The 71,733-nt window shown below is 42.9% G+C and overlaps 3 protein-coding genes across 4 annotated transcripts; 1 reads left to right on the forward strand and 2 right to left on the reverse strand.

Moving 5' to 3' along the window:
* Positions 1-5,993: 5,993 nt before the first annotated feature.
* KBTBD13 (kelch repeat and BTB domain containing 13) lies at positions 5,994-9,467 on the reverse strand. Its single transcript, XM_069097516.1, has one exon. It carries the CDS (start codon positions 9,435-9,437, stop codon positions 8,067-8,069), a length of 1,371 nt encoding a protein of 456 aa, XP_068953617.1. The 5' UTR covers positions 9,438-9,467; the 3' UTR covers positions 5,994-8,066.
* A 9,129-nt stretch (positions 9,468-18,596) lies between these two features.
* On the forward strand, positions 18,597-43,641 carry RASL12 (RAS like family 12). Of its 2 annotated transcripts, XM_069098299.1 has the most exons (6): positions 18,597-19,830; positions 22,835-22,900; positions 23,017-23,073; positions 32,608-32,681; positions 34,692-34,882; positions 41,712-43,641. In XM_069098299.1, exons 1-6 carry the CDS (start codon positions 19,713-19,715, stop codon positions 42,085-42,087), a joined length of 882 nt encoding a protein of 293 aa, XP_068954400.1. In that variant the 5' UTR covers positions 18,597-19,712; the 3' UTR covers positions 42,088-43,641. The 2 variants fall into 2 exon arrangements, with proteins under 2 accessions (XP_068954400.1, XP_068954401.1); XM_069098300.1 differs by lacking the exon at positions 22,835-22,900 and having other exon boundaries at positions 18,626-19,830.
* A 5-nt stretch (positions 43,642-43,646) lies between these two features.
* SLC51B (SLC51 subunit beta) lies at positions 43,647-52,232 on the reverse strand. The gene is made up of 3 exons (XM_069098301.1): positions 51,948-52,232; positions 47,809-47,899; positions 43,647-44,064 (listed from the first exon to the last, which is right to left on the reverse strand). Exons 1-3 carry the CDS (start codon positions 52,042-52,044, stop codon positions 43,842-43,844), a joined length of 411 nt encoding a protein of 136 aa, XP_068954402.1. The 5' UTR covers positions 52,045-52,232; the 3' UTR covers positions 43,647-43,841.
* Positions 52,233-71,733: the final 19,501 nt, after the last annotated feature.

Here is a 71,733-nt window from a genome sequence, read left to right on the forward strand (position 1 = left end):
GCATCATGGACCCTTTTGGCAGTCTGGTGGAGTCAGAGTCATGTTTTAAATGCACAAAATAAAATACATAGGACTACAAAGGAAACCAATTAGAATGACACAGTTATTAATTTTTTTTATGTGGTCTTGGATCCCAGGTGAAGAACCTCAACTAAATTATCTCAAAGATCTCTTCCCAATTGGCATTATAAAAAGGGAGTGTCTTACCCTTTGTAAATTATAGAAACACCCAGCACTTCCTTGAAGAGGGACTCCCTTTTTTTCATGCCCCATCCCCACCCCAGCAAAGTCAGTGCTACTGGGGGGGATTCAGATGGGCACAATAGACAGTGCCTGATTGACATCTCCAGTTGGTATGTCTGACACGTGGGCTAGCCATAAGTGTGTGTTTGCAGACTCGTGCATCCCATAGTCTCAGGGCTCCAAGATGATTCAGCCAGTAAGGGTGATAAATAGAGTCTTGGCAGGCTGGTAGTTGAATTTCCTACTGCAGTTAATTTTCCTTGACTTCTAAGAAGTGATAGCAATTTATAACAAAAACGGTTAAGATGTAAAAAGAAAAAAGACCAGCTACTCAGAGCAGGAAAGAAAATAACCAGAGTTGTTCTGTGTCTATATCATGCCCACAGTGATATTTCAGGAGATAATGAATATATAGGAGGAAAGCTTTTCCATTCCTATATTTTCCTGTCTCCCATCAGAAGAGAGAATCCATTCAGTTCTGAGTTTCCTGGTTTCCTGTGTTGCCAGAGTTGGTTGATGATGAGATAGCTGGAGTTCCTCATTAACTACCCCTCCAGGGACCTCCCAAAACTGTCAAGATACCTTCACATGTCTTCTGGGTGGACATTTGGGCTGAGAACCTGATGCTTCATGCCCATCCTTGGTAAAGTGCAATGAGTACAGACATGCATTGGGGAAGCCCCCATAGGGCAGACTGGCTAAACCATTGATAGAATCACATCATGTAGAGCTGGAAAGGTCCTTTGAGAACAGGACCTTATTTTATAGATGAAGAAAGCAGGAGCCAGAGATATGAAATGATACTCCCCCCCCACCCAGGTCACCTAACTAGTTAATAGCTAACCCAGGGCCAGAACACAGTCACCACCTTGCTTCAACCTCTATCACTTCTTGCTCTATTGGCCGCAATAGCCTCCTTAATTGTTCTACCTGCCTTTAGTCTTCCCTATTCAATCCATCCTCAAGCACAGTTACAACTGTGTCATTCCTCTTGCTCCTAGGATAAAAGATAAATTCCTTGATTTTGCATTTAAAGCTTTTCACAGTTTTTCTAGGCTAATTACATATTACTTTCTCTTACATAACTTTACATTCCAAACAAGCTGGATTACCTGCTATTCCTAATTCAAGGTATACTTTCTCCTGACTCTGGCCTTTGTGCAAGCTATCTGTCCCTCATGTCTCTCCTCACCACCTCTTGGAATCCTTAGCTCCCTTCAAAGCTCAGTTTAAGTGTTATCTTACAAGAAGCCTTCCCTGATGCCCCCACTTGTGAGTACTCCTCACCCCCTCTCTAACAATGAAAACATCTTTTATATGGTTTATGTTTACTGTGTACACATTGTTTTCCCCCAGTAGAAGGCTTTTTGATGTCAAAAATGACTTCATTTTTGTCTTTGTACCCTCAGGGTCCAGCACATAGTATCTGCTTAATAAATGATTATGGAATTAATTTAAATCTATGGCTCTTTCCTCAAGATGTAAAGCTCTGGAGACTGGGGCATTTTGAATTTAGCAGCTGGGAGGCTTCTGAGACAGGCTCCCTTCTACCTCCTCCTCTGGTGAACTTTCATCGATGAAAGATCAGAGAGGCTGGGACTTCCCCAAGTGTGACACAGTGGCAGGAACACTGGATTTGAAACCATAAAATGTGAATTCAAATCTCACTTTACTCCTTGCTGTGTGACCCTGGACAAATGCCTCTCTGGACTTCCATTTCCTAATCTTTAAAATGGTCAACAGAGATGCAATAGATGACTCCTGAGGTCCATTAGAGCTCTAAATTCAGTATCATGTGACCTTGTGTCACCCAATCACTGGGTCCTGGTCTTGTTTCCCCAAACTTGAGTCCATCATTCAATGCCCCACCTGTACCTCAGGTCCTATGATATTAGTGTTCTTCACAGTTCTACCAGGAGCCAGAGTCCTACTCCAAACCATAGCTCCTTTGTCTGAGACTGACATCCTCTTACCAATTCCCTTAATGCTGCCCATTTGGTTCTTTGCCTCTTACTTTCTGCCACGTTCCCGGAACCTTTGTTTTCTTGTACAGATTTCTGTCTAAATACCCACTGCTAGGAGGGACCTAACCATATATCCCCAATACTCTTCCTCTTCCTCGCTCCTTTAGAGACTTTTAGTCTCTGGGTCTTGGACGTCTCCAATTTGGTCCAATATGCTGAAACAGAGTTCAGGTCTGAGTGGAATATCATTAATAGGGTCCCAAGATGGCCAGGGGCTAAGATAGAATGAGGCCACTGGAAGCCTGTGGACATCAGGGTAAAATGACTTTCAAATTCTGATCTAATTACTCTTGATTCATCTTTGGACCTAGTCAGATGGGTTCAGTTTTGTCCTAATTAAACTCTGTCTCTGGAGCAGAAAAAACCAAATGCCTTTTAACAAGGCACTTCTTTCATTCTCCTTGGTACATAAATACTAAAACTGAGCATATGAAGACTTCCCCCTGTGGGGTGGTCAGATGAGAACAATTTATTCCAACAGCCCTGAAGGTGGCTGAAGCAGGCACTGTGGAGGACTTACAACTTGTCAGACACCGAAGACACCAAAGTCATCCACTGCATCTCAGGCCATTGCCAGTCATTCCAACTTTTGCCTACCACTGAACTTTGATGACTCTGGAAGAGAGAGTGAGGCTGATGGCTTTGTGCAATCCTGCCTAACGAAAGTCCAACAAGCCAAGACATCACTTTCACGGTCATTGGTCCTCTTCCAAAATGAAGGATGAACAACAACAAGCAAAAGCTTGGTATGGGTACCTATGTGACCAGAACTGTGCCTCTCCTCTATGTGTCTCTTCTGATCTTCCTGGAGAGAAATTCAATAGCATCAGGAGAAGTTGCTACATATAGACATATGCATATATCTTGGGTTGAAGAAGATATTGGAGATAGATTTCACCCAGTTCAGATTTTCCAGAAGGTTGATTCTCAGATGGCACCCAAAATGGATTTATCTTAAACTGATTCTATATTCTATATTCTATAGCTATCCTCCTGGATGTTCACATTTTAAATTAAAGTGAATTAAGATTAATTTTCTACTGATAATCTTTGGTGAATTTCTCTGGGTACCGTGGGAGTCTTTGGAGACATCTAGGGTTGTCATATTGTCTAGGCTGGGAGTCCTAGAAGTGTCTAAGAGGTTGCATTGTTTCCAGGGGTCAATGTTTGTCAATCCTAGACTCCAGCAGTGAATTTGGGTGGGTAATAGAAAATGATGAGAGTTCTATTAAAAATTCTTTGGATGACTTTCATGAGATCTTTCAGTATCCTTTCATTCCTCTTTCTATCACCTACAGGAATAACTCTCATGTTAGAATAGGAGAAAGCCGTGGAACTGATCACTGACTAACCTATATCTTACCACTTGGCAAGAGCCTCCAAATTTCTGGTCAATGTGTGTTTTACTTAACTAAAGGTTACCAGGTTTCAAGGTCTACTAGAGGCAAAATTAAGATATAGATACATAGGTCCATAGGTTTATGACTAGAAGACACCCAAGAGGGCATCTAATCCTACCTCCTCATTTTACATATGAGGAAACTGGGACTAAGTGATTTGTCCAAGGTTATATAACTAGTAAGTGGCTAATCCAGGCTTCTCATCCAGGTTGTCTGACTCTACATCTAACACTTTTTCTAGTACCAAAGGCAACTGAGAGTATACTGGATAGACTACTTGGCCTTAAAGTCAGGAAGACCTGAGTTTAAATCCAATGTCAGATACTTACTAGACCTTGGGCAAATCTCATGACCGCTGCCTTCATTTCCTCAACTGTTATGAGGATCAGATGAGACAATATTTGTTTTTTTTAAAAAGGGTGCTTACTTAACACAGTGCCTGACTCATATTGGTCACCATATAAATCCTTATTCCCTTTGTTTCCCCATTTTGCTTTCTGTCTCCTCCCAGTTGGGACTTGGTCCAGAACTCAAAAAATGCCAGTCAGGACAAGCAAGAAGGAAATGGGAATCTCACTAGAGAGAAAATGGATTTGTGCATCTTTGCCAACATATAACTCAAGCTGGTGAACTAGACCAGCCCTCACATTGTTCTAGGGACATAGACAGAATAAGAGGATGCCTCTATGAGACAATTTGATGAGAATCCAAAAAGTCCTCGTTGGTCCCAAACTCTTTCACACATTTCCTATAGGACTATAGTCTTCAACAGCATTTTGGAGATGTGTAGATTCAACTGGGTTAGGTCGAGTGAGAGAGGAGAACACATTAACTAGTTAGCACGTTAACTGGGATTCATTTGTTGAATTATTTTATTCTATTAACACCCATTGCCTTTTGGCAGAGAGGAGGGCACTTGAGAGTCTGAGACACAGGACAGAAAAGGGTTGCTGTCCAGGAAGGTTCAGACCCTAAGCAGTCTTTAGGGATGGTGTGAGGGCACTGGACAACCGATAGGAGCAGGATCAGGAAAGGGACAATGGATTATTAAGCAGATCCTGAAGAAGAATTCTGCCCAAGACATAGTTTTAGCTTGGTTAGATGGGTCAGTGGATAGAGCACTAGGCCTGGAGTCAGGAAGACCTGAGTTCAAATCTGGCCTCAGACACTAGCTGTGTGACCCTGGGCAAGTCATTTAACCTCTGTCTATCTTAATTCACTTGAGAAGAAAATAGCAAACCACTCCAGTATCTTCGCCAAGAAAACCTTAAGCATGGTATGGTCCAAGGGGTCACAAAGAGTCCAATCCAAATGAACAGGAACAATAACAGGCATGTTTGCCCTTCCCATGCAGAAAAATTCTGGAAAGAGCTGATGGTCCAGGCACCAGTGAATCCCCAGGAGACCAGCAGGAGCTAAGAAGGGGCTTTTTTTCCCCTGACTCCTTTAACATTTTTGAAAGCATCAGTCACCACATATTTAGAATTAAATCACAAGATAACACGGATGCTTAAACTTTTTTGTTTCATGGATCCCTTTGGCAGTATGTTTATCAACCCTTCTCAGGACAATGATTTAAAATATATGAGATAAAACACATAGGATGACAAAGGAAATCATTTATATTAAAATATAGTTATCAAAATATTTTTAAGAAACAAGTTCATGAACTCCAGGTTAAGAAATCTCTGAGGTGAAAAGACCCAAAAGGGTCTGACCTAGGAAAATTGGGGACTACTCCTTCTTTTGTCATGCATTTGCCTCGATTTCCCCATATGTCAAATCCTATCCCTTTCATTGGTCTGTTGGGGTTGGGGAAATCCAATGAGATAATGAAACATGAAAGCCTTTAAAAAAACACAAAAAGTACACAATCTTAAGAGCCTTTTATTCACTAGACCAAGATGCCCTGAATTCTGAAGGCCCCGGGTCATTGTTTTTTCTGACTGCCTTGGAGAGATGGTTCAGCATTTCATTTTCCTGGTGCCTTCCCCTCAACTTCTCTGTTTTACTTGGTGTTGCTCTCTGCCATTCTCAACTCTCTCCCCACCTCCTGATTGCTACCCTGCCTCCATCCTAACCATGGGCAGCTTGGAAGGGAAGCAATTCATTGTGGCTGGCTCCCCAGCAGGTCAGGGGTCAGAGGGGCCATTGGCAAAAGAGGGTGCAGCTAATCAGAGAAAAAAGAAAATCCTGCAATGGTCTACAGATCCCCAAAGGTTTATGCAGTCACCAGCTGGAGACAGGAGCCTGGACCTACAGGATTCAGATTCTGGGAGTCTTTCTGTCCATTGTAATTCACAGCATCACAGACAGACCTAGACCTGGAAGAAGGGATGGACCACACAGGTCCTTTAATCCATTCTCCTCATTTCACAGATGAGGAGACTGAGGGCCAGAGGAGTTCAGTGACTTGCTCAAAGCCACATAGTAGATAAATATCAGAGGTAAAATTGGAACACAGGTCCTCTGACTCCAGCAAGTCTATTTCCACTGGTTCATTCATTCACCACCTGCTACCTTTGTAACCTTGGGCAAATAACTTACCTTCCTCTAATTGTCCTCATCTGCAGAAAAGGGGCCTGGGATGAGATGATGACAGAAGTCCCTTCCAGTCCTAAAAGTCTATGAAAGAGAGAGAGGAGAGAAAGGAAGCCTCGTAGGAGGTGGGGCGGAGTTGGCCGGAACAAAGATTCTGGAGCAAGAATGAGCCTGGCTGATTCAGGGGACAGTGAGAAGACCAGCCTGGTTGGATTGAAGTGTTCATGTTGGCAATGACAGGGAGAACAGAGAGAAGGCTGGAAAGTCAGCATGAACAAAGGTAGATGCTGTCTTTGACCCTGTATGACTTGAAAACAAATGGTAAACCACTGGTTTTGCCCTGGGGGGAATTGAGTACAATAACCAAAACTGAGCTATGACTAACTACATGAAGCTGGGCATGGGGAGAAGGAGAAATAGGGGGTGGTGAATGAAGGAAATGCTCTGGTGGTACGGGGGACAGAGATCTAGACTCAGGATCAGGCAGACCTGAGTGTGAATCCTGCCTCAGTCATGTATATGGCAGGCAAATCTTTTTATCTCTTGGCCTTGGCAGTGCCTTAACATAGTAGGCACTTAATAAATGCTTCTTGACTTGACTTAAATAATAGCACCTACCTTTGGGTTTACAAAGAGTAAATATAAATGGTAGCTATTATTATTGGATGACTTTGTAGCTCATGGAGGAAAGCATTTTCACCGATTAAGGAACCCTATAGTCCAACCTGCTCAATGATGCTAAGAGCCCTCTTTTTTTTCCTGCTGGGGGACGGTGCAGTGGGAGGATGGGGAAGAGATCTCCAAACATCTGGATCACAGGGGAAGAATGCCTGGGGATAGCTAGTGTTATTATCTAACAAGCCCTCTGGATTCCCTACAGGCCCATTCCCAACTCTGTGCCTTCCTTCAGATCGTCCCTCGCACCACCAACCTGTCTTACTACATCCTATGTCATATCACGCCCAGGAAATCTTCCCTGACCACTCCAGCCCACAGTGATCTCCTTTCCCTCCAAACTCCTACAGCCCTTATTCACATTGCACAATTCAGCACTTAATTGGATACTGCCTTTCATTGTTCTCCAGTTTTTTCATTAATGGTAGCTTCTCCACTCCTTGATTGTAAGCTCCTGGTGGTCAGGAATTGTCTTCTCTGATATCTGTATTGATATCTATATCTTCACAGAACATCAGATCCAGCACTGTGCTTCCAGTAGGTGCTCAATAAATGATTGCTTAGTACCAGGCACTACCTTGCTTTCCATGCATGTCTGAGTCCCCGACCCCATCACACCACACAATACCACTCCATGGGTCAAGGCAGCTATCCCCATGACTCAGTGATATTAAGCAACTTGTCCAGTGGACCAAAAGTAAGGCAGTGATCTTCAAAACTTTTTCAATTTAGAGCTGAAAGTATCCTCAGCGGTCACCTAGTCCAGCCTCTTCAGAAATTGGTGCACACGGACAATAAGTAACTTGCCCCAAGTCACACAGAGGTGAGATCCAGATTCGGATCCTCTGACATACCCTTGGCCTCAGCATTCCAACTTTGTAGATTAAATGGGGACATGACCCCTGATGGAGAGAAGAAAAAGGGGATGTCAGAGCAACAGCTACAGCCAGACCCAGGACAGGCAGGAGTGGTTTCAGGGTCGCACATAGGGCTTCTTTGTATCTCTATGTAAGGCCCACAATGGAGCTAGATGAAGAGAAAACTCCATTTATGGTTACTTGGACCCCAAGCCATAGCAGACAAGGACAAGTGACCTTGGGTACCAACACAGGCACCTTCTCAAACTCAAGCCTGCTGACTGTTATCAGTTCAGTCCCATGGATTTCTCTGCAATTGCAGCCTGTCATTGCTCTGGGGAGGAGACTGCAGGGGCCAGGGCTACATCAGGCAGCCGGAGAAGAAAGGTTTGCAGTGAGCCAGGTCTAGGGAAACCCGCCTTCTCCCTCAGAAGCCTCCAGGAACCATTGCCAACGCTGTAGAGCAGGGTAGTCATTCGATTAACAGTGTAGATTGTGTCCCCTCTCACCACAGCTGTAAAGAGTGCCCCCTTGCTGTTGACAAACTGGCCGGGCAGGGCTGTCCACTGCCCCGTGGTCAGGTTCAGACAGTCGATGGCACAATGAAGGAAGTCATCAGAGGGTCCATTACGGACCACGTAGAGGTTGTCTCGATGTGCTACCATGCAGTGACCATAACTCTGGGGCCTCCTTAGGGATGCCACAGGAAGCCAGGCATCAGCTTGGGTCTTATACTCATACACCGCTGTGGTGTCTGCAGGCTGCCACAGACAGATGAAGAGGCGGCCTAAGGTTTGGGCATAAGGGACCCCAGCGGCAGGCTGGGGGAGGTCCGCTATGAAGTTCCAGCAGCCAGAGGCAAAGTCATAACGCTCCACCGATCTTAGGGGCACCCTTTGGAACTCTCCCCCAATAGCATAGAGGCTGCCCTCATAACCAACCAGTGCCACATCATAGCGAGCCTGGTGGGGGCTGGGGAACTCCTGCCAGGTCCCCAGGTCAGCATCATAGCAAAAGCCAGGCTCCACAACTTCCTTGTTGGCCCCCCGGACTCCACCCACAATATAAAGCTTGTTCTCCAGTGTGGTGACTCCAGCCAGCAAGGTGCTGGCCTCCACTGGCAGGGAGGCCAGAGTCCGCCACACGTCCTCCTTCTCATCCAGGTAGCACAGGGTTCGAGTCACATCCTCCAAGTACTCTGGAGTGGGTGTGTGGGTGCCAACAGCCACAAAGCTGCTGGGTCTCAGGGCCTCCACATAAGCCTGCACTTCTGGGGACAGTTCATCAGCCATCTCCGGGGGACCATCTCGAATGAAGAGTGCTGCTCTGTGGAATACGTCCCACAGGCCAAAGACAAATGCGGTCTCACACAATGCCACACAGTTGTCTGAGGTGAGGCTATGGATGAGGTAGTGGGCCAGTGGGGGGGCCTGCAGGAAGGCAGCACATTCCACAGCTTGAAGCAGCTCCTCCTCACCCCCCAGGGCTGGTCGCTGACCGCCCAAGACCTGCAATGTAGTCTGAAAGCCACCAGCACTCAGCACCCCAAGGTGGATCTCACCTTGGGTGGCCTCTTGCATCCCTGACCGGAACAGGCCACAGAAGAAGCCGGTGTTTTCTGCCAACAAGGCCTTGTCAGCTGCAAAGAGCCGTCCCCCTACCCAGACTTGGACACTGCCTGGAAGAACTGACTGCATTATGGGGGCTGCAGACCAGAAGGCGGGGGTGAAGTCAGGGCCCAGGGATGAGGGCCAAGAAGAGCTTTCCCCACAAAGGCAGGGTCTCAATCTGATTTGGTCACTTCTCACCTCTCTCCCAGGGATTTCCAGGCAATGAAGTAACTTCCCTGTGGGAGTATAAATAGCTCCTTGACTAAAGATAGACCCTGCTCATGTGACCCCACAAACCCGGGAGGCAGAGATTGAGCAGGAAAACCTGGAGAACATCAAACAGCTCTGTCTAGATGGTCACTCACAAATGGGGAAGATAGAAGCTCAGACAATAGAGTATCTAGGAAAGTCTGATCACAAGGACCAGGTTGTATACTGGGAGAGGAGAAGGTGAGAAGAATGAGAAGATTCAGCCTATGATTTTCTCATAAAATAAGAGGGTTGAACAGTGGCCATGAGATTCATAGAAATTGGAGCCATTAAGCCATACATAAAGACCTCTGCAGGTCCCATATTGATTTAGAAAAACTCATATTGTATCTTTGTTTATTTTGTTAAATTATTTCCTGATTACATTCAATCTGGTACAGCCCACTCAGGAATGTTTTAGGTGACCTGTCCTGTGTTTGACAGCTCTGAATTAAGTGACTTTTAAAGTTAAAAGCTCCAAATCAATTGTCCTGTAATCCTATGATCCTATCTAAAGTAAAGACCATTGGGCTGGGAATCAAGAGACTTGGATTCTGTTGGAAAGGTGGGAGGCTATGGGTGTGGAGTGGTACATAGACACAGGCTTGGGTCTATGCTGCAGTTAATTTTATTTTCCTTTTTTCCTCCTTTTGTTACAAGGAAATCTGGGGGAAAGACCAGGGAGGAGTATTTTGGAAGCTGAATATGATGTAAAGCAAAAGGCATCCATAAAACATAGATTATTATTATTATTTTTTTAACAAAGACAGTTGTGAGGGCCGATTCTGCTGCTACTCATCCAGTTTTGGACAAGTCACAACCTCTCTGGGCTTCATGATCTACATGAAAAAGGACTGAAAACCCACCTCTTGAGACTGTGGTGAGGATTAAATGAGTTACTAGATGTGGAGGCTTCAAAACACGATATGCCAAAGTCTAAGATTACTATGATTATGAATCATTACTATGGTTGTGCACATTAATTCAGCCTTTGCAAAATGTTTTATATTCATTATCTCATTTAATCCTTAAAACAAACCTGTTTGGCAGTGCCTTGATTATCCTCATTGAACAGGAGTCTGAGGCTCAGAAAAATGGCCCTGAGCAAGTCACTTCTCCTCGGACCTCAGTTTCCTCATCTGTAAAATGGGGAGGTTGGACCAGATTACCTCCAACTTCCATTCCAGCTCTAAATCCATGATCCTAGAATTCATCCAGGGTCACACAGCTTCCAAGGCAGGATTTGAACTTAGATCTTTCTGACTCCAAGTCCAGGGTTCAGTCCATTACATCATTTGTCCCCGATGCAGAAAGGACAGGACCCAGCTCCATCCATTGCTCCTCACCATCTGGCCCAGCAAGCAAGGCAGATGGAATCCAGGGAGAGTTTCAGAGGAGGAGCAGGCCTGGGAATCCCAAGTCAGCGACCTCTCTTCCCTGTACTGGTGGCTCCAATATGGGAATGGGGCAGTCTCTGGGCTTCCAGTTTGCCCACCCCCACTGCAAACACAGCAGCAAGGAAGGGCAGCTGGGGCTGGGAGTGGGGGTGAAGAAGAGGGCATAAGTCAGATGCTTGAGCCTGGGAAGACAGATTCCCAGAGGAAGAGAGCCAGGAATAGAAAGGATAAAGGACAGACCCTGGGGACAGAGCGAGGAGGAGGATCTGAAGAATGGCTGGAGGTCAGACTTGGCCACTCCTCCTGCATCCCTGTATCTTAATTGTTGCAGTTTTGGACACTGTTTCCTTACACTCTAAGGGCCCCAGTTCAGGGCCAGGGACGGTCTCACACTGGGAGTTTCAACATACTTTTTCTATTCAGCCCCAAACTCCCAGTCAAGATTCTCAGCCTCTGACCATTACCCTCATCCTTAACTCACAACTCCAGGGAAGAGCAAGCCCCTGGGCATTTTCTGGATTTAAGGCAAGGTTGAATTTCCTTATAGGCACTGGGGATTTGTGAATGTTTGGTAGGGGGATGCAGGGGGGAGAAGACAAAGATCTAGAAACCAAAGGTTGGGAAAGAGCCAAAGTCAAACCCCTCCTCATATTCTCAGTCAGACAACAATAAGCATTTATTAAGTGCCTGTTGTATGTGCTAAGACCTGAGGACACAGAGAAAGGCAAAAACTGGTCCCTGCTCTCACAGGGGTGGGGAAGCTGCAACCTTGAGGCCACATGTGGCCCTCTAGGTCCTCAAATGTAGCTCTTTGATTGAATCCAAACTTCACAGAACAAATCCCCTTAATAAAAGGATTTGTTCTGTAAAACTTGGACTCAGTCAAAAGGCCACACTCAAGGACCTAGAAGGCCATATGTGGCCTCGAGGCTGCAGGTTCCCCACCCCTGCTAGGAATTCACCATCTGATGGGAATATTCTCTGCATAGAGGCAGATAACAAAGGATGGAGCTTGAGGACAGGAAGACCTGAGTTCAAATTGTACCTCATCTACTTAGTAGTTGTGAGACCTTGGGCAAGTCACTTAACCTATCTACCTCAGTTTCCTCAATTGTAAAATGAGGATAATACCTCCCATGGTTGTGTGAGGACCAAATGAGATATTTGTAAAGTGCTTAGCACATACATAGCAGTATGTACTTAATAAAAATAAAAAATTCCCTTCCCTCCTGTATCCCAAGACATCTTCCTCATGGAGATCCACTCAGTTTAGCCCTCTGTACCCCCAGCTGTCCACTCTGAATAAGGAGATACACTTGGATGGAATTATCCCCTGTCCATAAGAGGACTAGGTGGCCATCTGCATGATGTAAATGATGTGTTTAATGCTAAAACCTTATTAAAGCTTATGCTGAAATCCCATTAAGGAAACCACTTTGTTTCAAGATATATGAATATGAGGATATGCATACTATATTTGTACATATTTATGTGTAAATATTTAAAACAACTAAGACCTATCCAATTGGATCACATTACCTTAAAATACGCCAGTGGAGAAACATGGAGTTTGCACAAAGCCTAGAAAAAAGGAGAGCCTTAGAATCCTATGTGCCCAGTCTAGCTCAGGAGGGAAGTGATCTGATCTTAATGGGCCACATTGATAGAGTCAGAAGAGACAACGTTTGAATTCTACTCCCAACATTCATGTGTGGCTATGGGTAAATTACTTCACCTCTCTAAGGCTCAATTTCTCACTTGTAAAATGGAGATAATAATTCCTCCCAAGGTTGTTGTGAGACTCAAAGATGTATATCATGTAAAGTATACTATAGAAATGTCAGCTAGTAGTAGTAATAGTAGTAGTAGTAGTAGAAGTAGTAGTAGTAGTAGTAGTAGTAGTGGTAGTAGTAGTGGTAGTGGTAGTGGTGGTAGTGGTAGTGGTGGTGGTGGTAGTAGTAGTAGTAGTAGTATCTAGAAATATGCCCAGAGTGGAGAAGGGCAAGTCATCAGGCCATCATAATTTAATGAAGATCCTTTCAGAAAATCTAGCTCCTTTGGCTCTAATTTAATGCTCTGGGGACCACTGGTTCTGGAGTCAGAACACCTGGGTTTAAAACTCATCTCTGATGCTTACTCGTTGTGTGACCTTGGGCAAGTCACTTAACCTCTATTGGTCTCATTATGTTCTTCTGAATAAAGGAGTTGGATTGGATGCCCTCTGAAGTCCCTTCCAGCTCTAGGCCTATGAGTCTAAATGTAGTCTCCTAAGGGGACCTTTCCTTTAGGAGGGGGTAACAATGGCACAGAACCAGGTTCATTTATCCTATTAGATCCACCTCCATTAAAAATTATTAAATTGCCATTCTGGTTTATAAATCAGTCTTGGTTGAACATGGAGGTGTAAATTAAGGCACAAAGTCTGAGTACCTCTGGGTGAACTGATAAAAATCTAATTTCCACATTTCCATAAGGATCAGACCTCCATCTACAGTGATGCTGTGAAGGTCCCACCATCCCATGAGATCCCTAAGCAGTCAAGCTCTTTCTTTCTTATAACAGAAGAAAGGAGCCATGTTATGGGGGCCTCTGTGGTAGTGGGCAACATCTGGATCATGTTGGGGATCCCCAAGAACCTGGAAGTTGGAGCTTGAGCCAAGGAGTTTCCCCCTCCCTGTAGCTTATCACTCACCCTTCTTGGGGAGCCCTTTCTTTCCCTCACCTGGCATTTTGCCAAAGATTTGAGTCGGGGAGGGGGGCAGGGCCTCTGCAGCCCACTGGGGCCTCAAGCAGCTGGTTTGAATTTTCTCCCTGTTATCGATACTAGGAATCCCTCGAGGAGTGGCTAACTTTCCAGCTTCTACATTCCCCTCTCCCCCTCTCCTTCCTTCCTCAGGCACTAGGGGAGAAATAAGGAGGACTCATAGTCCTTGGCCCCAGGCTGATAGGGAGACAAGGTCTCTGCTTCCATGTGTCAGATCAGCTCCTGGGGCTGCACAAATAGCATGGAGAGCCAGGACGGGTCCCAGAGCCAGGAGGCAGCTGGCTTTGGCCTGGGCTGGTTCCCACACATTCTTCCCTGGTGTGTGTTTCAAACTGATCATTCTAATTCCTGCAGTTCATGTTCCAGATCCAGAGACTCTACCCACGTGTTCTTTTCAAATGACCTTGAGTCTCTGGTGCACTGACCTTTGCTGGCGAAGACATAGGCGGTATGTGGGGTAATAGAGAACACTTGGATTTGGATTCAGGAACCCTGGATTAGAATTGGGGTACAGTTACTATCTGTGTGATGTTGGATAAGTGGCTTCCCTTCTCTGGAGCTCAGTTTTGTCATCTGTAAAATAAGGAAATTCTATCAAGTTGACATTTATTAAGCACCTACTATGTTCCAGGCACAGTGCTAAATTCTAAGGCAGGGGTGGGAACCTGCGGCCTTGAGGCCACATGTGGCTCTCTAGGTCCTCAAGTGCAGCCCTATCCAATCAAACGGCCCAATTTGAGGACCTAGAGGGCCACATGTGGCCTCGAGGCTACAGGTCCCCCATTCCATTCTAGGGGATACAAAAAGAGGCAAGAGACAGTCCCTGCCCTCAAGGAACTGACAATCTAATAGAAGGAGACAGCAAACACATACATATAAACTACATGCAGGATAAATATGAAATAATCCATAAAGAGAAGGCACTAGAATTAAGAGGGGTTGGAGAAGGTGGGATTTTAAATGAGACTTAAAAGAGGCAAGGGAGGTCCACAGGCAGAGGTGAGGAGGGAGAGCCTTTTAGGCATGAGAGACAGCCAGAGAAAATGCCTGGATTTGAGAAACGGAGCAGACGATTTATGGAACAGACAGTATCATTGGATCAAAGAGTGAGAATTGAGGGGCAAGGTGTGAGAAGGCTGGAAAGGTAGAAAGGGGATAGGTTATGAAGGGCTTTGAATGGCAAACAGAGCATTTTGTATTTGATCCTGGAGGCAATAGGAAGCCACTGGAGTTTCTTGACTAGAAGGGGGGACATAGTCAGACAGGTGCTTTAGGGGGAAAAAAAAACCTATAGAAGCTGAATGGAGGGTAGATTGGAGTGGGGAGAGACTTGAGGCAGGCAAACCCACTAGCGGGCTATTACAATAATCCATACTTAAGGCCTGTACCAGGCTGACATTGGTGTCAAAGAAGAGAAGGGTTTGTATTTGAGAGATATTGCAAAGGTGAAACCAACAGGTGTTGGCAACAGATTGAATATTGGGGGTAAAAATTAGTGAGATGTCCAGGATAACTCCTAGGTTATGAGGTTGGGGGACTATGAGGATGGTGTTACTCTCCATAGTAACAGAGAAGGTCAGCGGGGGAACGTGGTTTAGGCGAAAAGATAATGAGTTCTGTTTTAGACATGTTGAGTTTAACTTACCAGCTGGACATCCATTTCAAGAAGTCTGAAAGTTGGTTGGAGATGCAAGAATGGAGGTCAGCAGAGAGGTTGGGGCAAAACAAGTAGATTTGAGAATTGTCCGTATAGAGGTGCCATTTAAATCCACGGGAGCTGATGAGATCACCAAGGGAAGTAGGACAGAGGGAAAAGAGAAGAGGGCCCAGGACAGCGCCCTGTGGGACACCTCTGGTCACAGGGTGTGATCTGGCCAGGAAAGGAGAAGGAGGAGTTGTGAATGATTTCTAAGGTCTCCTCATCACCCTATGATATTGTGTCACCCCAATAGCAACGAGCACTCCTACTATCCCTTCCTCAGCCCTGGTCCCTCTGCCAAACTCCACGAGCCACCTCTTTTCCTCCCATTTTCTTCTCTTCTCCTTTCTTTCTCCATTTCTGTCTAATCTGAATGCCAATAAAACACTCTTCCTTCTAGGTCCACATCCCCTTTGGTCTCCTCATCTGCCACCAATGCTCCAAATTTCTGACTGAGGCCCAGCCTTCCTGCTACCCCTCTGCCCTGGTTCCTGAAGGGCACTATACTTACTATACTGGGAGGGACACTGAATTTCAAGTTAGGAGATCTGAGCCCTAGCTTCTGCTTTGTCACTTAAATGGGACTGGCCAGTCATCAAACCTCTCTGAGCCTCAGTTTCCCCATCTGTGAAATAGGACTAAATGATGATATTCAAGGTTCCTTCTAGCTCTGAATCTGCATCCCACTCCCTGAATCAGCAACTATTTACTGAGCACTCACCCTGTCTCCAAACCCACCTTAAAGCATTATGGTGAAGTGGATAGAGTGCCCTGGAGCCAGGAAGACCTGAATTCAAATGTGGCCTCAGACACTAACTATGTGACCCTGTGCAAGTCACTCAACCCTGTTTGCTTTGGTTTCCTCATCTGTAAAATGAGCTGGAGAAGGAAATAGCAACCCACTCCAGTATCTTTGCCAAGAAAACCCCAAATGGGGCCACAAAGAGTCAGACACGACTGAAATATGCCAGGCACTGTGCTAATCGGTTTACAATTGTTATCTCATTTGATCCTGACAATATCCCTAGGAGGTAGGTGCAATTATTATCCCCATCTTGCAGATGAAAAGACTGAGGCAAACAGAGGTCAAGGGACTTGTCCACGTCCACACTGCTAGTGTCTGAAACCTAATTTGAACTCATTTGTAGGCCCAACCCTCTATCTATCCTCTGTTCCACCTGCCTCACCTTTAATGTTCTAGTTTGTATTATTCTTACTTGTGTTTATACTTTTTCATCTGTACTACTGCTACTACTGCTGCTACTACTACTACTGCTACTACTGCTGCTACTACTACTACTGCTACTACTACTGCTACTACTACTGTTGCTACTACTACTGCTATTGCTGCTACTACTACCACTGTTACTACTACTACTACTATGTAACATTTATATAGCACTTTAACATTTTCAAAGCACTTTACACACTGTATATTATTTCATTTTATCTTTACAACACTGGGCTGTCCCAGGTTAAATGCCTCATCTAAGATCAAAAAGCTAGTAACACTAAGTTTGTGGCAAGGACTTTGGCTTACTTAACTGTCTATCTCCCCCCTACCTAGGTCAAATGATACATTAATAATGAATCTTTTACCCTACAAGGCAGGGTAGTACTGGGGAGGCATGAGGTTTGAGGTGAGGAAGGGAGCAGTGTGGGTAGGTAAATGGAAAGAGCCAATGTGTATGGTGGAAAGGATAAGAGGAAGGATCCAGCTAATTGCAACTGGGTCCCCCCAGTATCTTTGAGCATCTTCCTTCTCCTCTTCCTCTTCTTCCTGTTCCTCCTTTTCCTTTTTTCCTCCTCTTCTTCCTCATCTTCCCGCTCCTTCTCCTGTTCCTTCTGCTCCTCTTCCTCCTCTTTTTCCCCCTCCTCTTCTTCTTCCTCCTCTGATCCTATGCCTTCCTAAGGAAACCCTGTTCTTCCTCTTCTTTAACAAAAATGGATAGAGGCAAGGAAGCCCCAGATTCTCCACTGCCCAGACTGTTGGAAATGAGAAAGTAGTGGGCCTTGGGCAAGGAAAGAATCAGGTGTGTTTGGTAACTAACCCACACTCTCAGCTTTTAAATCAGAGGTTTTTGATTGGGAGATATGATTTTAGTGGTTATTCTCAGTTTCTCAGAGAACTCCATGGAGAAAATCACTGCCTCTTTTAACTTCCAAGATATAGTGGAAGAGGAGCAGAAGGAACAGGATAAGGAGCGCGAAGTCTCTCTCACTCCGTCTCACACACACTCACACACACACACACACTCACACTCACACTCTCACACTCACTCACACTCACACACACACACTCTCTCTCTCTGCACAGCCCAGGACAATTTTCCCAACTTGCAATACCCGAACGACAGCTTTCTTCATATGTACCTAACTTTTAGAACTGGAGTCAACTTTTAGAAGTCTCCTAGACCAAGTCTCAGCAAGTGACTCAGGGAACACTCAGAAAATAAAGATAGCTTGCATTTATATACTCTTCAAGTGTTTCACATTTGTTATCTCATTTGAGGCTCCCAACAACTCCACAGATAGGTGCTATTAGCTTCATTTTATAAATGAAGAAACAGACTGGGAGTTTAAATTACTTGATCGGTCCACCTACCAGCTTAATATAAGTAATCAAACCAGGCAGGTAGTGAATAACAGAACCAAGACTCAAGGCCAGATTGTCAGTATTCCAAATCATGCACCATTGCTTGTGGACTGGCATTTTCTTTGTGAGGCTTCTCCATTGGTAGGGTCCTCTAAGTTTGTAAGATCCAGGCCTGAGACCATCTATCTGCCCATGGAGAATGGTTGAAAGGTCAGATGGGATTTGGTTCTCCCTTCCCCTCCTCCTCCAACTCAAAGAGAAAATCCCTGGCTATTAGCTTTTTAAGCAAACCCAGCCAGACTGTGAAATATAAACACATTCCTCCCAACACCTTACAGTCTTAATAACAGGGATAGTTTGTAATGATCTCCCAGAGACACGGTTAGATTCTATAAATATTCATGTAGCTCTGTCCATGAAAATGGTTTTCCTTTTTGGATGAAGAAGAGTTCATTACAAGAAACTCGGACACAGATCTCGCCCCACCCCCACCCCCCACCCCTTTGGGTTCCTTTGCCTGTGTTCCCAAGGCTGGCTTCCTCACAAATAAAATGGGACACTTAGAATGGACGATTCTCTAAGATCTCTCCCAGTTCTAACATGTAAAGGATCCATTAGTTATTCGATTTTCCATTTGAAGGGAAGAGACGTCTGCAATGAGGGAGCTCTGATTTATATCTTCTTCTCTACCCTACCTCTCACACCTTCCCACTCCTACCCCACCTCTCACTCCAACTGCCCCAACTTAGAGTTGATGGAATGAACCCTGGGCAGGAGGAATTCTCCAGCCCAGAGTCAGGAGAAATTCCAATCCTGATGACTTTGGACAAGTCAGGTCACGTCTCTGGGCCTCAGTTTCCTCACCTGTAAAATGGGAACAATAACCCTCTTTAAGGTTTACCAAGGCAGGGCAACCCAACATGACCTCCTCCCTCCCCAGTACACCCATACGCTTTCTCCGGGAGATGCGCCCCCTCGGTGGGGGGAGTCTGCAGTCCTTACAAGGAGTTTGGCCACAGCTCCAGAGGATGGCTCCGCCTGCCCCGTCTTCCTCCTCTTTCCCCCGAGGGCCCCAGCCACACTACAGAGGGACCGGGCAGACAGCATTGAGCCGGAGCTGGAGCTGGAATTGGAGCCCAGAACCCCAGAGCCCAGTGGCCACGTCCAGTGCCACGGTGGAGTCAAGGTGTGGGGTGGCGGTGAGGAAGATGGGAAGGTCTTCTCCTGCCAGAATGCGAGAGTGAACCCCAGCGTCCGCAGTCTTGGCACGGTCCCCCGTGTTCCAGCTCTCCCTCTCGGAACAGGCGGACACCCAGACGGGACGCCCCCGCAGCGCTCCGGGCTCCCAAGAGTCTGTTTCTTGTCCCCGACAGCTACCGAGCTAAATAACCTGGGGACTTGGGCTGGAGCCGCAAAAGGGGCACGAGCGCCTAGGGAGATTGCCTTTACCTGCCTGCTCCAGGGAGCGTTGGCAGCCTAAGGTTTGTTGCAACGGAAGAACTCGGTGTTAAGGGAATCCCCTTTGGCCTCTTTCCTCCCTCCCCAACTCTTCCAGGTGAGCCTGCCGCCCTCCGGTCATCCACTGCTAGTGAGCCTCTGTCACTCTCCTAGAGGCGACATTCCGCCCCTAGGGGTCCTCTGCCCTCTGGACTTGGTCATGTCGTCCGTGTTTGGCAAACCCCGGGCTGGGAACCTTGGTCCTGAGCGCCTGGTACACAGTTCGATCCCCGAGGTTAACGTGGCCATCCTGGGTTGCAGAGGAGCCGGGAAGTCTGGTGAGTGGGGTGGGGGAAGAGAGCAGCACTGTTGAACGCCTACCTCCCAGGGACTCCCCCAAGCAGGTATAGATAGAGGTCTGTCCTTTTGTGTAGTGCTTAATTGGCAGGCCACTGTAGTCCTTTCACACCTTTTTCTATCCCAGTGGAGAGATGATGGCTTTTCTCTTTCCTTCTACTCTTCCCTCCCAATAGGATCTGAAGAATGACACCAGGTGGGGACACCTATTCAGGGCCTGCCAAGGCCAGACCTTCAAGATGGGCAGATTCAGTCACTGGAGGGGGATAAGCTCCTGGAGAGACAAATAGGGCTTTTGCTGGAGGGTTTTAGACAATGGGACAATTGGAGTCATTTGGGAGGCATCTTAGAGAGTCAGCCCAGGCATAGAGCTGGCCTCAAAGCCAGAAAGAACTGAGTTCAGGTCCCATCTGGGATGCATACCGGTTGTATGACCCTGAACAGGCCATTCAGTGCTCTAGGCAGCTCTCTGAATTGTAGAAAAATCGATTCCTAGGACTGGCCTTATCTGCATGTTCCCTACAACAAGGAAATCATGGGTCCAGTAACTCTCTCCATCTCCATCCCTTTGGGAGATACTTCTATGGCAGGTCTGACCAAGGTGAATGGGAGTTTCATTGTTGTCTTTGTATCACTATCACTGACAAATGATAACTTAAGAATGTTTGTTAATTGATTATTTGAGGGGATGGGAAGGGCTGTTGAGAGAGGAGGAGAAATTGTGGAAGCAAAATGCCTGGGTTTTGAGAAATCCAAACTCTTGAAGAAACAGTTTCTCCTTCTTCCAGAGGACTTTCCTACCTAACACTGTTTGCTTTCTTTAATGCACTTATCTTGTATTATTTCCTGAGTATTGTAGTTATCTGGGTTTATCTTATCTGCCAACTGCACTGTAAATCTCTGGAGGGCAAGCATCCTATCTTATTTAAACTTTTATCTTCCCAAGCCGTCAATCAATCAACAAGCATTTATCGAGTGATGACTATATGCCAGGAACTACGCGCTGATTTCTGGGAATGCAAAGAAAGGCAAATCACAAGTCTTCCCCCTCAAGGAGCAGACCTGTAATAAATGTACCTTGAATTGGAATTTTGAAACAGTGCAAAAGCAGCTAGGACAATTGGAAGTCTGCCTTACACCTTGGCTAGGCCCAGTCAGCAGTCTGTCTCTGAGCTCTCTATGCTCACTCACCATTTTTAAGTTTCCAGTGATGAGTGGATGCTTCCACTTATGCCCAATTGGGTCCTTTTCGCCCTTTTGACCTGTGATGGGTGAGCAGACCACAACTTCGAAACTGGCATCCTGGTATAGAACAGAATTGGCACCTGGTTTTCCTGAAGCATGAAAAGTGGATAGAGAAGTAGTGAGGTATAAGGTATGGAGAACTGACCTCAGTGCAAATAATGATGATGGTAGGGGTGGCTAGGTGGTGAATAGTTCACCAGCCATGGAGTCAGGAGGACCCGAGTTCAATTCCAGCCTCAGACCCTTAACACTTACTAGTCATGTGACCTTGGGCAAGTCACTTAACCCCACTTGCCCCTCCAAAAAGAAAACAAAATCCTGATGATGATGATGGTAACAGTTAACATTTATATAGCACTTACTATGTTCCAGACACTGTCCTCATTTTATTCTCACAACAAACCTAGGAGGTAGGTGCTATTTTATCCCCATTTTACAGATGAGGAAACTGAGGCAGACAGATTAAGTAACTTGCCCAGGATCACACAGCTAGTAAATTCAGGCACAGCACTCTATCCACTGTGCCACTTGGATCAAAACTTTCTTCTGCTACCTACTGTGTCTCTCTGGACAAGTCGTTTAACTGTCCAGGGCTCTAGGCAACTCTCTAAAACTAAGTTGCAGAGAAAGTGCTATCCTGGATTAATAATGGAAGTTGCATTATCTGAAAGTTTCCTAGGACAACAAAATCGTGGGTCAAATCCCCATCTCTTTCCTCCAGAAAAGGGTTGTTCTCACCCTCACTGGCAGCTTTGCCTGTCTGAGAGAATGTCCTTTCTGTATTTTTGGAAAACTGCCTATTGTGTCAAAGCAGAACATATACTTTTTTTTTTAATCGGAAGAAATTATCTTCTTAGCATTGAAAATTAAGATGTTAACTCAGGAAAGAATTCTATGGCATCATTTATTTTGCCAACTTATAAAAATGAAAGAATTTAAATTTTCAAACATGTATTCCCTAGATAGTAGTTTGCAAAAATCATGGAGCCTTCGAATCTTGGGAAAAAGTTTTAAGAAGCACTTAGAAAAGCACTCAGTTAAGAAAATATACTACTTCTTTTTAGAGAACAGTCTAACATCTGACCTTGCATGACTAATTTCAGTACCCAGAAATGTTGATTTTGCTAACTGATAAATGCACTTCATATGTTGAAAAATTCATTCCAAAATTTTATGTTCCAAAATTTGTTCCAAAAATTTTATATTTAATGAAAACATTCCTACTGGGACTTTCTATAGTCTGGTGTTTTTACTCCAGTAAACTTGGACCTGAGAAGGAGCGAGGACTAGAATTTTAAAATCAGTCTATCTTGACCACAGGCTGGGATTTATCTCAGGAAAATAGAGGTTTTATAACCCTCCTGAGGTACTGTCTGAATCTCCAGCTTTTATCTTTTCTTTTTGGTCCCTTTGCAAATTTGAGTCAAATTCCCACTTCACCACCCTGGTGTGATTTCTCTACCCTAACCCTAATTCCGAACTAACCCTAATCTTCCCTTGTTATGTTTCTCCAAGCAAATGACTAGGGAGACTTACAGTTTCTTGGCTTGTCCAGATTTTACATAACTCTCACCATATCCATCATTTGCCCATGGTGTTTTAATCCCTGGTTTTTTTTAAATCCCTAGTATTACTAGAGGGACATGTGATCTCCTTGCTGATTCCTTTGGAATGGGTTGAAGAACTTAATGGTGCCAAACCCTCTTTAGTGGTTTCTCTATCTCTTTTTTCTCCCTGCAGAGCTGGACTGTCCATCGTGGGGAGTCGGAGAGTGGGGGAGGAGTGGGGTCCAGAAGGATCAAAATGGTTGGTTGTTTCTCTAAAACATTCACATGCTGGCTTCCAGTGAAAAGAGCCTAATACGGCAGGAGAAGATTGAAAAAACATCTTTGTTTGTTTATTTATTTTTTTGCCTCTTGCAGCTTTGACTGTGAAGTTTCTGACCAAGCGGTTTATCAGTGAATATGATCCTAATTTGGGTAAGATACTCATTTATCACTTTCCTTTCCCCTTGTTTCTGTTAACAGTGACTCCATCCCTGAGTGTTCCCAATTAGACCTGATTTCCAGTCACCCCTCAAGATGATCCCTAAAGCTATGGTAGGGGGAGGCAGGAGGAGAGGTGAATTATCAAGATAAAGTGGGAGAAGTAGAAAGAATACTGGTTCATGGATCAAAGAACATCCATTCAAATCTTGGCTGTCCTGCTTTATTATTTGTAAGACCTTGGGCAATTAATCAATCAGCCACATTTAACGAGCTACTACAAGGCAGACTCTGGGCTAGGTGGGGGAGACACAAAAACAAAAAAGGAAGCAATCCTTAAGGACTTTACAAGCAAGGAAGTCACGTTGCCTCTGTGGTCCTCAGTCTCCTTACCGACATACTGAGAGAGCTGAACTATATAATTTTTAATTTTCCTTCTAGCTCTAAATCTATAACCCAGTGGTGTAGGCTCAGGCCCTGGCTTCAGCACTTACAATTTATTTGGCTTTGGCCAAGTCATTTTGCTTCTAAAGTGAATTACAGTTTTCTCATCTTGAAGGGGTTGGAGTAGACAGTACTTCCCAGCTATCAAATCCTACCAACAGATTAATTCACTAAAATTAATTTTTTGAGGAAGGATGTAGCAGCAAGCACCCCAAGCTCGTCCTCAGGGTTTGCCGCCCATACAGGTTCTTGGATCTGCTTTGTTAAAGGAAAGCCACTCAAAATGGGTTAACAAGCTTACTTTATCAGTCAGACATATATCGTTTACCTTGTTCAGGAGAAAAGGTCAGCACCCTGAACCTCAAAGTATACAGGCATAATTATCAAGACAGAAACATCAAGTAAACAGATTTCCAAACTGTCCAACCATTACATCCATACCCAGTCAACATCTGGGTTTCCACATTCTGGGTTTTTCAAAGCCGGGGGACTCTCAACAACGGCTTCCCAGAATTCAGATCAAATCACAGAACACTTCTCAAAGTGAGTCCCAAAACAAAGCTACACATCAGGGCTTATATAGCCTTCTCCTGGCTCAGAGAATGTAACAACCTTTTGGACCCACTGGCCAATCAAAAAGTATCTACTGAAAAACAAGCCTCCCCCACCCCAGGCTTCAGGTGCACATTAGCCTAGGGGCAGGGAAGATCTTTAAATCTGCATTTCCATTACAAAGGAATAAACTGCTTCACAGACAGTGTTGACACCTATGTTGAATCTTCTTCCCTGACTGGAACTGACACTCTTTTAAAGGCTAAAAGACTTTGCTTTAAAATATAAGGAAAGGAGTGGCTAGGTGGCGCAGTGAATGGAGCACATGCCCTCTAGTCAGGAGGATCTGAGTTCAAATCCGACCTCAGACACTTTATTACTTGCTAGTCGTGTGATCTTGGGCAAGTCACTTAACCCCAATTGCCCTGCCTTCCCTCTGCAAAAAAAACAAATACAAGACATGCTATACAGTAAGAAGAACTTTTAAAAATAACTGTATCAGAGTTTATGCATTCAAATGAATGTGGTCTTAGAGAGACTGAATGGGGTGGTTTAAAGACCACTAGACTTGACTCAAAACTGCAGGATTTTAAGGTTGGAAGGAACCTTCGAGATCATCTTGTCTAAACCTCTCATTTTGCAGATGAGAAAACTGTTTTTCAGAAATTCCAGCTATCATCTAATCCCCCTTTCCCTTTTACAGCTGAACTCTTAGAGAAAGCTCTCTCTCTACACCCCCACTTTCTATTTCCTCACCTGCTACTTGTTTCTAAAACCCTTTACAATTGGACTTCCAGCCCGTAACTCCACAGAAGCTGTTGACACTATCTTAATTTTTTAATCTGATGACCTTTCCCACCCCACCTCCCCATCCTCATCCTTCTTGATCTCTCTTAAGCTTTTTACAATGTTGAGTATCCCCTTCTCCAGGATATGATCTCCTCCCTTTAGATCCTATGACACTTTCCTCTCCAATTCTATGTCTCTGATTGCTCCTTCTCAATCTCCTTTGCTGGGTCATCTTCCATGTCCTGGCTCTTAACCATGGGTATCCCCCTAGGGTATTTCCTGGACCCTCTTCTCTCTCTCTAGCCTACCCCACTTTTGGTCATTTTATACAGCTCCTGTGAATTCAATTATCTCTACACAGATGACCACCAGATAGACATGACCAACCCAAATCTTTCTCCTCAACTCCACTTCTACATTGCCAGCTCTCTGCTGGACATCTTCACTAGGTAACCCATTGGCATCTCAAATTCAGCATGTCCAAGCAGAGCTTATTGTCTCCCCACACCTCCCTAAAGTGACTCCTCCTTCAAACACCCCTGTTTCTGTTGAGGACACTTCCTGTCACACAGATTTACAACCTCAGGGTCAATCTTAGCTTTTCACTCTCACTCACCCACCATGTCCAATCAATCGGCAAGTCTAGTCAATTCAAGCTCCACTACCTTTTTCATATCTCCACCCATAAGGCTATCACACTAGTTCAAGTGCTCATCACCCCTCACCTGGACTACTTTAAGAGCCTACTTGCTTTCTCTGCTTCCACCAATCTTTCTCCTCTCAAATCCATTTTCCACACAACAGCTAAAATCATCTTCCTAAAGCACAGATCTGATCTTACAAGATCACGGCTCTGCTCAGGAATCTTTAGTGGCTTTCCATCTCCTGAAGGATAAATTGCAAATTCAGTTTGGCTTTTAAAACCCTTTATAATCTGACTCCAGTCTACCTTTCCAGATTTTTTTTCACACAGTCATGTACTCTGTCTTCTAGCCAAAGTGACTGACTTGCAAACTCCTCACTGCATGTCTTTGCACTGGCTTTCTCCAGGCAATCCCTCCTTACCTCTTCTTAAGATCCTTAGTTTCCTTCAAGGGTCAGTTCAAGTGATACTTCCTACTGGAATCCCATCTTCTTTTCCTCTTCCTCCTTCTCTTCCTCTTCTTTCTTCTCTTCTTCTGTCATTTCGACTCCATTTGGGGTTTTCTTGACAAAGGCACTGGAGAGGTTTGCCATTTCCTCCTCCAAAGCCTTTCTTGACCCTAATTGTTAGTGTTTTCCTTCCTTTTTATTACATACTTTAATTTATCTATTTAACTGTTGTATAGGCTGCCATCCCCCAGAAGGTAGGAACTGTTCGTCATTTTGGTCTTTCTGTACTCAGGCCTAGCTCAGAGCCTCACAAGTAATGGACTTGTTGAGGTCCATGCACAGCTATTTACTAGTTTCAGCATCTGAATCTGAATTTCCTCAGCTATAAAATGAGGGTGTTAGGCTGGTTGTTCCCAAAGGTATCTTGCAGCTCTGACATCCCTTGAATATAGAAATATATCTCAGAATATTGTTGTCAGGATCAAATGAGATGATGAAAATGAAAGCCCTTTGTGACCATTATTTATAAGTTATAAGGTCAAAGACTTAGAGGTCATCTTGTCTAAATTACTTCAATCTTTGGCCTTCAGAGATCCTTATGTGTGGATTAGTAGTTCCTGTTTATAACCCCCTCATTTTAGAGATGAGAAGACTGAGGCCCAGACACTTGACTAAAGACACACAGGTAGAAAATTACAAAACTGAGATTTGAACCCAGGACCTTGGACCTATTTCATTTGTTTTCCCAATGGTATTGCTGTCCCTGCTAATATTTATGCTCCTCCTGTGAATTTTCCTCCCAAACTAGTTTCCAAACTACACAAGGAAATCAGTCACTTGACTTAATAGTCATACTATGTACCTTTTTAATTGGCCCTGAAATTTCCACCATTAAAGTACTTGCTTCAGGTTATTAAAACACCATTCACAAAGATTCAATGATTTTGTTAGTCCTGTTTGGGTGAAGATTTCACTCACTCATGGCAAAATAAGCCAGTCTTCGAGGGTGTATGACTTAGTAGATAAGTCCTAGGGAAAGCTGGGAGTCCTTTAGAGATGAAGTGGCTTGCCCATCACACAGCTAGTTGGCATTAGAGGTAGGATCTGAACTCAGGTCTTCCTGCCTCCAAACCCAAGCACTCCACCCACCTCTTGGTGTATTTAAAGTTCATCTTGATTACCTGAGAAGAGTGCATTAGCCTATCGATGGGCATAGTCCATATTGCTAACCTCATTGTTGTGATGTTCAAGTGCCAGAAATGGTTTTTAATTATTATTATTTTATTTTTATTTTAATTATTAGTCACCATTAACAGTAGTCTGAATTAGAAAATAACAAAATGTTTAGGGATGAGAGGTAGTTTAGTGATCATCTCCCAACCCTCTTATTTGATGAGGGAGGAAACTGAGGCCCAGAGATGCTAAGATTAATCAATAGAGCAGGGCCCTAAAGGAATGTGACATGGGGCACGCCAGTGTCCTTTGCTTTAAGGGGGAGGAGAAGGAAAAGGTCCAGATGTGGGCTGTTTCTTGGAGAGGGCAGGCCAGGGTGGATTGCTGGGAGGGAAATGTGAAGACAGTATAAACCTGGAGTGAGAAGGACGCTGAAAATGCAGGAATGACTCCAGAAGACACATTCTGCCCACTTTATAGTTTCACCCAAAAATAGCTGTGCCAGGGAGTATAGAGTACAGGGCATTTTCCTCTTCTCCCTATCATATCTAGGGCCCTAGAAGGAGCTCAGTCTCAGAATTAAGTTTTCAGTAGTGTTAAGTAAGGGTTTGGGGAGATGGAGTGTGTAACCTTGGTGGGGAGTGGAGGAGGGAAGAGGTACAACCTGGCACACCCTGATGAGACTATGACTGTGCTATTGCTGCCCGGAGTGGACCTGAATAGAACAATATGGTGCTAGGGAACACGACCAGAGGTGGGCTAGGCAGGAGAGGAAGCAAGCCAGCTCTGCCAGGGACAGGGCTGGGCAAGAGAACAAGGGTGCATGAGGCCCTTGGCAGAGTAATACAGCCAGCTCTGTCTAAATGATTCTCTTTAAGCAAAAGTCCCCCTGTCCCACCCTAGTTGCAGGTCCCAGCTCCACAAACTCGGTCTTATTTGGTGGTTTGAGCTTCACAATTAAGTCTGGAGGTCTGAATGGAGGACGGAGTGAGTCATTGGAATGTAGGAGGGAGTATTGACCTTGATCCTTGTCCCCCTGACTCCGTGACTTGCTCAGCCTGGGCATGTGCTCCTGTGCTCTTTATGAGGTCAGTACCACGCCATGGCACTTCTGTCTGGCATACCAGCGCCAAGAGGGGCCTCCAACATTCTCGCCTTCCTTTGCTGCCTAACAGAGCTGCTAGGTAGGAGAGTCTGTGACTTCAAGAAGAAGAAATGAGTTCCTGACAGAAGTGAATAATAACAATTTTCTTTTTGGTTTGGACCTCTTTCATCCATAAAGGGATCTCCCCATGTGGAAGCTCCCTCCATCTGTGCAGACCAGTAAAGTTTTATAGTCTTATAGTAATTTTCTAGTCTTGAAGAGCTGCCTACATAAGAATCCCTGTGGGCCAAAGGTTGACTTAATTGTAAAATATGATGTAATATATGTTTTATTGCATTTTTACTCATTTTGTTAAATATTTCTCAATTACATTTTAATCTGGTCCAGGCCTACTTGAGTGTTGTGGGCTGAATGTGTAGTTCTTTAACACCTCTGATTCTATATATATTTGAAATATATACTATTCTATACTTGAAAAGAACTTACACCTATCTCCTTGGGTCCTCATAAGATCCATATAAGGGAAGGAGGGGAGACATTTTAATGCCCATTTCACAGCTAAGGAAACTAATGATATGAGAGAGATTAAGTGACTTGCGCCAAATTACAGAGAGCCAGAATTGGAGCCCGGTCTTTTTCCACTGAGTCATCTCTAAAGAGCAATGAGTCTTTGGATAGCTATCTGCCTTCTGTTTTCAAAAACTTATGGCTACTTTCTGCAGGGAAAAAATCATGAAAGTTTGAGAAGCAGTATTTATATTACTTTAAGAAGCTTTGCTAATATATAATATTTTTTTCCTTTTGGGGGGGTGGGGGAAGGAGGCAATCGGGGTTAAGTGACTTGCCTAGGGTTATGCAGCTAGTAAGTGTCTGAGGCTGGATTGCAACTCAGGTCTTTCTGATTCCAGAACTAGAGTACCACCTGGCTGCCTCAGTATGTGATACACACACACACACACAAACACACACACAAATATACACATATACATACATACATACAGACACAAATACACACATATGTATATATGCATGCATGTATACATAAGCACCCAGCCTGGAGTCAGGAAGACCTAAAGTCACTTAATCCTGTTTGCCTCATCTGTCAAATGGCAAAGCCCTCCATTATCTTTGCCAAGAAAACCCTAAATGGGGTCACGAAGAGTGGAACACAATAGAACAATAGCAAAAATAGAATATGGTAACTGAGAAACAGAAGGATGTGTCATTGGCCTCAGAGAGCTCATACTCCAGCCAGAAAACAAAGCAAACACCAAGAAGAAAACAATGAGAGATGCAGCGGTATAGAGAAAAGAACAGTGAGAGGCTTTGGAGTCAGAGGATCTGGGTTCAAATCCTGACTCTGTTACTCATGTGACCCTGGACAAATTTCTTTGCCTCTCTGTGCTCAGTTTCCTCAACTGTAAAATAAAAAAGAAACAGAACAGAACAGAAACAGGGGCATTTGAAAGAGGGGTAGCTCTAGGGAGGAGAGGGGAAGATAACTTCTGTTTTGGATGTGTCGAATTTGAGATGCTGATGGCTCTCTAGTGGAAGTGTCCAGCAGGGACAGACCTGGATTTGAGGAGGAAGATTAGGGCTGGCCGTGTAGGTTTGGCAGCCATCTGTGGAGAGATGATCATTGGCTTCATGGGAGCTGATGAGATTACCAGAAGGTGGGGAGGGTAGAGGGTAGATTGGATACTCTAAGGACCCCCTCCAACTCTAAAGTCTGTGGTCCTAACCAAAGGCCACACTGTGTGGGAGAGACTGTAAGTGTCCTGGGACCTTAGAGGACTGGAGGAAAGAGCATGGGCTGGAAAGATCACAAAACCCTTCCTGGCAGGCAAGGGATTTGGGTTTGATTTGGGCCGTAAGGGATGCATAGGATGCCACAGGACGAAGAACACCAGAGGGGAGACATTCTCTTTCCAGTTGCCAAAGTTTGTGGCCTTGATCGTATCGCCACTTCCTCACTGTCCCTCAGGCCACATATCCAATTAGTTGCTCAACTGTGTCTTTTTAAAATCCACTACATCTCTGGTCTTCTCTCCCCATACACAGCCACTACCCTAATTCAGGCCCTTTCACCTGGACTATTGCAATAGCCTTCTAATTGGTCTTCCTGCCTCAGTCTCAGGTCTCCATCCTTCACACAGCAGCCAAAGTGTTCCTAGAGTGGGGGCCTAGCCATGGCACTCTTCCACTCAACAAACTTCAATAGCTCCCCATTATCCTTAGAATCAAATATGAACCCTTCTTTATGGGATTTAAAGCCCTTCACAGCCAGGTCTCCACTTATTTTTCCAGATTTATTTTAAGTTACTCCCCTTCATACACTCGATCCCATCAATCTGGCCTTATACCTCATTCCTGAAACTGCAGTTCCTTTTTATGCTTGAGATCCCTAGAATGCACTCCTCTCCTACCTCTATCTTTTAGACCTACTACCTTCCTGCAAGACTCATTTGAAGTATCACCTTGGGGGTGGCTTGGTGGTGCAGTGAATAGAGCACCTACCCTGGAGTCAGGAGGACCAGCCTCAGACACTTAACACTTACTAGCTGTTTGACTTTGGGCAAGTCACTTAACCCCAATTGCCCTGCTTTCCCCCCTCCGAAAAAAGCAAAAAATGAATAAATAAAATGAAGAATCACCTTATACATGAAACCTTTCCTGATCTCTTCCCTCATTGATTCTCTTTGAAAATGAAGGTGTCAGGTCCTTAACAGGTGTCAGGGCCCCACCAACAAAATAATATCTATTTGTATGTCACTCATATGTACAATAATGTATCTGTTTTGTATATAGTAACATATGTACCTATTCTCTCTTTTATCCCCATAGAATGTAAGCTCCTTGAGAGCAGAAACTGTTTTATTTATGTCTGTACTCTAGAACCTAACACAGTGTCTAGCAAATACTAGGTGCTTGATTAATGTTTGTTGATGGATTAACTGATGAGCAAAGTCCCAGTGGTAGGAATGAGACTGTGGACCTGATTTCTTGCTACCTTCTTAGGTAACCACTCTCTAATCTAAGACATTAATCAGAGATTAGGTGTTAATGTGTGCTAATAGAGTCCTGCCTCCCAACATACTTGCTATGAATCTATAAAGCTTTTTGGGGGGACTCTAATGGTGTAATTTCATGCACAGGCTATTGAGAGAAATTGGGGGGGGGGGACTGTCACTCAGATCACACTGGATAAGTGATTGCCTACACTGCCCGTGCATGAGGCTGGGATCTCTTTTGGAGAGGAGTAAGGAGACAGGAAGCATACCGGACAGGCAGATCTGGGTTCAAACACAAACTCTGATACATCTTAGTTGTGTGTTGTTGGGTTACCCATTAACCTCTCTGAGCTCAAGTTTCCCCATTTGTAAAATGGGGTGTGGATGGACTAGATGGCGTCTAAGGTACTTTCTATCTTTAGATCTATGGTCAGATGCTGGAGGCTAGGTTTAGGTCCATCCATGGACATGTGGCTCTGTCTCTGTCTCTCTGTCCCTGAGCATGCTTGGAGGGATGGAGGAGTAAGCATCTCTGGCCAGGGTTGGCCCAGTGTCTTTGTGAGACTGCACAGGGCACCTTGCCTGTTTGAAAGGTCCCAGAAGACCTCATTGGGCCACTTTGGCAGGGAAATAAAACAAGCTAAATGAGATGTGAAAATCTAGGGACAGCTGTTCTTGGACCAAATATAGTGAAGTATTTGAGGACATTTTTTCCATTGGATTTCTTGTCAAATAATCACAGCTATTTATATAAGCCCCCATAGCAGGCCATGGATGAGGATTGTTAATGATTTATGCAAAGCTCGTGTGTTTTCCAGGGCCTGACTCAGGCCCTTGTCACGCACATCCAAACAATGGCCTGAAGGGTACTTTGCTTGGAGTGTCACAGGCAGGCAGAGGGGAGGTGAAATCATGACCACTCCTGCCCTCCACTCAAATGGACGGAATTGCTTCTAGGAAGGGCTTTGTTCAATGGAAATGAGTCTGGAGGCAATGTGAACCTTAGAGAAGTTCTTGCAGGGCTGGCTTTTTGATTTGGACTGGGGCCTATCATTTTATTGGTAGTAGGAATGCCTGGTATGGAAACTCTAATTGTTAAGGCTTTTAGGGCCTTTCTGAAGAGCTACAAGTAAAGCAGAACACCTGTTTATGACTGAAAAGTGGTGACCCTCACAACAGTAGAAAGCATCCAGGCCTGATGACTCAGAGTCAGTGTCCTGGATGGCACCCCAAACCAACCCATAGGCCTCTGATCAACATGTGATAGAAAGCAAGAAAGTACAGGTTTTCTACCTCCTTACAGTCCTTCCACCCCCCACCCCCTACACACACACTGATATGCCCAATGCTTCTGTATTTCAGAAGACACCTATGCCTCAGAGGAGACTGTGGGCCAACAACCAATCCTCCTGAGAGTGATGGACACTGCAGATCAGGTAATGCTGAGGACCCTCATCCTAGAATTAGCCTGGCCTGAGTGTGGCTGAGAGGCTGGGACGATGAATCCAGAGCTGGAAGGGACCTTGGAGTTGATTTAATTCAACCATATTATTTTACAGGTGAAGAAGCAAGACCCAGAGCAGTCATCAGGCCTTTTCTGGACAGTCATTAGTGATAAGCACTCATTATCTCTCAAAGCAATGGGTTGACTTGACCAAAATCACATAGCTCATAAATGATAGCACCAGGATTTGATCCCATTCCCTCTAAGAAGCCTTGGGCACTGGATAAGGAGTGGGAGGGAGGAGCATCACAACATTCATAGCCGAGATGAGGATTTCTTGGGCTGGCAATAGTGGTGGTCAGAGCACAGGGTGCTAGTCCTTTGCAGCTTCTACATGGGTGACCCTGAACAAGGTACTGACCCTCCCTGAACCTCAGTGGCTTTCTATAAAATGACATCATTTATGGGCTTCGGTTTTCACCTTTGTAAAAGGAGATAATTGGACCAGTTCTGACATTCTACATGTGAATATTCTGGCCCTTTGAGATCTAATTTAAATCTAATCTAAATCTAGATCATTTTAGAACTTTCTATGTTCTAAGGACCTTCCAATCTCTACTAGTCTACTAGTTCAAAGGTCCTTTCTGCTCTAAAATTCTGTGCCATTTTAAATGGAACATTGGCTGAATGATTAGAGTGCCCACTGGTCCTCGGAGATAGTAGTTACTGGGCCAGTGATGGTGAACCCACCTGGGTGATGGGTAAGGTATAAATGGATAGTTAAGTTTCTCTTAAGCCTCACACACACATTCCTGTACCCACATACACATGATAATAAATGGACGTACAAGGATTAACATGTACGCACCCACGAATGCGCATACATCCAGCAATTATTCCCCTCAGCAAGGGTTGTTGGGTCTTTCTGAAAGGCCTTGAGCAATGCCATATGAGGATAATTAACCTGAAGAAGAGAAGACTCAAGCAGTATATGATAGTTTTCTTAAAAGTATTTGCAGGGCTGTCATGTGGTAGCTAGGTGGTTCAATGAATAGAGCATGGGACTTGGAATCATGAAGACCTGAATTCAAGTCCTACATTAAGATACTCAATGAGTTGAGTGACCTTGGTCAAGTCACTTGTCCTCATCTGCAAAAAGGGGATAATAATGCCACCTACCTCCCAGGGTGTTTGTGAAGATAAAATAAGAATATTTGTAAAGTGTGTTGCAAACCTTAAAGCACTTTATAAAGATGAGGTATTGTCATCATTATAAAATAGACATGTTCCGTTTGAACCCAGGAGGCAGAAGAAGGAACGGATGGAAATTGCAGAAAGGCGAACTAAGATTTAACCTAAGGAAAAGATTCCTAAGCATTAGAGATATTCAAAAGTGGAAGAGGGTGCTTTGAGAAGTAACAGGTTCCTCTTTACTAGAGGTGAAGGCTGGATGATCACTTGTGGTCTATTGTAGCAGGGAAGAATTTAGGTGTGGACTGGACTGATTGTCCTCTGAGGTCCCTCCCCACTGTAATTCTGCAACCACACTTTTTTCTTTGCCCTTCAAAGGGACTTTGTGAGCAACACAAGAATCTTAAAAATATTCCTAAAAACAAGCCAAAGTTGCAAATTGTCTGTTCCAAGCAAGATTTCCAAAAAGGCAAAATTATATACACACAGGCCATCCAGTGCTGCCTGTGGATGGTCAGGTCTCAGGGTTGGTGACATTAGAGCCTTTGGCTGCTGGCCCTCAGGATCTGATGTCTGCTCTTCTCTGGCAGGAGAGGGGACAATGTCCCCTTTCATGCCAAGCCAAAACTAGATTCAAATGTCCCTTTGAAATGGGCTTAGTGGGGAACAATGTACAAAGGCCCAAAGGGAGGAGAGATAGGACAGGGGCAACTCAGGTGAGGGCTGAGGGCTGGGCACTTGGCCTCTTCCAATCTCAGACTGAGGCCTGGGACCACCCTGTGTCTCATCTGCTTTTCTCTCTTATTCCCAGGATGTTCCCAGAAACTGTAAACGCTACCTAAACTGGGCCCAGGCCTTCCTAGTTGTCTACAGTATAGACGATCGCAGAAACTTTGAGGGCTGTAGTCAATACCTAGAGATCATCGCCCACCATGCAAAGGAGACTCAGCATGACTACCCTGTACTGCTTCTGGGGAACAAGCTGGACATGGCCCAGTACCGGTATGGACCCACAATCTATTTGTCTCTCTTTAGCAGTCAGACAGAACTAGGTAGCAAATCTGATGGCCTTCAGTCAGAGAGTTTTACCACCTGAGAGACGAGGCAAGGAGCAGAACCCTTTGGTTACAATGCTCTCTGATCCATAAAGAGTCCACACTAGGTAGATGGAGCCATGGGCATAGGAGGTCAGCATTATAACTATGTAGTGACATGTCTCTCTACCATCTATAGAATGTAGAAATCTAATACAGAACACACAACTCGGCATTGAACATGGTGTCTACATGAGGCAGAGATGTTGTGGGGGGAGGGGACAGGGAGATCCAAGATTACAGTTGAGGTAGCCTGTCTTCACCGTGCCTACTGGACAGCCAAAAAAAAAAATCACAGGGCATAAAATCTAGTATGTGTTTAAGTGCCTGTATACCATAATGCCTCTCTTTGTCAAGAACCTGGTAGGCAAGACTCTGCTATTGTCCAGAGTTGAGGGGGGAGGATGGGGAGATGGGGAGAGGGACAAGGGGATGTTTATGCTCTGAAAGAGGTAATAGTCATTTATTCATTCACTTTATAGGGGCCACCCTGCCTCCTACATCCTCATTGCTTGTTAGTTACTGTGGGTATTTGAGCTTCTAAAACCCAGTTGTCGGATAGGAAGGATCCCTTTTGACTTGGAAAGAATACATTAAGCAATATAATGAAAAAATTGCAGGCCAAAATAGGTATGGAGGTAAGAGATGAAAGCTTCACCTTAAATGAGTTTAAATCTCTGGGCCTAGTCAAATTATGTCCCAGATTGCTTCAAGAGCTTGCAAATATGCTCCCAGAGCCACTGTAGATATTCTTTAAGAAATAATTTCATAAATTAAAAAGAAATAAAAAACAATCAGACCTTAAGGGAAAAATCCATAAGTTTAAAATAAATTTTAAAAATAATAAGACCTTAGGAAAAAATACATAAATTAAAAATAAATTTTAAAAAATCATATGGGGGTAGGGGGGCAGGGAGTGGGGAACAGGGAGAAACCATGACAAATGGGGAGATATGCTAGAAGGGGCAAATATTGTTCCAGTTTGCAAAAGGTGGAAAAGAGTGCATCCTGGAAACTAAAGCTTGAAAATTCTGTCAATTTAAAAAATATATTTATATTTAGAAACCTCGCAGACTTTTAGAAGGTAATGCAATATGCACCAGGTGCCAATATGAGTTCACTGATTAGCTTCCTTTCCTTTTAGGAAAGGGTCACTGGTTTAGTAGATGACAGATGCCATAGACACGGTGTAAGTTGATTTTAGCCAAGCAATGAAGTTATTGTCATCCTCCTGGATGTTAGCTGGATAGAACGATTACATTTGCCGCTCTTCTTTCTGTGGAGAGGTAGCCACAATGTACTGGCACAAACAGAATTTGAAGTCAGTAATTGGAGTTTAAATTCCAGGCCTGCTGCTTGCATGGCCTTGGACAAGCCAATCTTCTCTGGGCCTGTTTCCTCATATGTAACAAAAGTTACATGTGAGGAGTTAGACCAAGGGTTGGCAAACTTGGTTGCCTTCTGATTGTGTACAGCTGGTGAGCTAAGGATGGTTTTTACATTTTTAAGTTTTTTGTTGTATAATAAGGGCAGCAAGGTGGCAAAGTGGATAGAATGCCAGGCCTAGAGTCAGTAAGACTCATCTTCCTGAGTTCAAATCTGGTCTCAAACTGTGTGACCTTGAGCAGGTCACTTAACCCTATTTGCCTCAGTTTCCTCATCTGTCAAATGAGCTGGAGAAGGAAATGGCAAACTATTCCAATATCTTTTCCAATAAAATCCCAAATGGGGTCACAAAGAATCAGACACGACTGAACAATGAACAACAATTGCATTCTAAAAATCTCAAAACCATTCTTCGCTTAGCTGTACGAAATCAGACAGTAGGCTGGATTTGGCCTATGGGTCATACATAGTTTGCCAACCTCCGAATTAGAGAATCTCTAAGGACTCTTCCAGAAATAGAGCATATTTCACCCTCACCTAAAGAGAGGTCACTAGTAGAATGCCACAAAGCTCTTTTCTGAATAGATATATAGATTTGGAGCTGAAAATATAGAAGTTATCTAAGCCCCTCATTGTACAGATTAAGAAACTGAGACCCAGATAGAGTAAGTGACATGCCCAGGGTCACATAGGTAGCAAGTAATGAAGTCTCTCCTATCTTGGTCCTTTCCTGTTCAACAATTTTATCAGTGATTTAGATGAGGATATAGAAAGTATACCCAACAAATTAAACATTTTATTGATATCTTTTGTTTTATATTATCTTTATTTCTAAATATCTCCCTTCCCCCCCACCAGTGAATCTTGTAACAAAGGATTTTTTTAAAAAGAAGCTCGACAAAATGAACACATCAATCAAATGTGCCAGTATTTCTGTGCCCCATTTCTGCCAAGAAGGGGAAGTCATGCCCATCAAGTTTTCAAATGAAAACAAATTTTCTTTCAGGTGGCACAGAACTGTAAAGGACTTCTGATAGAATGGAGTTGGAATCATGATTAATAGGCTGAAGTTCTAGAACAAAACCAATAATACAAAATGTTGTATTTTGGGAGGAAATGTGAAGTTCTGAATTTAGAACCAAAAAGTCAATCACCCAGGTTTGAGAAAGGGAGACTTGGCTTGGTGCCAGTCATTCATTCCACATCCTTTCCCCCCTCCCATCCCAGGTCTTGTTACTGAACAAAGGTTAGTGGGTCAGCCAGCCCAATCTCAGGCTCACAGTCCCCTCTGTGCTCAGATTTGGCTGAATGGAAAAAGGTTGAGGGGTCTTAGTTAACCTCATACTTAACATAATCAACACTTTGATGTAGTTACTTTAAAAAACTAGCAAGGACAGCTAGGTGACACAGTGAATAGAGCCTGGAGTCAGGAGGACCTGAGTTCAAATCTGGCCTCAGACACTTAACACAAAACTAGCTGTGTGACCTTGGGCAAGTCATTTCACCCCAACTACCCTACCTTCCCCCCTCCAAAAAGCAAAAACCAAACCAAACAAAAAAACTAACAGTCTTAGGTTCCATTGGTAAAAATATGGTGTTCTGATAATAGATTTAAAATAACATCAATAACAATAATGACCATGGTAATAGTATTTCTATAGCACATATTTTGTGCCAAGCACTGTGCTAAATACTTTATAAATATTATCTTGCTTGATTTTCACAACCACCTTGCAAGGTAGGTGCTATTATTATCCCCATTTTATAGATGAGGAAACTGAGGTAAACAGGTTAAGTGACTTGCCCAGGGTCACACAGCTAGTGAGTGTCTGAGGCCAGAATTGAGCTTAGGTCTTCTTGACTCTAGGCCCAGTGCTCTATTGTGGTATTTTGCCATCTCGCATTACAGGATATAATAGTCTTTGGCACTCTCTTCTGATCAGACCACATATAAAATGTTGTGTTTAGATCTGGATTCCACCTTTTTAGCAAGGACATTAAAAAAATAAGTGAGAGTCCAGAGGAGGGTGTAAAAAGAGCTAAAAATCATGTCTTATGAAAAATGGTTCCTGGAACAAGGGATGTTTAGTCTGGAAGAAGGAAGATCAAGGAAAGGAAGATATTACAGATTGTTTGAAATATTTAAGAGGGTTATCCCATACAGAAGACAGCTTTGGGAAAGGCAGCATGGGTAACAGATATAGATAGAATGCTGGACCTAGAAGTTCAGCAAGACCCGGATTCAAATTCTGCCTTAGACATTTACTAACAGTGACCCTGAATGAGTCTCACTTTGGGTTTTGTCATTCCAGTACATTTACAGTATTTCAAAGATCAGAGAAGATGTTGTTAACTGCTTTGAAAAGCTTAAGTGGCCATGTAAATGACAGTTATTATTAATCCAGAGTAGATTTTTCCTGTCTGGGGAGGCTAGAATTAGAACCACCTAGTGGGAATTCAGGGGGATGAATTTTGACTCAATAAAACAATGGGTGTTTCAAAAAAAGAAAGAAGGGGAGTAGGGAAAAAGGGTGGGTGGGAAATAGGGAAGAAAACTGAGGAAAGGGAGACAAGAAGGGAAAGAGAAGAGAGAAAAAGAAAGGAAAAGAAAGAGAGGGAAAGGAAACAAGGAAGGAAGGAAAGAAAAAAGGAAGAGAGGGAGAAAAGAAGGAAAAGCTTTAGCGCAAGTAGAGTTACCCTAAAAGAGAATGGGTTACCATATGACACAGTGAACTTCCCATCTCCAGAGGCATTTTGGGAAAGGCTACATTCCATAGTTGTTCTTCAGGTACATAGAGGGGATTAATTCCTACACTGTGTGAGAATTGTGGGTTAGATGATTTCTATGGCTCCTGCCCACTCGAGAGTTCTAGGACTCTGAATTTCTCTTAGCTAGTTTCTGATTCTTGGTTGTCACTGTTTTATGATCCCCCTCTGTGTGTGTGGAGGGGAGGGGGACTTCACTACTGGACCAGAAGAGCTCAGGGGCCATTGAGTTTTCACATATAGCAAGTCAACTTTGCTTCGCCTGTGTGGGATAGATAGATATCGACTTTCAGTTCGATGGCCCCTTTCTCTGTAATGGATACACGGAGGTCATTTCACTCAGAACTACCTATTTCTATTGATCTCTTCCTCCCCCTCTGATTTCTTCTGCTCCAGGCATGTCAAATGCTCGCTGAAGGAAGGAAGGGAGGAATTTCTGATGTCAGGGCATATTCTTGGCAGAGATTTCTTCAGTCTAAAAGCAGGCACTCATTCAGTCCACCTCCCTGCCCCCTTCCCATTCCAAGCCTCATTGTTGAACAAGGGTTAGTGGGTCAGCCAACCCAATCTCAGGCTCACAGTCCCCTCTGTGCCCGGAATTGGCTGAATTGGATGTTAAGTGATAGGCGATGTAAGACTTTTGAGTTGTTCTTTCTTATTCCTTCTCTTCTCCACAATCATGTCTGTTATCATTCCCATATTGTTTCTAACGATCTTTCCCAGGCCAGGCTTGTGGGGACTGTGTAGGATGAGCCTAAGGAAAGCTTCAGTCATTATGCAGAGGAATTTTAACCTTGAAAACTTGGCCAAAAGATCTTTGGGGCCAGGCACTTAATATTTTCTCTTTGCTCACTCGTCTCTCTTCCCCACCCTATTCCCACAGCTCTCATGACTCCTCTTCCATGGAAGAAACAGGAAATAAAGTCTGAGTTTAGCTTGGTATATTTTGGAGGGAGCAGAACCACTTCCTGTTCTCTGGGGGAAGGCTAGACCCCTGGAGATGTTTTAGCCTGCTTAGTAGGAGTAAATGAGCCATGTTTCCTGCTAATCTCTTCCTGTCCTCCTCCTCCCTACTTCTCGGTGGTAAGGATTAGTTCAGACTAATTATTCAGTCTGAGTTGATTTTTTCCCACTGCTTTGATTGTCGGTAATCGATCAATCATTCTCATCCTCCCCTTTCCCTTGTACCCTATGCCCAGGAATTGGATACAGCAGAGGACTAAATGGTTTTGGGAGAGGTAGAATAATGCAGTGGTTAGACTACCCGACCTAGAATCAGGAAGACTCATCTTCCTGAGTTCAAATCTGGCCTTAGACACTCACGAGCTGTGTGACCCTGGGCAAGTTATTTAGTCCTTTTTGCCTTAGTTTCCTCTTTTGTAAAAAATGAGCTGGAGAAGGAAATGGCAGACCACTCCAGTATCTTTGCCAATAAAAACCCCAAGGGGGTCACCAAGAGTAGGACAAGACTGAAAAATAACAACAAAAACAAAACAATTCATAGAGATTGCTGCTCACTCTGCCTCCCCATTCTATTTTTATTTTATTTTATGGATAGCTCTTGTTTTTACATCTTCATTTTCAAATATATTGTCCTCTCTTCCCTAGCCAAAGAACCATCTCTTGTAACAACTAAAAAAGAAAACATAGAAGGAATAAAACTAACCAAGCTATCAGCTGGGTTTGACAGCCTTTGCAGTATTTCACATCCGTAGTCCCTTATCTCTCCATTGAAGGGCGGAAAGTACATTTTCTTGTCTCTTCTTTGTGGACAAGCTTGGTCTTTATAATTACATATAATTGTGGTCTATATCATTCTTGCATTATTCCTAGGGATCTTTCCCAGGCTCCGGGTTATGGGGACTGTGTCTTTATGGTTCTTTTCATTTACATTATTGTAGTCATTGTGTACACTGTTTTCCTAGTTCTGCTTACTGCATTCTGAATCAGTTCGTATAAGCCTTCCCATGCATCTCTGAACTCTTTACCTCTCCCACCATTCTCCACTTCATTCCCATCCCTCACACCCTATATATAAATTACACACTAGTGACTAATCTTTGAACTCTAAGAACTATGTAGGTAGTGTGTTTAGTGGAAAGGACATTAGATTTATGGTCAGAGGTCCTATGTGAAAATCCCAACTATGCCATGTACTGCCCATAGGACCTTGGACAGGTCACTTCACCTCTATTGGCCTCAGTTTCCTCATATGTAAGAAGGAGAGAGTAGGACTAGGTAACTTCCATCTGATCCACAAATCATCTCTTTTCTCCCTCTTCCTCACCAGACTCATAGGATCATAGATTTAGAGCCAGAAGGACCTTAGGTCATCTAGTCCAACTTCTTTGTTTTATAAAGGAGGAAACTGAGGCCCAGGGAGGTTAAGTAATTTGCCTGAGGTCACACAGGTAACAAGCAGCAGAGCCAGGTCCCTGACTCCAACTCCAGCATTTTTCCCTTCAGCACTATGGCCTCCAGGATTCCAACCTGCACTCACACCAGGGACATGTAGCTAGATTTCCCCCTTGGGGAAGGGTGGTTTGCTCCTAAACATTCTCACTCTCTTCTGTTCTGCTCACTAGGCAAGTCACCAAGTCTGAGGGCATGACTCTGGCCAGCAAGTTTGGGTGTCTGTTCTATGAAGTGTCTGCCTGCCTGGATTTCGAAGCGGTGCAGCATGTGTTCCATGAAGCCATTCGGGAGGTGCGGAGGGAGCAGGAGAGGAGTGCACCCACCAGGCCCCTCTTCATTTCTGAGGAAAGGTCCATTTTCCATCAGGCCCCCCTCACTGCCAAGCATGGCCTGCCTAGCTGCACCTTCAACACCCTTTCTACTGTCAACTACAAGGAGATGCCTACTGTGGCCCAGGCCAAGCTGGTGACGGTCAAGTCATCCCGGGCCCAGAGCAAGCGCAAGGCTCCCACCTTGACCCTATTAAAAGGCTTCAAGATCTTCTGAGCCCTTGCCATCCACCCCACCCCCACCCCAGGGGGTAACTGTGTGAGAGGCAAAAGGGGGCAGTATGAGTCAGAGCAGTCCTAGGGGCAGCTAATAGAACTGTACCCATCAGTTCAGACTTTCAGGATAAGGGACGGAGCCCTTTGGGGCAGACTCTCCCCCTGACTGACTGGTTCCCCCACTCCCACCCACCCCCAATTTACTTCTGGAATTAGAGTTCCAGGGTTGTTGGCACTGAATTCGTTCAGCTTGACTAGGGCAGCTCCCCACAAGGCAGTTCACAGCCCCCTTGTCAGGAGGGTAGACCGTGTGTGTGTGTGTGTGTGTGTGAGATCTTTTTCCTGCAATCCATGAGATTCCAGTTTCCAAGGTAACCGAAGCAGCTGTGACCTCGGAGGATAACAGCTGGGGGCGGAGTGTGAGGCCAGTCGCACAAACATACCGAGTGAAACTTGAGGAATCTCTGCCTTTGAAGGCTCTGCTCCTCTTCCCCACCCTCTCCCCCCACTCCACTTCCTGCCTCCCACCCTAACTTCGGGAGTTACAGTGGCCAGATGTGGTCCCTGAAACACAACCAGGAGCTGTGTCGTTTGCTACAAAGTAAAAGATTCTCATTCTCTACCTATGGGGGAAACTTTGACCTTCGAGGGACCCCTGGTGGAAAGAAAGAGAAGAGCAACTGTTGAGTTTGGCCCGACATAAGGGAAACACTGGTTTGCGGAACAGAGACCTGAGGGCGTACCACTGAGCACTCGTGGTCCATACCCATGAAAGGCCGGAGGACAGACAGTGTGGTGCCTGGAACATAACGGGTGTTTGACTGAAACACAGCGTGTGCCCCTCCATCTTGGGTTAAAATAGACCATCAAAAGATGACTTGAAAAGAAAACAAGAAAGCTCATAGAGGAAAAGCAATCTGAAAAGTGTATGTGGAAGAAGGAAGAGCCCTCCTTTATGCTTAGGTGACAGTGGGAGAGTTTGCAGGCTGCTTGTATGTGGGTATATGAAGCTCTGGTCCTTTTTTTTTTAGCATCCATTTCTAAAGCCACCTCGTTCTTTTTCATCTTTGAGCCACTCTCCACAGATCCCACAGGCATCTTCCAATAGCCTTTCTCAGGACAGTTTCCTACTGAAGCCATACTAGCAAAAAAAAAAAAAAATCCTTAAGGGAAAATAACACCCAGAACTAAAAATAATGCATTGATGACCCAGAGAGCAAACACCATACAAAGTACCATTACCTAAACTGGCTTGGATTTAGAAATGCATTATACCAAATCACAGCTGTGCTCAAGAAGAACTCTGATCCTTAAAACATTTTTTGTCAACAAAACTATTATTTTTCCATAAGTTATTTGGCCCTGCCTCTATAACTTAAGGGCAATATGAAAGAGACTCGTCAGAAATGTACATCTTTAGGGTCAGGCCACTCTGTATATACAGCTCATTGCAGTTTTGTTCACATCTGTGTGCATTTAACCATTTGAATACATATGCAAGTTTTGTTGAACACTTCTGGAAACATTTTAATAAAGAATTCTTAAACAAAAATAACAGCATTTTAGTTTGTAATTTATCCTTTAATTTTGCTTAAGTACAAAATATTTAGTCCATAGCCACTGTTTGCTTTATGTCTTTGACTACTATGATATCTTTGGCAGAACTTCAGTGCTTTTAACTTAACCCACCAAGCAGGTACCTGGTGCTTAAAATGCTTCTCTGGTTTTCATTTTTTTCAGCTCTCCATGATCTCACTAGATTCCAGCTTCTGATGACTCAGGTGAAATGACTATACCAGCTATTTCTTTCAATTCATTCATTTCCTGTTCTGGGTTTTGGTCTTGGGAGAGCAATTTTTTCTTTAAAATACGAAAGCTGTTATCATCCTTCTGTGACACAGAGTCCTTGTTGGTTACAGTCTCAAAAGAAGATTTGGTTTCCACTGCTTGTTTATCCTGGGAATTCATCTTCTGATTTCTAAGAGGGAAAAAAAGAAATGACAAGCAACTGAGATTGAATATTCATCCTCTGATTCTAGACACTGAGGTTAGGGGATGTTCAAGTTATCAGCTCAGAGGGCTTGGTGTCTGATGTATGTAGAGATTCCAGATTGGCTGTGTCAGATAAGTGGCCTCAAGTGTAAACTGAACATTTTGTATTCCAGTAGAGAAAATAACAGGTGGGACGTGTAGAAACATCAGTGGTAGAACAAGAGATCTTCCTTTGACAGGTCTCTCTCACCAATTCCTTCCTTTCCATTCCTAATGACAATACTGTAGATCGGGCCCTCATTACTCGTTCAAATTGTTACAATTGTGAGTCCCTCCTCCCTTCAATGTCCACAAACTGTATATAGCCAAGCTAATTTTACTAAAATTTCATTTTACCCACACTGGTCCCCTGCTCAAAAACCTTCGATGGTTCCCCATTGCCAACAGGGACAGCTAGGCAGTACAGTGGATGCAGAGGTTCCCAAAGTGGGTGATACTGCCCCCTGGGGGGTGCTGGAATGATCTACAGGGTGATAACCTCTGGTGCAATTGGGGGGCATTGAATAAAAAAGGCAGCAGTAGAAGCATAAGAAGAGAAGAAAAATTTGAAAATCGAGTACATGTTTCATCTGTTGTGTAACAGAGTTAAAGTAATGATTACATTATTTTCCAGATAAACACTCAAAGTACAAGGTATAACCAATCAGTGGTCAAGTCCACTGACAGGTCTTAACAAGCAAGTGTTGACAGGGTAGCCTGGTGCATTGTCAGAAAGTCCAGCACTCATTGGCAGGAATATGTGCATGTAATGACTTGTTTATAATACAATACTCTATGGTTACATGAAAATTTTAATGCAGGAAAAACCCTCAAATTTACAATAAATTATTAAATTTAAGGTGAGTCATTTTTTAAAATTTTTTTTAGATGAAATAAAAAAAAAACATTAAAGAGTTCAAGAAAGTAAATTTCTGGGGCAGGGTGGGGTGCTGAGAAATTTTTTCTAAAGTGGGTGGTAGGCCAAATAAGTTTGGGAACCTCTGGGATAGGGTTTTAGACTTGAAGTCAAGAAGATTCAAGTTTGAATCCTACCTCAGAGACTTATCTCTTCTCCTCTCCTCCTCACCCTCATAGCCTGTCATTCTTCTTGTTACAATCTGGAAGCAGCCTACCTCTAGTCATCTGCCACTAGTTCCTATACAAATACTATACTATAGACTAGCTTACTAATTACTTCTCAACATGCCTTTAGGAAGATAGCAAGATTTTTCTAGTGGTTAGAAGATATACTTAGGTGGCATAGTAGATACAGCCCTGGGCCTGGAGTCAGGAAGACATGAGTTCAAATCTTACCTAAGACACTGAGCTGTTTGACCTTGGGCAAGTCACTTAACCACTGCCTGCCTCTGTTTCCCCAACTGTAAAGTGAAGATAATACTAGCACCTACCTCCCAGCCTTGTTGTGAGGATCAAAAGAGATAACATTTGCAAGGTGCTTAGCACAGTGCCTGACACAGAATAGTTGCTATATAAATGCTTATGGCCTTACCTATTCCCTTATTGGGTTTGTTGAGGACAGATCTGCATAATAAGGGTAGGAATATAAGTCAGGTGGTTAGAAAACAATAATCTTGCCTCCTTAGTTTACCTCTTATTTTGCCTTAAATTCATTTTTCTACTAGACCAAAGAGGATTTGGGGAATGTTTGGCCCTAAATTAGATAATTGTATGCATCAGAAGTCTACAATCTCTAGCCAGACATAGAGGTTGAAAAGAAAAGACTTTGTTTTAAGACTTAGCTGCTTTGATCAATATAGTGATCCACCACAATTCCAAAGCACTGATGATGAGAAATGTTCTCTCCACCTCCAGGGAGAGAACTGATAAACTCAGTGTAGACTGAAGCATACTTTTTTCATTTTTTTTCTTTTTGGCAACATGGTCAATGTGGAAATATGTTTTGTATGACTTCACATGACTAGTGGTTATCTTATTTCTTGAATTCTCAATGGGTGAGGGAGGAGTAGGAGAGAAAGAATGTGGAACTGAAAATAAAATGAACAGAAAAAGAAAGATAAAAAGGGGGGAAGGAGGGAGGAAAAGAGGAAGAAAGAAAGAAGGCAGGAAAGGAAGAGAGAGAACTTTGACTAGATATTTTTTTATCTGGGTGTGGTGGCTATAAGTAAATAATCTTCAACCTGCCCTTATCAGGGAGAAGTCCTTGCCATCACACCCTAATGGACTGGAACTAAAATGCTAATTAAGTGGCCCTGAAGAGATGAAGCCCAGAAGCAAGAAGCAATGCCCAGCTGGAACTACAGGCCCAGCATTCATCTTGAGACTGATCCCTTTGGTCTTAATCTCTGTCTACCTGTTTCCTCAACGATAAAATGTGGATAATAATAGTACTTGCTTCCCAGGGTTGTTGATGAGGATAAAATAAGATAATATTTGTAAAGCACTTGGCAAACCTCATAGTGCTATATAAATACTAGCTATTGTTGTTAGTTTTCTGAGAGAAGAATGGGGATCAAGTCTTGATCTGATTGAGCAATCTATAAGAACTTTAGAAACCAATGGACCACCCAGCAAGAATCTGGGCTACAACCCCAAGGGGCAGAGCCAAAGGGAAAAGTCCTGACAACTTCCACAGAGCCTGAGACAGGCCCTTGGAGCTGTGGCTGATATCCTAGAGTGTTGTTAGGTTGTGCAAAGTGGGGTGAGCATTTGACAGACAGCACCTCCTCCCCTTCCCAGGCTATTGATTAACTACTGATCACAGTAGAATTTAATAAGCCATGCCCCATTCATAATTAAACGTTTAATAAGCACTTATTGGATTGGACGGTCACTGATTGATGACTTTATGGCAAAATTATTTTGAGTAGTTATTAACAATGTTGATAACAACTAACATTTAAGTAGTTCTTGACATTTCCCAAAGCACCTAACATACATTATTATTCATCCTTATCACAACTGTATTAGGTAAATACAATATTGGCCCCATTTTACAGATCCAGAATTTGCCTATGGTTATATAGCTACTAAATTCCAGAGTTGAGATTCTGAACCCAGTTCTCTTGCACTTGTTTCCATGTCTAGGATTCTTTTTTTTTTAAACACACCACACTGCTTCTAAACATCATCTATTGATGAGCTTGTAACAGATGATTAGCTCCTTAGGAAAAAGGACCCTAGCCAGCTCATCTTATCTCTTCATTTTGCCTCCTCCACCCCCATCATTGAGCAAAGTACCTTTTCCATAATCAGCTCTCAAAAAATACCTTTTGAATGAATGAGTTGGTTACTATATAATCTCACCATGACATCACTTGTCACTGAACTCTAGTGGTTGTCAATGAAGCTAAGGAGTATTGTGATTTTTAAAATTTCCCAGGAGTCTCTACTGAATTCTATTTTGAACAAGTAATAGTGAATATAATCTTGGAAAACATTTTACTTTTTCTCTTTAGTTTTCTCCTCTCTCCCTCATCTTACAGGGTTGTAGTGGTTGTAATTAAGGGCAATTTCATTTCTCATAGGTTGAACCCTAAATGGTCCTTGAGGGTAGCATATTCCCAGTTCTAAATTCTGGGCAAAAGCTGAGAGGTCAAGGAAGGTCCAAAATAATATTTTTCCAGGAAAAGTCACCTTATTCTTCTTAAAACAAAATCAGAAACACATTATTCAAATACGGCCAAAGAGCTTAAATAAATAACTGTCTAACCTGTTTGCCATGATATTTCTCCATAGAAGGAAGACATCCAGGGCTAATATGGCAAATGAAAGGACGAGGACAGCAATATTCCATGGTGTTGCTGTAGAAAGAAAAGATACAAACATTTTCTACCCAATCTTTTGGTAGGATCTGGTGTTTGTGACCCAACACAACAATACTTCATGTCTATCAGTCAGTCAGCCTCACTCCTATCCTCACAACTGGGTGCTGGGCAGGGATGCTAAGAAGGAATGAACAATCTCCAATGTCAGGGAACTCCTAGCCCTATGGGAAAAACAAATCCCTGTCCAGAGTTTGAACCAGCATGGGCGACTGAGGCTTTGTCTAGGTGCTGACATCTATGGGATGGAATAAGGGAGGGGAGAGATGCTTTTTCTTCCTTATTCTTGATTTCTAACACATATTCCTTCCATATCCAAGTACCCACTGAAACTTAATTTTCCCCTAGAAACAAATTTCTTGGCATCTCCCTCCCCTCCTACCCTCCACCCCCCACAGACTGGTTGCTTTTTCTCTCACTTGCTTTTCTTTCTATGGGGTCAGGAGAGGGAATTGGCATACTTCCTGCTCCCCATTGCCATCTCTAAATTCTTCCTCTGCCATCATCACTCAGCAATCTGATAACCTCTTTTAAAGTTTGTTTTGTCAGGGCTGCTAGGTGGCTCAGTGAGTAGAGCACCAGCCCTAGAGTCAGGAGGACCTGAGTTCAAATGTGACCTCAGACACTTAACATTTACTAGCTGTGTGACCTCAGGCAAGTCACTTAGCCCCAATTGCCCTGCCTTGCCCCCTCCAAAACAAAACAAAACAAAACAAAAACCATCCTGTCCTGTCCAAATGCTTGTGGTTGTCACCTATGGACCACCATCCTCCCCAGTGGCTCCAATACCTGGTTTCCCCACCTCACCCCCTTTCCAACTTCATGTTCCTAAACCTCCTTATCTCCTAAGATCTAAGTCTATCTCAACTAAGCACAAGAGGGCCATAAATAACTTAGATTGCCCCTGTTCCCAACTGAACGTTCCCCAACTTCCAAAATTTCTACCTATGGCCCTGGCCCTGTCCTATGGAACTCTTCTTGTTTGTAAGGATGTCAGAGTTTTATGGAAATGAATGGGTTTATTTTTATAAGTCCTTCAGAGAGAGGGGCAAGTGGTATTGTCCCCATTAATAGGTGGGAAAACTCTGTGGTGACAGAATCTTTATTAGAAGCTCATTCCCTTTGGTTTCTGCCCTTAGAGGAAATAATGAGGATGCGTTTTCATTGTCTTTATTTAATTTGTATTTATCCACATCTGGGGAAGAGGTAGAGGCTCACCTAAAGCAAAAGGGTATATTTGGCATCATGTGGCTATTCTTACAACAGATTTATATTTCTGATTGTTTCTTCTGAGGCTAATGGTTTTTGAAATTCAATATGTTTTATTTTCAGTTCCAAATTCTCTCACTCCCATCTACCCCTCCCTCATCCATTGAGAAATCAAGAAAAACAAAACCCATTACAGATATGCATGTATTTATCAAGCAAAGCTAATTCCTGTATTGGCCATGTCCTAGAAATATATACACATATATCCATCCATGTACATACATGTATATATACATATACCTGTGTGTATGTGCATATATGTGTATTGTTTTATGTGTGTATACATACACACATACACATACATATATGTATACGCCCCTCAGGTTGTACTCTGAATCTATCACTTCTCTGATGGTAAATATAGCATGTTTCATCATGAGTGGAAGGTAATTTTTAAATGCTATTTTCTGAGCACACAATAGCATGTGCTTTCCTAATCACTATTCTGTGGGGCAAGACCTGTCAGAGTATCAGGAAGACCTCACTGGTAAACTTTGAAAATATGAGCTAATCCTAGTGGGGTTCCTCTCTGGCTGTCATTAAGGCTGCCCTCACCTTGGGACCCTTTTCTCTCCCCCATGGACATCCCTCTCCTTTTTTTTCCTTCTCCCACCCTGGAATCCATTTGAGCCCAGATAGTTTGCAATTGCATACATGAATAGCCCCAGTAAGATAGACTTCCTGCTTTATGATACTTTGACATATGCACCTATCTATTAAATTTCATCGATGGGTGTGGAAAGCTCTGTTTCTACCAGGTGTGTCATAGGGTATTTAAGAAATTGACACATATGTGACATGTGTCACATAATACATTTTTAAAAATGATTCTCAGGAAAACAGTGTACATATACAATATTGTACAATGACCAACTGTAAATGACTTAGCTATTCTCATAATACAATGATACAACTCCAAAGGACTCATGATGAAAAATGCTATCTGTATCCAGAGGAAGGACAGAATCTAAATGCAGATTGAAAAATACTATTTTCCACTTTTTTTCTTTTAGCCTGTTTCTTCTTTCACAACAAGACTAATATGAAAATATGTTTTACATGATTGCACAAATATAACATATATCAGATTGCTTACTGTCTTAGGGAGGGGGAAGATGAGAGAGGGAGGGAAAAATCTGGAACTCAAAATTTTTAAAAAGTGAATGTTAAAAATTGTTTTTACATGTTATTGGGAAAAAATAAAATACTATTTTAAAAAAATGGCTATGATAATAAGAGGGAGGTGACTGAGAGGGCATACTTTCATGTTTCCATTAACTAAATAAATCCCTCACTTACTCACTGGAAGATTAACTGAAAAGTATAACTGAAAAGTGATATACACACACACACACACAGAAAAGGTTAAGAATATACATATATATATATATATATATATATATATATATATCATTGTATACAGCAGTTTGACAATCTGGTGAAGCTTATGGCCCCCTTTTCAGAATACTGGTTGTAAATGTATAGATAGAATTACAAAGGTAACCAATTATATTGAAATAGTCATTATTTTTTTTTAAAAAACCAGTTCACTGGACCTCAGGTTAAGAACACCTGCTCTAGGTGACTCTTTATTTTATTTTATTTTGCTTTTTGGAGGGAGGAGGGCAGGGCAATTGGGGTTAAGTGACTTGCCCAAGGTCACATGGCTAGTAAGTATTAAGTGTCTGAGGTCGGATTTGAACTCAGGTCCTCCTGACTCTCGGGCCAGTGCTGTATTCACTTTGCCATCTAGCTGCCCCTCTTTATTCTTTTATCTATAATAAATATTGACTACCTTATCTTAAAGCTTTGATTCCTGGTCAAATGTCTATTGCCCTAGGAAGGATGATACTTTAGCTATTAGAGGCTTTCCTGAGAGCAGATTTTGTTAAAAGGATTAGCGGACAGAGTATGATGACATTGAGTGAGGATTGGGTATCATTGTGCAGAATTCAGAGGGCACTCTAAGGGGCAAAATGGAGAGACCAGGTATTACTTTGGGCATTTTCTCTGGCTGTTCTCCATGCCTGGAATGCTCTCCCTCTTGGGCTCTGACTGTAGACCTTCCTGGCTTTGTCTTTCTTTAAGTCCCAACTAAAATCCTACCATCTATAGGAAACCTCCCCCAATCCTTCACCTTCCTTCTGTTAATAATTTCCTATTTATCCTATATATATAGCTTGCTTTGTATATGTTTGTATGTTATCTCACAGGGGAGACTGTAAGCTCCTTGAAGGCAGGAACTGTGCTTTTGTTTCTTATCCCCAGACTGGCACATTTGTTGTTGCCGTTGAGTCACTCAATGTTATCTGACTCTTCATGACCCTATATGGGGTTTTCTTGGCAAAGATACTGGAATGGTTTGCATTTCCTTCTCCAGTATGTCCCCATTTTACAGATGAAGAACTGGGGTAAATAGAGTCACTTAATGACTTGCCCAGAGTCACACAGCTAGTAAATGTCTAAGGCTGGATTTAAACTCAGATCTTCCTGACTCCAGGCCTCGTACTCTATCTACTGCTTCACCTAGCTGCTTTGACATGTTGGTACAAGAGAGAGACATCTTGGATCTAACAATGAGCCCAATATGACCCGCAAAATGGAAAATCTTAAAGGAGACAGTGGGAGATGAACTGCAATTACTAAATGTTCATTCATTAAGCATCATCTGGGTCCAATGAAAAACAAAGTTTGGTTTTTCCCCTGCCTCTGGATTATCAGAGAAATTTTCCCTTCTTAGTCTAAGCAGAGAACTTACAGTCTTCTGTCCGGTAAAACCACAGCATTTCCTCCAGCTCTTCTTGTGACAAGCCTGACCCCGGCAGGGCCTCGAACTGCCCATCACTACTGGCCATATCGATATGTTCCTGACGTGGGTTCCTTCAGAGATCCCTCTGACCCTTCTGTTGCCCAATGGGCCACTCAGAGCTGAGACAAAAGCCCTGAAGGTTTTCCAAGAAGAGGCCAAGCCTGCTGGAGAGAGAGAAGAGTTTTGTGAGTTGGTTCCTGAAGTCTTCCCACACTTCCATCTAAATATCGTAGGACTGACTCATCTGATTTCTGGAAACAGGAACCTGTAAAGGAAATAACAACAACAAAGAGGTAGGTCTTGTAGTGCATTTGATAGACTATTAAAGCTCTTACTTGCTTTGAGTCTGATTCCTTTTCTAGTTCTGCTTCCTTGCAGGACTCTGTAGGAACCAGGTTTAATATAAACTGCTCTAAAGTCAATCTTAGCAGAAGGATCCCAAAGCAAACCTGGTCTGGGAATGGACTGCATATTCAGTAAAACACTGCTTTCCAGGTATGTATAGCTAAATCTAAATGCCAATTTTGGGGTGCTGGCAAATTTGACTGATATCTGTTCCCTATATAAGGGACGTTATTCAAATGAATTAGCTAGGTAGAGTAGTGGATAAGATACGGAACTTGGAGTCAGGAAGACCTGAGTTCAAATCTTGCCTCAGACACTTAGCAGCTATGTAGTCACGGGCAAATCACCTAACCTATCAGACTCAGTTTCTTCATCTGTAAAATGGGGATTTTTTAATGCTTTGCAGGATTGATATGAAGGTCAAATGAGATAATATTCATAAAATACTCTGCAAACCTTAAAATGCTATAGAAATGCTAGCCATTGAGGGATTAGCACCGCTAAGCACTGGGATATGTATATACATAAATATAAAATAAGGTACATTAAGGAATGAAAATGTTCTAACATCTAAGGAGATAAGGAGTGGGGGAAAATTTCAGGGAGGTGATACCTGATCTGAACCCTGAAGGCAGAAAAAGTTATGATGTGAAAATAATGGTTATGACTGGACCTGTGCTTTTACTGGAACTCCCAGGGAGGAAACTCCCTTTACCAATGCAGATCACCACATTCTTTATAATTTCTAGTCTTAGAACTGCCATGGGGCACTGAAAGAATAAGTCATGTACCCCAGGGTCACATACCCAGTAAGTATCAGAGGTAGGACCTGATGTGAGATTGGGTCTTCTTGAGGCAGAAAATAATACAAAAAGTAACTAAGACACATTTAGTTGAGTGGGAAAAGGATTAGTTACTATTTTAGCTCAGAGATGAATGTTATTCAAACATACCATCTGATAGTTTCCTGTTCTTAACATCTTATTTTTGTTAAGTGAGGGTCAGTTAGCTCAATTGTTTCTCCATAGCTGAAGGTGGTGCAGCAGTAGACAGAGCACTGGGCCTGGAGTCAGGAAGACCTGAGTTTGAATCTAGACTCAGACACTTACTAGCTGTGTGACCTTGGGTAAATCACTTAATCCTGTTTGTTTGTCTCAGTTTCCTCTTCTGTAAAATGAGCTGGAGAACAAAATAGCCAACCACTCTAATATCTTTGCCAAGAAAACCCCAAACGGGGTCATAAAGAGCTGGACACTACTGAAGCAGATTGGAACTTACCTTTAGCTTACTTACCATCATGGACGCTTTCCAAGCTGCCCCTTCTGATGGAGCCTAAAAGCAGATAAGGGCTCAGCAAAGAGATGAACCCATCACCCAGGGATATTTGAAAACACACCCGCAAAATCTAACTGTAACCAGCAGGTATCTCTATAGAGGGCAGTTAGACCAAAAAGGACTTTCCCTTCTCCCAACCCAAAGTAGTGGGGCTGAATCTCCCTGACCTTGCTTATCTCTGCTCAAGGGGTCAGCTTTTCTAATAACACCTTCTCCTCTTCCCTTTCCTCCTTTCAGTCCTTCCAAGTGGAAATTTTTGTCTCAGATAGGCACATTCTTAGTATACCTTGTCACCTTAGTCCAAGAACTCTGCCACTATCTAGTTTAAACTCTATCTTTAGAGAAATGTATACAACTTCTAATTATACCAGATTATAGTTCCTGAGCCCCTAAACCAGATGAAATGTCCAGCTGATTGAACTGAGAACTTTTCCTTTGTTTTTATTAACTTCTCTGTGTTCAAATAGTCATTGCCATACTCCCTGTTCCCCCCACCCTCTCCTCTCTCTCTCTCCTCTCTCTTTCTTCTCTCTGTCTCTGTCTCTTTCTCTGTATTTGTTGTTGTTCAGTCATTTTTCAGTTGTTTCCAGCTCTTCATGACCCCATTTGGAGTTTCCTTGGCAGCGATACCGAAGTGGTTCGCCATTTCCTTCTCCAGCTCATTTTACAGATGAGGAAACTGAGACAAAGTTAAGGGACTTGCCTAGGATCACACAGCTAGTCATTGTCTGAGGACATATTAAAGCTCAGGAAGATGAGTCTTTCTGACTCCTGGCCTGGCACATTATACATTGCGGCCTCCTAGATGCCCTCTCTCTGGATTTAAATAAAGACAACAAAGAATGATTGTATATTTATTTAATTTTTTTCTTTTTGCTTTTTGGAGGGGAAAAAGTAGGGCAATTGGGGTTAAGTGACTTACAGGGCTAGTAAGTATTAACTGTCTGAGGCTGAATTTGAACTCAGGTCCTTCTGACTCCAGGGCCGGTGCTCTATTCACTAATGACTGTATATTTAAAAGGAAAGCTAGCTTCAAAGTACAACATGAATCAGGGAGAAACAGTTTACCAAAAGGAAACAGAGATTTAAGATTTAAAACTGCCTCTCTTTCTTAGAGTAGGAGAAGGGAAAAAAAGGAGATGATTTATCAGCTACTTAGGTTTCCAAGGGAAAGACCAGTCCCATCATTCCTCAGTGGGGTTCCCATTCACTAAGTAGAGTTCTGAGCCAAAGCATCCAATCACTCAATGCTTATTACAGTTCCCATTCAAAGTATCCTCAGCTGCCACAGCTGCTCCCCCATCTGTCACAGACAATCCAACTTCTCCAGTCGGCAGAACCCCAGCCAGTCCAGTTCAAACAGAATAATTGATTCAATGTCTATCTCTTTCTGGGCTGGAAAGACTATGCTTTCTTTTTGAGACATTGGACTATATTTCCGAAAATCCTTAGCTAGGGCTTAGACTCTGGACCCAGTCCCAAGACAGCTACTCTGAACCCTAAAAACAAAAACAATCTATTTTAAAGCCTCATAGTCTTCTGCCTCACTTCTTACACATTCCCACTTAGAAACACAGCTGAGAGATGACCACAGTTAGCAATATCAATCTGTTATCAAAACCCACATTACACCAACTCAGCTGTAAGGGGGAATGACCTATGTGGAACTAATGACTCATTTGTTTGTTGTGAGATCAGAGAAGATGTGTAAGATGTATAGACTCCATGCCCAGCAGATCAGAGCCTGGAGAATTTGGACTCACCAAAAGAATGGTTCATTATTCCCTGCTAAGGGGGCAAAACCAGGATTTCTGCTTTTTCTCTTTGGGGAAAGGAGTAAAAGAATGGGGACCAGAAATCTGGGTATTTCCCCTTTCTTCCCACCAAGGAGGGCAGTTTCTTCTCCCGGCCATAACAGACAAACAATCCATCTAACCAGGTGAGATTGAGGCAGTCACTGACTCTGAGGTCCACATATGACAGTATGCTCCAGATCTAATTATACCTCACTTGTTCTCCCATTTCACAAACAACAACAATAAAACCCTGCACCTACTATTTGACACCAAAACACAATGGTGAAAGAAAAAAGAAGTCATATCTACTGTTCAATTTTTTTTTCTTCCAACTAATCAACAAGAGCCATAGCTAACAATTTTGGTACCTGGGGAAAGAAAACAAGACAAGATATTCTTTCAAATCTACTTTGTAATTCATAATATGAAAATAGTACAAGAGGGAGTTAAGATGAATGCAATGGGCAGGGGGAAGGGAAATCAGAAGCTATAGTGACTCACAGATGGGGGTAAATAATGAATACCATCTGGTGGCTACCTAGTTTAATTATTCTTGCTAAGTAGATGCCATGGTCAGTTTTTTCTATGTTGCTGAAGGTGTACATGTGCTACCAATATAGAAATGTGACAGATTTTTAAATTGTATAACATCTTAGTATATTTTTAAAAAATGTTTCACACCCTCTAAATGTCTGTACTCTGGGGCAAAGAAAGCATCATTTACCCTAATTATGGCACTGAAATCAGTTGAATAGTCAACTTAATCGAGGAGATGGATCCTTGGGGCTGTGTAGACACTGTCTCCATATGCTTTCTCTAGGGAGCATTCTCTCTGCTCATATTTTCTCTCTCTTTTGTTCATATTGCCCCATTCTTATTATAATCCCTAACTCTGAACACTCTTTCTGTGACTATGCAACATCTTGAAGTATATATAGAGGAACATAACTTTTTTTTACGAGTTTTTTTGGTAACAGTTTCACTTCTGTCTCATGGAACAAAAAATCATTCTATTTATAAATTTACAGAAATTCAGGGAAGGAAAAAAAAAACAAAGAAATCCTAAGAAAATTCTATCTACTGAGCTGAACATGACTGCAATTGTGGTTTGGTTGGAATCAATGGTCTGATCCTAAATCAATACATAGCACCCTGTTTTAGCACAAGCAAGAAAAGTGAAAGTCGAATCCTTTCACCTTGTGCTGGAAAACTTAGTGTAGATAAGACAAAGATAAAGATGAAACTTAGAGATATGACAGAATGTGAAACAGTAAAACACTTTTTGAAGATTTATCTCACTAATATTAGTATGTCTATCTCACCTCAGTCTGTGTGGTATTTGTCATGATCTATGGTTAGAAATAGCAAATCTGGACAACTTACTAAAAAGCAGAGACATCACCTTGCCAACAAAGGTCTGTATAGTCAAAGGTATGGTTTTTCCAGTAGCAATGCATGGCTATGAAAGTTGGACTATAAGGAAAGCTGAGTTCTGAAGAACTGACGCTTTCAAATTGTGGTACTAAAGAAGACTTTTGAGAATCCCTTGGACAGCAAGATCAAATCAGCCCATACTTAAGGAAATTAATTCTAGTTATTCACTGGAAGGTCAAATAGTGAAAATGAAGCTTAAATTCTTTGACCACATAATGAGAAGATAGGACTCATTGGAAAAGACAATGATTTTGGCAATGATTGAAGGCAAAAGGAAAAGGGGATGGCAGAGGATGAGAGATGGATAGATAGTGTCATGGAACATAAGCTTGGATAGACTTCTGGAAATAGTAGAGGACAGAAGGGCCTTCTGTGCCATTGTCCATGGGTTCACAAAGAGTTGGACATAGCTGAACAACAACGAAATGGTTAGAAAATAACTATTCACAGGGGTGGCTAGGTGGCGCAGTGAGTAGAGCACCATCCGTGGAGTCAGGAGGACCTGAGTTCAAATTCGACCTCAGACATTTAACACTTACTAGCTGTGTGACCTGAAATTTTGGGTGGAGAGACAATGTTTAGGGTACAGGTTCAGGAAGAAGGCATCCTTGGTCACAAGAACACCTTCTCCTTTTCAGCTTAGCCCTACAGGGAACGAAGTTATATATCATGGGAGGTGGTTTGCTATGTGCCCAAAGGAGTCTAAGAAAGGAGTCACCATAATTCATAAAAACTACCCACATCCCAGACCAGTCTTTCTACCTTCTTTACTCTTGCCATTGCTTTCCTAGTGGACCAGACCAATATGGAACATTTCTCCTTACTTCTAACTGAGCAATGTTAGATCATCAGTACATTAAGGATTCATGATTTTCTGGGTAGGAGACAAGTCTGCGTCTCAGTCAAGGGAACTGGAAGGTGATCAGGAGAACACTCTGTGTTCAGTCCCATAGCTGGTTGGTGTCAGGATTTTAATTTAGGTCTTTCCGATGACAAATTCAGCACTATATCTACTACACCGTAAGTGTCAAACAGGAAGCAAGGAGCCTCCTTCACATCCCAGGAGTCTGGCCAAAACAGATTAAAATGTAATTGGAAAATATACAATAAAATATAAGTAATGTTAACTTGTGGTTTTCTCAGTCAATATGTGACCCAAAGGGTTGTATATTGTGTATGTTTGGGTTAGTGGCTCTATTTCTAGTTGAGCTATACCTCTCACTGCCTCTTACTGAAAAGTAAGATGTTTCAATCTATTTACATGCTCCTTCTGAAGAGTAGTTGTGTCCAACTGCTAAGAATAGTGTCCAACTCTTTGTGACACTGCTTGGGGTTTTCTTGGCAGAGATACTGGAGTGGTTTGCCATTTCCTTCTCCAGTTCATTTTACAGATGAGGAAACTGAGGCAAACAGGGCTAAGTGACTTGCCCGGGGTAATACAGCTTGAGACCAGATTTTAATTCAGGAAGATGAGTCTTCCTGACTCTAGACCTGGCACTCAATTCACTGTACCACCTAGCTGCCATCCTTCTGAGCAGAAGATACTATTATCTCTGGATTTTTAAAGTATTTTGACAATACACTTATATATAAGAATTATTTAATGTAGCTGACTATAATACCTACAGAAGGATGCCAGGCCTCCCAGGATCATAGATTCAGAGCTACATGAGAAGTGAGAATACTGCTAGAGTGTTACTTCAGAGGTTGTTTTACAAATGAAGAAACCAAGGCCCAGAGAGTTTAAGCAACTTGCCCAAGATCACAAAAATAAGTGACCAAAGCTAGGATAGTTTACTTGCTTCTGACACTAGTCCAGACCTCTACTCCTACTGCCTCTCGACATCCCCGAACTCCCAGGAAGCATAAAATTAATAAAGAACCTACCTTGAATGCCCCAGTTCTAGGACAAACTGATTCTTCAAAGCAGCATGCTTCTCTTTCTCCTGATCACCCTCCAGTCCCCTTGACCGAGCAATCCCTGAGCGAGGCAGATGCACCTTCACTGAGAGTGATGCCTACAGCCTTATAAAGTCCCAACCCAGAAGGGAAGCTCTCTTAACAGTAACACACCCGCTTCTAGAGTTTTCCTTGTGCAACTCAGAGGTGATTGAACTCTAACAAGCTGACCTCTGAAATCTCTTTAAGGTGAATGCCTGTCATCAGACATGGTTACATAATCCCAAAGGGCATCTGTTTCACTTATTTCAAACTGAGTAAATAAAAAAATTCTGACCCCATGACACAGTAAGATTTTTTTTTTACAGAGAGAGAAATATAAAGAGACTCAGAGAGAAAGACAAAGAGACTGAGAGATAGAGACATAAAGAGACAGAGAGACAGACATAGAAAAGAGAAACGGAGAAAGAGATAGAGACAGAGGCAGAGAGAGTAAATGTGGGAGGGGGGGGCTCCTAGTACTGCATGATCCCAGTTTGCCTTAATTTAGCCCTGCTGCCTAAGATACACTCTTCCCAAGTACTATTAATACTTAACCAAAACAGGTTGCTTTATTAAAATTTCTGATTTGTAGTCAGAGTTAAAACTCAAAGACTTCTCATTCATGCGTGTTTCACCCTTGAAGCAGGGAAATGTTCTAGACACCAGCTTAGGCACTGGAGATACAAAAACAGCAACACAAGTCTCTGCCCTCAAGTAGCTTACCTTCTATTAGAAGGATGTTGTTGTTATTGTTTGGTCAGCTTTTTCAATTATGTCCGAGATTCTTTGTGACCCCATTTGGGGTTTTCTTGGAAAAGTATGGTTTGCCATTTCTTTCTCCAGCTTATTTTACAAATGAGGAAACTGAGGCAAACAAAGTTAGAAGCAAAAGTGAAGGTTAAAGTGACTTTTCCAGGGAACTCAGCTCTTCCTGACTCCACACCCAGCATTCTATCCACTGCACTACCTAGCTGCCCCTACCTAGAGAAATAAACTGTAGGAAGTAGTTTACTTTACATGTAAAGGAGTCTTGGAAAAGGAGGGAATGCCATGCTTATCAAATATGGGAGAAAGACAGTACAAACTCCTCATTTGGTATCTTAAAGCCTTTCCTGATCTGAATTCAGCCTACTTTGCCAGAATTATTTTAAGGTTCTCCCCTTTATACACTACTGCTCAGACAAACTGACCTTTTTGCTATTCCCTGAAATGAGCATTCTATGCCCCATCTCAGGACCCATCTGTCTCCTCTCCTTCTCCTAGAACCTTTAGCTACTTTCCAAGATCATCTCAGGTACCACTGCCTAATTGTAATGAAAGCACAGATCTAGAACTGGAAGCCATCCTGTCCAGTCACCTCATTTTACATTTAAGGAAACTGAGGCCCATGGAGGTTAGTTTACTTGCAGGCCTTTATCTCCTTACTCTGGACTATTACAATAGCCTGTTGGTTGGTCTGCCTGCCACAAGTCTCTCTCCACTGCAGTCCAGCCTCCATTCAACTGCCAACGTAATTTTCCTAAAGGGAAATTCTGACCATGTCTCACCCAGCCACCCCTCCCCACTCAATAAATTTCAGTGGCTCCTTGTTACCTCCAGAATCAAATGTAAAATCCTCTGTTTAGCTTTTAAAGCTCATCATAACCTAACTCATGCCCCTTCACCTCCATCCTTGCAGTCTTCTTATATCTTATACTCTCTCATACACTCTTTGATCCAGGGACACCAGGTTCCTTGCTGTTCCTTGAACTGGACATTCTATCTCTTCCCATGCCTGCAATACTTTCCCTACTTATCTCTTCCTCCTGGTTTCTTTGGCTTCCTTCAAGTCCCAGCTTAAATCTTACCTTCTACAGGAAGCTTTTCCCAATCTCTCTTTAGTTCTAGCACTGATCCTCTGTTGATATTTCCTATTTCTCATATATATATATAATATATACACACACGTATATAGCACGAAAGAGAGACAGAGACAGAGAGAGAGAGTTTGTTTGAAAGTAGTTGTTTGCATATTGTCTCCCCTTGATTGTGAAGTCCTCAAAATCAGGGATGTATTTTGCCTTTGTGCTTAGCACAGTGCCTGGAACATAGTAGGTGCTTAATAAATATGTGTTGACAGACTGATTTGTCCAAGGTTAACAGTAGTGAGAGTCAGAGGCAGGATTTGAAACCAGGTTTTTGGACTTTAAGGGCAGTGTTCTGTCTACTGTGTCACACCACTTCCTCCTGAAATCTCTTCCTTCTACCCCTCCCATACTATCATAGTACCTATACTTATCCATGTAAATGGCATATCCACCCTCCTTAAAAAGTAAGCTCCTTGAGGAGAGGGAATAATTCCCCTGTGTCTTTGTATCCCCAGAATTTAGTAAAGTGCCTTGAATATAACAGATTACTCCAAAATTCTTGTTGAGTCTTAACAAGTCAATAAGCATATTTACTAAGTATCTACTATGTATCAGTCACTATGATAAGAGCTGAAGATACAAAGAAAGGGGGGGAAAATGCCCCACCACCACTTCCAGGAACTCATAATCTTTTTTTTTTTTAAGCAATCGGGGTTAAGTGACTTGCTCAAGGTTACATGGCCAGTTATTTCTGGGTGTGGTGCTAAGTATCTAAGCCCGGATTTGATCCCCAGGTCATCCCAACACTGGGGCCGGTGCTCTTACTCACTGAGCCACCTGGCCACCTGTAAGGGTTATGGGATTTAAAGATCTTCCATGCCCCATTGGACTTGCTGACGTAGCAGGAAGGGGCGGAGCAAGAGGAAGCGGAAGTCAAACTAGAGTTCCTGTGGTGGCTGGCAGTGGTGGTGATGGTGGCAGCAGCAGCAGCAGAGGCAGTGGCAGCACGAAGCCCTTTTTGAGTTAGCCAGAATTTCTGCTAAGGACTCCTGCTGAGGACTGCCAGGGGCCGGAGCTGCTGGGAGTGCTCTTCCAGGACGCTGGGTGGTTGCTGTGAGTGGGGAGAGGAGGACCTTTGCCTGAGGTAGCCTGTTCTGTTTTAAAGGCTTGAGAATGTGGGTGCTTTCTACTTTATCTACCTGTGCCAATGTCATAACTACTCTGATGGCTTTCACTTTCTGGTTTTGGGATTCAGTCTTTTGGTATCTTAATAAATTTTCTAGTTTATTCCCCCATATGGCAAGCATGATGTATTTTGTGATGGATAATTATATCAGCATATCTGTAATCTCCATAGGCATTGTGAATATGGCATTGCTGATACATTTGGCGACCAGGATGGGATCACAAAATGTCAGGCCTCTATTTGGAAGCAGTGGGGCTTTAGAGGGAGAAATGGCTATTCCAGGATGGGAGGATTTGCCTTATTCCTCTCTAGCCAGAGAATGGGCTAAAAGCACAGGGCCCTGTGAAAACTGGGAACCAAGGCTAAAAGAGGGAGAACCTGGAGATTTGGAAAGATGTTTGAAAGCAATACCCATAGAACCAGGCAAAGAACTGGCAGGAGTGTGCAGGAGAGGCTGGGTGCTGCTAACAAGTTATCGCCTTATGTGTAAAAGTAGGGATAAGCTGCTGAAGGAAAGAGCTCGGATGGCTAGGGAGTCAACTGGTTTGCCTGAGGATTCTTCTGTGTCATAGCACTCAGAAGACCAAACTGGAGGGATTCATGTGGTCCAGGAGCAAGCTACTGTTCATGTAGCTAAAAGGAAGCAAAAAACTAGCAGAATGAATGTGCATGCAGCTTTTGCACAGGCTGGGCAGAGTTGCCCTGACAGCTTCCAGGAGAATGTGTGTGAGGAGAATGGAGCAAGGTTAGATGAGGAGTCTTATAATGTAGAAGCTCTCCCCATAAGAAGAAGAAGAAGACAGGAGAACCACCGAGGCAAAACAGAGTCCAGGGAGATAATTGAGGATTTCACTCAACAGGAGATCACTGATATATTGAGTAGATTCACCCAAAGAATGGGGGAGTCTTTAGTGTCTTGGATAGTAAGAATCACTGATGAAGGCACCGGAGGAATAACACTGGACAATGAGGACTGTTTAAAATTCATAAGTATCAGTCAGAATCCTTTTGTACACCAGGCTTTTAGGGATCACCATATGCAAGGAGGAAATAACAAAACTAATCTTCTAGCTTTAGCTGCAGAAGGATGCAAAAAGCAATATCCTACTGAATCTATGTGGCCTAGGGGAGACAGACCCTGGTACTCACTTAGAGACTGTATGAGAAAGCTAAAGGAGGAGGTAATGAAAACTGCTATCCTGATTGGAGATGCAAATGCATATTATGATACCCCCCCAGGAGTTCCTCATAGAAATATCATAGTGAAGACGGCTCCTCCTGCATATAAGCACCTAATTCTGACTCTGTTAATTGGAGAAATAGGGCACCCTCTTTCAGAGGTGTTGGATAAGATTTCACAATTAAGCGACTTAGGGGAATGGGAAAAAGACAAATTACCTGGAGAGAGAAGAGTAAACAGCCATAAGGATTCAGAGACAAAATAGACCTACAAGAAGGGAACTGTTTACTGCTCTATTAAGAGCAGGGGTGGACTTTAGAAGAATAGATGGTATTCCAACTGAAGAGCTGCATAAGCTGTACCAAGAAAAGGTACTTAGCATTAGAATGAACAGGGAAGCAGGAACCACCCCTGCAGGTATTTCTGAATCTGAATCTTTGTATCCAAGTTTGCCCCACCTTCAGGGGGAATAGGAGATAGGCCAAGCCCCAGCCCAGATAAAAGAAATATGCAGAAGAGATTTCAGACCCCATATTGGTTTAACAATATATTGGAAGAATGGATCAACTACTGTGACTAGGGACTGCTTGATACTGGGGCTGAGGCCACACTTATCTATGGAAACCCTGATAAGTTTAAACATGGAACTCCTATTACCATCACAGGTCTAGGAGGCACTGAAATATCAGCCAGACAGGTTAAAATAACAATGAAAATTGGGCAGTTACCTAAGAAGGAATATACTGTGGTTGTTGTACCCATTCCTGAATACATCATTGGAATAGATGTATTGAGAGGCATGACTCTGAATTTACCTGAAGGAAGATACCAATTTGCTGTGAGGAAGATAGGAATTAATACAGTTTTAGTGGGAAAACTAAAAATGGACCCAATCACTTTACCTGAACCTTCTGAAGTAATTACTTTAAAACAGTATTGTGTGCCAGGTGGGCAAGATGAAATTACCACTACTATAAAGGAATATGTTGAAGCAGGAGTGTTAGTCCCTACAACCACAAGATGGAATAATCCTGTCTGGCCAGTAAGAAAATCAGATGGGACATGGAGAATGACTGTGGATTATAGACAGTTGAATAAGGTGACTCCTTCTTTGTATGCTGCTGTTCCAGATACCATCACCTTAATAGAAAGGATCCAGAAATATGATGGGACTTGGTATGCAGTTATTGACTTGGCAAATGCCTTCTTCACCATCCCAATAGATCCTAAACAATGGGACCACTTCGCTTTCACTTGGCAGGGTAGACAATATACTTTCACCCGCTTGCCACAAGGGTACATACATAGCCCCACTATTTGTCACAGGATTGTGGCTGAACAGTTGGATGAATTAAAGCTACCTGGTGTACAGCTTACCCACTACATTGATGATATCATGATACAGGGAAAAGATGCAAAAGTAGTGGAAAGGAGTTTGACCCTTCTAATTGAGCATATGAAAAGTAAAGGGTGGGAAATTAACCCTGCAAAGGTTCAAGGACCAGCTCAAAATGTGAAATTTTTGGGTATACAATGGAACAAGGGGCTAAGGGAGATTCTTCCTCAAGCCCGACAAAAGATTCAGGATTTTCCTACCCCTACCAATAAGAAGGAGGCCCAAAAGTTCATAGGATTGTTTGGATACTGGAGGCACCACATTCCACATTTGGGACAGATTTTAAAACCTTTATATAGAGTCACACGGAAGAAATATGAATTCGATTGGGGACTTGACCAGAGTAAAGCTTTTGAAGAAGCCAAGGCTGCCATACAATTGGCCCTAGATTTGTGGCCCATGCAAAATGGTCCAGTGGAATTGCAAGTGACTGTACAAGATGATTATGCAAACTGGAGCTTATGGCAAAAACAACAAAGCCGAAATGTACCTTTGGGATTTTGGTGTAGGAAACTCCCTTCATCTGGAGTCCAGTATACACCTTTTGAAAAGCAGTTGTTAGCTGCATATTGGGCTTTGGTGGAGACTGAACAACTGACTGTGGGCCATGAAGTGATATTAAGACCTGGAATCCCAATTATGACCTGGGTAATGAGTACCCCAGCTTCTCACAGAATTGGACATGCCCAAGAGGCTAGTATAATCAAATGGAAGTGGTATATTCAAAATAGAGCGAAAACAGGCAAAAGCGGAGTCTCTGCTCTGCATGAATCTATAGCAAACATAGAAATTGAGAGGAATGACACACCCCCTGAGCCAAAGCAACAGTTGGTACAGTCCACTGTAAAATGGAATGAGGGATATGATGTATTAACTGAGGAACAAAAGAGACATGCATGGTTTACTGATGAGACAGCAAAATATTTGGGGCAAAAAAGACATTGGAAAGCAGTGGCCTATAACCCATGCACTAGAAGGACTTTGGAAAGTACTGGGATAGGTGCAAGCAGCCAATATACTGAACTTATGGCAGTATATCAAGCCATCAAAATAGAACAAGGAGGACAGTGTCATATATTCACTGATTCATGGGCGGTAGCTAATGGGTTAGCTACATGGATGCCCATGTGGAAAAATGAAAATTGGGAAATTCATGGTAAACAAGTCTGGGGCAAAGAATTATGGGAAGATATCTGGAACATGTCTTTGGTCACTGACTTGTCAGTTTTTCATGTAGATGCTCACGTGGCCCCCACCACACCAGAACGTGAGTACAATGCTCATGCTGATCGACTGGCAAAGATTGCTACTGAACATATTGTCCCTACTTTGACAACAAGTGATGATCCGGTATTAGCAAAATGGGTCCACCAAACAGCAGGCCATTTGGGGGTCCAGGCCACACACCAGTGGACACAAGATCGAGGTATTAGTATCTCTCATTCACTGTTAAAACTGATAGCAGAAGAATGTCATATATGTCAATTGGAAAAGAAGCGAACTGTTCCTCGGGTAGTAACTGGAGAGATAGCAAGAGGAAAAGTCCCAGCCCAAATCTGGCAAATAGATTATATTGGTCCACTACTACTGGATAAAGGATGCAGATTTATATGTACTTGTGTTGACACCTATTCAGGTGTACTAGTAGCTTGTCCTTATAAGAATGCAACCCAGAAAAACGCTTGTAAAACTCTAGATCTCACAAGTCTATATTATGGAACCCCAATGCAGATTCAAAGTGACAATGGGTCACATTTCAAAGGCAATGAAATGAAGAAGTATTGTATACTAAACAATATAGAATGGATATATCATATTCCATATTATCCAGAAGCATCTGGGTTAATTGAAAGAATGAATGGATTACTGAAAGAACAGTTGAGGAAGTTAAGTTCCAATAATTCATATCAACATTGGAAGGATAATTTGTTCATGGCTTTGCGTAATTTGAATAATAGACCATTGGGAGGAAGTACACCTCTAGCCAGAATGATGACCCCCCAATCTGCAAATTAGAAAACAACAAAACATACAATATCCCAAATATTGAGTATTGGACCTTGAGGCCAGATGTCCCAGCACCGTACCCAGGACCACCTGGTTTGGTGGGGTATGACTTACATTGTTTAGAGGACTTTTGGTTGGACAGAAAAGAAATAAGAAAAATCTCCACTGGGATATGCATAAGAATCCCTAAAAATCACTTTGGACAGATTTTACCCAAATCAGGATTAGCAGCTCAAGGAATACATGTATTGGCTGGGGTAATAGATTCTAATTATCAAGGAGAAATTGTTGTAACATTCCAGAATTTAGGTGAAGGGCCCATACAGATTCACAAGAATGATAGGATAGTTCAAGTGATTATCGTTCCTTGTAAAACAATGCCACTTGAAAAACTGACCCTCCTTCCAAAATAACTGTCACAGGAACTGAAGGATTTGGTTCTAGTGATAGAATAAAATCAGGAGCTAAAGTATGGGTAAAACGGAAGCCAGATGATGTTCCAAAAGCTGCAGAGATTATAGCACATGGGAGGGATAACACTGTAACTATTGTTTATTCTGGAGAAGATGATTACAAAATTGTACCCTTAACTCATTTATTCTACCGTGAGTGAGGCTGAAATCCAACTAAGATATTGTTGTGTTTTTTTAGCTATCTTTTAGAAAAAGCAGATGCTGGGGCAGTGAGGTGACACAGTGAATAAAAGTGCCAGCCCCGGAGTCGGGAGGACCCAAGTTTTGTTCCAGTCTCAGACACTTAACACCCACACAAAAAAACTAGCCATGTAACCTTGGGCAAGTTACTTAACCCCAATTGCCCTCCAAAAGGCCCCCCCCCCAAAAAAAAAAGAAAGAAAGAAAAAGAAGATGCTTCCCCTGCTTTGTTGTTTTGCCCTCAGTCTGAAATCTAAGGTCTCCTTTCTCCTGGCAAAAGATTCTCTGTCCCAGATGCCAAGATCTTTAGAACAAAGAGCAGGGTTGTCCAAACTAGACAATGCCCTTAGGCTTGATCTTTTCTTTCCATGATTCATCCTCCTTTCAGGCTTGGTCTCCTAATTTAAGGCAACTGTTCAACGTATACTTTCCAAATTTTCATCTCTTTGATCTAAACTATAAAACAGGCAAGGGTTATTTGCCTAATTATTATAAAATAATTGGGGGTGTGGTATTGGGGTTCTTCAGTCTCTAAACCAGAAACCTTTCTTCTTTGGCCACCCAGATGAATGGGCAGAAAATAAAAGATACAAAAACAAGCTTGGGGGGGAAAGCCATTGTCTCTACTACTTCAGCCCCTTCATTTGCAGATGATTCAAATCCAAAATTGATACCATTAAATAAAGATGATCCAGGCCTTAGAAAACCAGCTGAGGCTGCCCACTCTCACTGAAAACTGATTTATATTTCAAAAGCCAACTTATGGCTTTTGTAATTTGTGCTGAGAACCATTGTTGCCAAGATGGATCAGCAAATTCTTTTCCCAGCAGGGAAGCCATTTTAATAGCGTGTATTCAAATTAGAAAACATTTTGATGAATGTAAAGATCTCATTTCCTAATTTTGTTCTGCCTTCTCTCCCCTCCCTGTTTTTACATGGGCCATCCTTCATGCCTGGAACCAACCTTCTCTACATCTCTACCTACAGAAATCCTTCTAAGGTGGAACTATTTCCCGACACAGTGTGTTACCTCCTAGCTAAGAGGTAATGTTGTATATGTCAAGTACCTATGGAGTTTGGGGTTGGGAGATGGAGAGATGAATTGTGATTATATCTTGGAAGGAATACCCACAACTATGAGACCACAGATCTGTTCAAGTATGCAAGATTATTTGAATATTTGTGAAAGCATATTCGCATAAACCTAATCTGGTCATTTCCCCATGATGTAAAACAACATGCTACTTGCAACAAAAATTGAAATTGGGTAAGAATATGTTTTATAAACCCATTGTTCAAGTCCAGTCTTTGCATGCAGATAAGACAAACTAAGTTGTTTTGGGGTTTTTTTGCCCTAGAAGAAACATCCCTGTGTAAGATAACAACTGGATAAAAGAATGACTAGTTTGGGCAGCAAAGTGACTCATGGGATAGAGCATCAGATCTGGAGTCAGGAAAACCTGAGTTCAAATCTGACCTCTGACACTTACTAGCTGTGTGACCCTGAGCAAGTCACTTAACTGTTTGCCTCAGTTTCCTCATCTGTAAAATGAGCTGGAGAAGGAAATACACTCCAGTATCTTTGCCAAGAAAACTCCAAATGGGGTCATGAAGAGTCACACACAACTGAAATGACACAGCATCTATTTATGTAATGAACTTGAACTGCTCCACGTGAAATGAGGCTTTAATTGTTCATTTTAAAGGTCAGTTGCCAGGGGGAAAAGGAATCCAGGGGAATCTCATGCAACCTCTCTCCTGCAGTCCATTCTCACCGCTGGGTTTATAGTATTAGGCTCATGTTCTCTCTACAGGTGAATTCAGGTGCAGTTATAACAACTCTCTCTGGTCTTTATTTACATCTCTCATTTATTATTTTGGGCTAGCTTAAAATGAAGTGGTTACAGGTGCTGAAGCAGAATCTATATCTTGGACACAGCTCAACACTTTCCTAGCTAAATTAACCCCAGGTCTGTCTCTCAAACCTAGCATTGAGTGAATCTATTATGTTTACTCCAGACCAGTTTTATTCCCCGCCCCTCACCTCCAAAACTTCTCAAATAATCATAGTCAAGGCTAAAACCATTTTTATGTATTAAGGAGGATTCATTCGAATCTAAAAGAGCAAACAAACAAACAAACATTCAGTCAAGGATGGTGTAAGAGCAGACCACCACAGTGGAAGTATGGCAGTTAGGGTTTTCTCTGACTACAGGAGGCAGAAAAGGCTTCCTTAGATCCTGGAAGGGACAGTTCATCTAGGCTTTCCTCTTTATGGAAGGAGTAGGGGGAATGGAGGTGGGGGTAGAGATAGTATCTGTTTGGGAACGCCTCACCTAATGGGATATGCTTTTACCTGTTTTACCAGTAGTATTCCTATGATCAACAGTTCTCACAGTCCTTAGCACTTACTGTGCTAAGGAGGAAACAGGTGCAACTTGTTTCTCTCCCACAAGATGGGGGGAGTGCTGCTTCCAAGGTTCTGTTCCTCTCAAATTTCCCACCTCTTATCTCCTTCCCAAGGAGGCCCTGTCTTATACACACGTGTGACACACACGGTGTCAGTCTTATACACACATGCCAACGAACCTCTAGAGTGTTTTCCAAACATCCTGTTGCTATGTATCCTGGGACCACTATGTCTTTCAAGACCATTATTTACATTTTGTATCCCCCTCAATAAAGTGTAAATGTGGGGACTGTTTTTCAATTTGCCTCTCTATCCCCTTTGCCTTATACAGAGTAGGTGCTTAAAAAATGACTGTGAATTGAATTGACTCATTGTGACACCATTTTTGTTGAGCATGTATGAGTATGCCCAAGAGGCTTCCCCAGATTCAAGAAACACAAAAAAGATTATAGTGAGGACTGTCCCCCACATGTGGCATGAGGATGTCATTGTGCAGCTCAAAGGGAGGCAGAAAAGACACCTCTAGCCTCTTCTCCCCTATCCCTTTTCCAAGGGAGACTTTAATTCCTGCCAGGAGGGGAAGCAGGAGGTTGGATCCAGAAGCCTGGCCACTCCACTCTCCTCAGTGATATGAGGTCCCAGGCTAGAATTACATATCTAGCTGCTTCCTTAAATATGGTTGAGGAATGTAATTTTCAAGTTCAGGTTAAATGCCTGATCACTGTTCATTAATGAGGAAAGGAGGACCCCAAGTTTTATATCCAAGGCTTGACTCCCTGCCCACAAAATGCCCTTCCACAATGAAGACACACAGCAGATAGCAAAGAAGTCCATTTATCCAAATAGATAGAAAAACAAAAATCAGAAAAAGTGTAGTTAGGAGAATATAAACCAGATAATACAGAGTGAAGAATCTCTCCCATTGGGAGCTTGGTAACTCAGTTCAATCAAGACAGACAGAGTCCTAGCTCTCACCTAAGGGGAAAATCCCCTCAAGTCTCTCAAGCAGCAAGCTGGGTGTAGAGCAGGGGTGGGGAACCTGTTACTCTGAGGCCAAGTGTTTAGATTCAGTCAAAGGGCCATACTTGAGGACCTAGAAGGCTATGTGTGGCCTCTAAGGCACAGGTTCCCCACCCCTGGTGGAAGGACATGATGGAGACTGCCAACTCTTTTCATGTCAGCTTCTTCCCTGAAAAAAACCCTGGAAGGTAAATGCCATTATTACCCCCATTTTATAGATGAGGAAACTGAGGCTGAGAAAGATTAAGTGACTTGCCTTAGGGTCACACAGCTAGTATCTGAAGACTGACTCAGGTCTTCCTGAGGCCAAGTTCAACTCTCTGCCCAGCGTTGTTGTAAGGATTAAATGAGATAACACATGTAAAATGTTTTGCAAACCTCAACGTGTTATATAGATGCTAACTATATCATGATTATATACTTTGTCATTATTAAATTTTCCTCTTTTCAACTTCTACCCATTGTCCCCTAGAGGCATCACCCATGCTTGGAATAGGCTTTCCTCAGCCTGTCTCTTACTTGCTTTCCTTCAGGGACCAACTCAAATGCCACATCTTCTATGACCTCAGATGAAAGTGATCTCTCCCTCCAGAGTTCTGCCTTCTACTACCAAACCAAGCAAGTCTGATCTTCTCTGACTGCCCCTGAGACTTTTGGTCTATGCTACACAATTTGGCCCTGACCTTTGTAAGTTAATCACTGCTTCATATCATCTGAGTCTGTGTTAACCTTGTGTCCATGATGTAAGCTTCTTAAGAACAGGAACCACTTCTTAGAACTTCTTCCATTCCCTCACGGTGACTGGCACAGTGCTGGCCACATCAAAGACACTCAACAAATATCTGTTTATTCTTTACTGGTTTTCAGCTAGAGTTACATCGATAGCCTGGTTGCTAAAAATAAAGAATGGAAATGCTCTATAGAAATCAAATTTGTGGTCATGGAAGTTTTAAAAGTTAAAAAAAAATAGTATATGTGCTGGTCTGTTGGGTAAAAATCATCACCAAAGCTGCCTGTGTGATCTTATGTGACCTTAGGCATGCTGCCTAACCTCTCTGTGCCTCAATTTCCTCATTCATAAAATAAGATAGTCGATAACCTTTAAGGTTTCAAGTCAGTGGCATAGTAGGAAGTGCACTAGGTGGGGCTTCTGGGGTTCAGATTCCATTACTGCCTTACTTGGTT

The sequence above is a fragment of the Petaurus breviceps genome, unplaced genomic scaffold (genome assembly GCF_028583685.1).
Source record: "Petaurus breviceps papuanus isolate PSGF00001 unplaced genomic scaffold, PetGlider_PUasm1.0 37, whole genome shotgun sequence".
Lineage (NCBI taxonomy): Eukaryota > Metazoa > Chordata > Mammalia > Diprotodontia > Petauridae > Petaurus > Petaurus breviceps.

Bases quoted from the DNA above. Each gene is read 5' to 3' on its own strand.
- KBTBD13 (XM_069097516.1), bottom strand. From the start codon at position 9,437: ATGCAGTCAGTTCTTCCAGGCAGTGTCCAAGTCTGGGTAGGGGGACGG.
- RASL12 (XM_069098299.1), top strand. From the start codon at position 19,713: ATGTCGTCCGTGTTTGGCAAACCCCGGGCTGGGAACCTTGGTCCTGAG. The intron at 19,831-22,834 runs GTGAGTGGGGTG...TTCTCCCTGCAG, and splicing joins CAGAGGAGCCGGGAAGTCTG to AGCTGGACTGTCCATCGTGG. The intron at 23,074-32,607 runs GTAAGATACTCA...TCTGTATTTCAG, and splicing joins TGAATATGATCCTAATTTGG to AAGACACCTATGCCTCAGAG.
- SLC51B (XM_069098301.1), bottom strand. From the start codon at position 52,044: ATGGCCAGTAGTGATGGGCAGTTCGAGGCCCTGCCGGGGTCAGGCTTG. The intron at 47,900-51,947 runs GTAAGTTCTCTG...TTCTTTCTACAG, and splicing joins GTTTTACCGGACAGAAGACT to CAACACCATGGAATATTGCT. The intron at 44,065-47,808 runs GTTAGACAGTTA...TTTCCCTCTTAG, and splicing joins AGAAATATCATGGCAAACAG to AAATCAGAAGATGAATTCCC.